The sequence below is a fragment of the Temnothorax curvispinosus genome, unplaced genomic scaffold, assembly GCF_003070985.1.
Source record: "Temnothorax curvispinosus isolate PA1 unplaced genomic scaffold, ASM307098v1 QBEX01013556.1, whole genome shotgun sequence".
Taxonomy (NCBI): Eukaryota; Metazoa; Arthropoda; class Insecta; order Hymenoptera; family Formicidae; genus Temnothorax; species Temnothorax curvispinosus.
The window spans coordinates 65,739-131,889 of record NW_020223336.1 but is presented as its reverse complement, the minus strand read 5'-3'; the positions used below and the strand labels follow the sequence as shown (position 1 = coordinate 131,889).

At 42.4% G+C, this 66,151-nt stretch overlaps 1 protein-coding gene across 2 annotated transcripts; it reads left to right on the top strand.

Moving 5' to 3' along the window:
* The first annotated feature begins 26,382 nt into the window (after positions 1 to 26,382).
* Positions 26,383 to 58,467, top strand: LOC112463691 (B-cell lymphoma/leukemia 11A). Of its 2 annotated transcripts, XM_025030205.1 has the most exons (4): positions 26,383 to 27,817; positions 42,431 to 42,540; positions 46,214 to 46,663; positions 55,675 to 58,467. In XM_025030205.1, exons 2-4 carry the CDS (start codon positions 42,462 to 42,464, stop codon positions 57,843 to 57,845), a joined length of 2,700 nt encoding a protein of 899 aa, XP_024885973.1. In that variant the 5' UTR covers positions 26,383 to 27,817; positions 42,431 to 42,461; the 3' UTR covers positions 57,846 to 58,467. The 2 variants fall into 2 exon arrangements, with proteins under 2 accessions (XP_024885973.1, XP_024885974.1); XM_025030206.1 differs by lacking the exon at positions 42,431 to 42,540.
* Positions 58,468 to 66,151: the final 7,684 nt, after the last annotated feature.

The following is a 66,151-nucleotide window of genomic DNA, read 5'->3' as shown; positions in this document are numbered from 1 at the left end:
AACCTGATTAAGATTTTAGTTCTTGAATTGTTTCAAATACATATCATCAAAAATTATTAAGCGTTTAGTCTGAGACACTCTATACATTATCGTGAGGAACTATTGTGACAACGACGACGAATTTACTCCCGCGGTTCTCTTCTTCGCAGGACAAAGGCGATTGCGAAGTCAAGAATAATCTTTTCGCAAAGTCTAGCCGCACTGGTCGTGTTTCGATTCTTACGGAATGTTCACTTCTCAGACGTAACTTATCTTCAGGTTAGTTTTGAAAAAAAATTTTTTATAGTAACAAGTGTTTTTTGAAATAACGTTTATTTGCCGTTTGCACGCGTTATCGTTGTCTATAGATAGAGGGACGTCGCGCACCTGTTTTTTTCTCGATTATGGCATCGACGTTTCCGTATAACATCATTAATCGGTCTCGTTGTCAGTATATCTTCCGATCATTCGGTCACGAGTCCAAGTACTCGCGCAGCTGTTACTCTATATCGTAGAAAGTTCTACGTACGTTACACGCGCGTACATATCCTAAAACCGTTTGTTCAGTTAGTCTCAATCTACAAGTGCAACGATGAAATCGACATAGCTTATTTCTTGATTGTTTTAATGGATTGATATTTATAGTCTATTAACATATTTCGCAAATATCTTCTTAATTTGTGACAATTTTTTTTTCCATTCACTATATAAAAATAAAGTCGATGATCATATTTATTAGACCGATGTATCCATTTACGTGAAGAATATCGTCGAGGATATGTTGGAGAACTGTTTCATTTCAAATTTAAATATCCGTCGCGTTAAAGATTCGCATTTGTCTCTCCCTCCGAGTATTGTCTTCCTCTTTTCAATACGAGTCCGCCTCTGTAACGAGTCTCGATAATTACCCGGCCGCCCACGCGGACGCGCGCGGCGAGTCTCTCGAAAAAAATCGACGATATAACGCCGCGCGAGACGACAATGATTATCACGATAAATTCGCGCGGGCTTCCACGGCTTTGGCGTCGGTGTGCACGTGCGGATTGGAGAACGCCTTTAAAGAGAAAAATAAAGAAGTATTTCCATTCTCGCAATAAGAAACGTAGAACGGAACATTTAGGCACGAAAACAAGAAAATGTATTTTTTGTGATCCGGAGAATGCGGAATTAGGATAAATGATTCTATGTGGAATTAGAAGATATGATAAAATTATTATGAGGATAAGATCACAAGGCTTTATCGTTTAACGATTTATAAAAATAAAATAAACCAAACATGTATTAATTTTATTGAAAGACTAATTGCATGTGTAATGTTGAGATTTTAATACCGTCTACTTCAATTTTAATGACAAATTAATGCGTTCGTAGATAAATCTTAATTAACATTCGTGAGACACTCAATGTAACATTGATTAAAGAAATCTGTCATTAAAATGAAGACTTCGAGCTCTAGGAGAAGAGGCATGAAATTTAATATAGGCAGAAATAAATAGCAAAATGTTAGACGAACGCCTTGAGAACGTAGCCAAGACGCGACGATAAAAATATCAGTGAGACAAGTACATACATCAAGTAAAGCGATGTTACAGCGAGAAACACCACGGGGGTCGCGACATTTGGCCAGGTCCGGCCGCGATAATGGAAACGCTTCTTGAAGAGTGTGGCCGAGCGGAGGCAAGGAGCGGCGGCGGAGGAGGGCTAGAGAGGCCGGGTGAAGATAGGCGCAGGCGGAGGAGCATATGCAGATGAATAGCTCGAAGAAACCGTGAGAGTCTACGCGGTTGCCCTATATATCGGGAGCAGTAGAATCACCGGGAGAGGAATGACGCTCGCTCACGTTTCTCATGTGTGCGCCGTGTGTCGCTTCGTCTTCTAAACCTCGAACTCAGTTGGTCGGTCGGTCGGTCACTCGGTTGGTTGGTCGGTCGACAGGATGGACGGATGGTTTCTGCTCGACTTTTCGCCAGCGGCGAAGAATCATCAGATTGCTGCTCGCTACTGCGGCCAAAAGCGTGCATAAGAAGAGCGGGAGGTATAGGGATGAGACAAGCGGGAGCCTGACCTGCTTAGGAATACTGAAGATACCAAATCGAGATATTAAAATAAAAAGTTGGTATCAGTACTTTCGCCTCGATAAATTCTACTCAATGCGGCGCATTAGCGTCTATCACACATCGCGCTTTTGATAGAGGGAAAATTCAAGTATTTAAAAAAATAGTAATTAAAAGAAATAAATTGGAAAATTAAATAAAAATCAAAATTATATTATCATGTGCACGTCATTCTTCTAACAGAATAATTCATGAAGACCTCATGTCATTCCCTGTTCAAAAATATATTGATTTTAGAAAGCAATCTTCTTTCGTCAATAGATTATTAGCGCGATGTACTATAACTATATTAATACAAATATCATCGTTCAATATTGATACCCGCAGCAAGCGTGAGTACTTTGACCCAATATAGCGGATCTACTGGTTGAGCCGGTAATGGACGGTAGCCGCCAATGAACTTTTGGCTTCTGGACGCGCGCTGGATTCTACCGGCTGGCCGACGTCCATCGTTGGTCCCGGTGCTCACCTTTGACTCGGTGACACGATCGCGGAGGAATTAAGGACAACTTCCAGGGGAGCCTGATTTATGCCGCTTCTATAGAAGTTGTCTGTCCGCTACGACGGTTTATGACGTTGTAGGAAGAGTCCGACGCGACCAGTTATCACGTTACCGATTACGCTTCGTAATTCAACGTCCGCAGACAGTCGGAGTTATACATCGTAATTTATAGCCCGCGTTGATTGCTCGCACGCGCGCTACCATGCAGTTCGCCGATCGCGAAGGATGGAGGTGCAAGATGTCATCTTAGATTCGCCGAGGAGAACGTTGAACATGCTTATCTTCAGCTTCTATTATAATGGATCACAATAAGAAACAATTCGCTAATATTTACGAATCTCTTAATTATCGATTTTGAAGATACGTAGGACAGTGCTGTAATAAATAGATAAACTATCGTGCATAATTTGCGCTTACATACATTGATCTCATAAGTTATTCGTATTCCCGTTTCATTATTAATTTTTGCAAATGCTTAAATTATCATTATTTCAGGAAAATAAAACCGAAGTTGATAAATATAGGATAAAAAACTACTTAAATTTTTTGCTTTTACATAAATAATGACTTTATCATTTATTTAGACCAAATCTGTTTAATTTTTTTCATGTCAATTCAGAAAAAAATTTTAATTGATTGTATTGAAAAATTGACTCCACAACAGTTTATGATTAAAAAATTCGACCAATAATGGACATCAATGACTTTCTGCGCAATCGTGTGGTTATCGATCTAAAACACGTGCACAACGGGTCGTTAGAAAACGACGATCGCTAATTTCTCTTTGCGCATTAATTGGTCGTCGCAATTTCCCAACTGAACGTATCTGAACGCGCGACAATCGCTTATATATATTATTCGTGAAATGCATAGGCCTCGAAAGTGTGCGCGATGGCGGTCGGATCAATCACAGGGCAGGTAGCTAAGCGCAACGAGGCACCCGATGTCCTTTGAAACTAGAACTCGGCCGACCTATCGAGCACGCCGAGTCAAAGTGCTCACCGAGGATCGCCGCTCTCCAGGGCACGTATATAGAAACTGGAGAGACGCGGGGAAAGAAACGAGGGTGTAAGACAGAAGATGCAGAAGAGCGAGAGGAGAGGAAAACGGAGGAGGAACAAAAACAACCAGATGCCTGGTCGTGCCGGCTAACCGTACCGATGAACTTTCGGCTCCCGGTGGAGCGCGATGAGTAAGTGACCGCCGTCCATCTACCACGCTGTGTACATGAACGTGCATAGGCGCGCGCGCGCGCGTGCAGTTAGATGCAGCTACGACCATCGTATAGACACCAGGCACTATCACGCGCGCAAGCGGCCACCTACGACACGGGCTAGCTAAACCTTCACCGTAGGTGCACCGCGGAGAGGTCGTGCCGAAGGTGGCCCGGCGTTGAGGATCGTGCGAATGCGGCCTAGGCGGCGTGGAGGCCTGCGGAACGGTGAAAAGAGAAGTAGGAGAGAAGGGAAGGGGGACCTTTTACAGTCGTTTGTAGGACTCGATATATCGGACGCGATGCCGATCGCGCGCATCGCCGATCGAGGTTCCCCGTTCGTTTCCTGAGATTGAGATCGTTTTGCAAACCTACACTTATGCATGTTGAAAATATCGCGGGGATATTAAGTTATCGTAGGGGAAAATATCATACGCAATAATCCTTCCTCTCTCTAAAAAAAAAAAAACCAAAATAATTTAAAAATATCTAACAATTCTTTACAATTTGAAATAGATCTTTTCTTAACGGATAGCTAGAGGCGCCAGTCTTTTATTTATTTAGAAATCTGTGGAGTCCCGCAAATTAAATTTCAAAAACTCAAACAGAAGAAAAATAAAATTTTTACGTAACTTCAAGTGAACTTTATTTATTAGACATTCGATAATACAATTTAATTCGCACATATTTGCCCCGATGCAGTTAGGATGCCATTTTATTGCGGAATCGTCGAACGATAGTTCGCTCTTTTCGCAATAAATAACTTTAAGGAAAAAAGCCCACAATAAGAAAATAATTGTCTCGCCGTAGGTCATTTAATCTATTAAAAGTTTCGTCATAATTTGAAATCCTTGCTACTTCATTACGAGTGTTGTGGTCGGTCGAGAGCGGAGAGAAGTCAGCGAGGAGGACGAGAAAAAAAAAGCAAAATTCGCTGCAGCGCGAGCAGTTTCATCTCCTCTGTTTGCTTTGGTCGGCGCTATTCCGGTAGCAGCCCCCGAGAAAGGTAGCGACTAGCACATAAAGCCGGAACGTGAGAGAAAAAGAGTGTATCGGAGGGGGCTTGGTTAGCGTGGCCGATCGATCAGCATTGGCGGTTTTTGCGCTACCCATATGTCATAGTCGGCCCGGCCGAGAGCATGCCGTGGCATAGAGAGCCCAGCTTGGGCTCTCTCTCTGTCCATTCACGATATGTAGCAGAAAATTCGGTGGGTGGCCGACACGAGAGGATCGGCGGTGCCATAATCGCGCGCATCTTGCCGCATCGCGCGTCACTTCTCTCCCTTCTCGCTTTACCGTTCGACGTTCGACTCTTCGACGATAGCACTTTCGCCGATCCTTTCTCCGAAATTATTCGTTCGACGCGCGGATGCATCTACTCGATTGCAACGGTTTATTAGCGGGAAGTCGGTTTGACGGGTGGTAAGCGCATCCTATCCGTAAAAGAATTCCTTTAATGTGATTGAGCTTTCAATTTTTTGTGATATTAAGTAGCGCGAGTACTTCGCAAATATTTTTCGCTCTTGAAATAATAAAATTTCTTATCATTTAGGAATCGAGCAAGTACATCAATAAATCGTGTTGGTTACGAGTAAATTAATTAATCCTAAACTCGTAAAACTCAAATATCATTAAGTTGATTTATACACGTTAGCGTGGAGTATATATTACAACGATTGTCGTCCCGATCTCGCAATTGTATCCGGTAATAATCACCGACGCGCGTGATTCGCGAATCGCTCTACCCGCGACGAAGCTAATACATAAAGGCAACGAGGTCATCGGGCGCGATCTCGAATTCGGCATCGGGACAATGGCTAGAGTATATTATGAGGATGCGAGGAGGAAGCGGGAGACGATGACGATGAAGAAAGACGTCGGGATAGAGGAGGATAGAAAGAAGAAAAAAAAAGAGAGAAGAGGACGGAGCAACAGAAGAGGAGAGTGAAGGGGCGAGGTGGTACGTGGGTGCAGCGGTGCTAGAAAGTGTCCCAGACTGAGAGGAGAAAAAAGAGTCCGGGTCAGTTTGAATAATTTTGACCACACCTCTCGTCAAAGCGATACACGAGCGTATGAATACATACATTTAAATGCGCCCCGCTGCCCGGGGAAGTATTGTCCGAATTTTTAAGCGGCTTCGCGCGCGAGGAGCCGCGAAGCGGGAGAGCCCGTCGGCGGCGTCATCACGGAGCTCCGTGTCCCCGGGTGACCGATATTTCTTGAGCTCTCGTCGCGAAACCACCTGACTGTCTCCACAATTTTTTCCCGCACCTCGCGCACCCCGTCCTCGATGTCCTACCTGTTTCCCGGAACATGTAAATTTATGCGCCGCGGGGAGGGAAAAAGCCGGGAGGAAGACGCCGCGGCGTCTCATCGTCGAAATCGGAAAACTCGTCGCTTGATCTTCGGAGCGGAGAGGTTTTCATTAAGCCCGAGTAAGACATTGAGGAAAACGTTGGCCGGGTGAGAAATCGCGATATCCCGTTCTTGACGTAACAGGTGCATTATTTTTAATCGTATTTTTCTATATCGTTTGAAACGAAGCGATTATGTATATATTCGCACAGAAAAAGAGAGAAAATAGAAAACGTATATATAGGAAAAATAGATCTATTATATCAACGATAAAAAAAATAATGGATATTATAGACATAGAGCTTCAACAACGGCGTGCAGGATAAAGGATTCATTGTGCAATATCACAAGCAGTTTGTAATGAAGATGTCCCATAAACAACTTTTTATTCTTATACGCGACATTTACGAGCGACAAAATACTTTGACGGCTGCCTGCGTGAATTGGAATACTTTGGGTACTCCGTAACTAGATAAAAGGCAACACCGACAAATTTGTATCCCCTCCTGATATGATCACGGAGAATTACGATGCTGTTTGCTCTTGTACCGTTAAGAACAGATTTGCGATTAGCCTTCTTCCGCAATTTGAATATAGATTTGCAGGAAGAAAGCGAGAGAATGAGAAAGGGATAAACTAGATAGAAAGACAGAGAGAGAGGACGAGAGAAATCGAGAGGAGCTACATGATGCCTCGATATATGGTGCTTATATTACGTATCTCAGAAGATCGATCGTGAAAGATCATGTACAGAATAAATCGTGTATAGAATAGAATGTCCCGTCGAGGAATGCTAATCGACCTACACAGGTTAATAATAATACTAATTAAATTAGTGAGATATTATTGTAGTAACTCGACAAAAAGCAAAATCCGCTGATATCGTAAACATCGCGTCAGAATTAGAAATCTTAAGATATCAGCTGTAATTCAAATAAAGTTGTTATTCGGGCGAGTCGACTAAATTATGGAATCGTGTAATGTGAAAAATTTAAATATACGTTACATTCGGATCATTCGATTGTTTGCCTGTTTAATCTAAAACTGAATTATCGCAAGTTAGACGAATACTTATTTTACCCGAATTTTGATTTATTATAATTTAAATTTTTGTTTTACCTAGAGTTGAATTATATTAATTATCAGAGAATCATTATATATCGTAAGACTAATTCGGCAATAATTCCGAATATTCGAATATAATAAACTGCGCTTTACAGCCGGAATGTAGTTGAGCCAAATGATATTAGCGCGATTTTCCTATCGCGATAAGCGATACGAGGACGGTGCGAGCATAGCGTTTCTGGCGCCTTTTGCCTGCCCATGCATTCCAATTGGTGGGTGTGAATCGGTGGCACGTACCTAGGCGAGCCCAACATCACGCGATAGATCGATTCGCGGTCTTTAATGGAGGAGAAACTACGATTACATGGAAAAATATATGAGAATTCTCGAGCAGATGCGAAACGTGCAAAACTAAGGAGGTGGCGATAACACGACTGCTGACGTGACAACAAATCGATCGGGCTGTTTCATCGCATTTAATAAACAATAAAAGAATACATCTTTTGAATTTTGGAACATTATTTTGTGGACTTTGGAATACCAATTTTTGAGTTATTAATTACTAAGGTGTTACTCTTCTTTTATGTTAATCTTTTACGGATATTCATAATTTAAGATTCCGTTACAAGAACATGTAACATTGAAAATTGCAGACTTCTTAAGTGATGGAAATAATAAAATCAAATTTTTTAAAAGAAAGAGCAATTTTTTAGGAAAATAACGAATTAAGTAACATGATAACTGAGTGCATACAGTTAGTAACTACACAGCGAATGTCTGAAGACGAGCATTTGAAGACGACCGATGTTGAAGATCATTTTGGTCTTCGTGATCATAAACCTCGCGTATAGTGTGGCGCGCGCTTAGCGTTTCTGACGGCTTATGACCGTCTGTACATTCCGATTGGTGGGTGTGAATCTATGGCACGTAGGTATGGCCACTGGTGCGTTAAAGTTCGCCCGTTGCATCTGCTCCTGATGTATAATAAGAAGAAAGAGGGAAATTTGTTGCGTTCTGAGAAAATTTTCGCCAAGCAAAAAGCAAAAGGCGATTTAACAAACAGATACAAAATAAGAACTAGCGCGTGAACAAATTGCATGCATCTGTTGAAAATGAAATAAGTTGAAAACGAAAGATGAATAAATTACATACAACCGAGAGGTAAGACATGTGTAAATAAAAATAATTTTATATGTTTGGCATTGTGCAAAATATTAAAACAATTAAATTTAAAGCAAAGAATATATCTAAATAAGAAAAATGAGTTCTACAAGACCAGTTTATATTCAATGAAAGGTTACGAACACCGGATGGAAACGAAAAACGAACGGTGTGCCCGTGTCTTTTTCACGATGACAAGGGGATTCTCGTAACGGGCATGGCCCCGCTAAGACGAATTTGTCGGGCGTGTGATTCGAGCGAGACGAGACCAATTCTATTTGCATGTGCGCAAGATCGTCCGATTCATCGTGTCAGTCGCGGAAAAAACGCTTATTAGCATAAACAAATTCCTACTTCGACGTATCGTCGTACTCAAGACGTGTGTATAGTTCCGACAGTTTCGCAATTGCCGTTCCGAATCCACGTAATTCACCTTTGTTTTCAGCGATGTGGCATCATAGTGTTAAAGTACGCTAGTGAAAAAACTCAGCCAAATAAACCCCGTTGTGCAAACAGAAATACATATTTTTGTAGAATTTTTGCTGATTATTTTCGCTTGATATTGCAAATTTCCTCATTTAATCAGATAAAAGGCTACTTGGGCGAATAATAGCCTGGAAATACAGTATAAAATAGCTAGTTTAGTTCACATAATTAAATTTTTTTCGACATCAAAACGTCTTCATCTTGTTATTCAAAAATTCTCAATTTTGGAAAGTATTGTATCAGATATCTTCAGATGTTTTGCTTCCTCGCGATTACTCGCCATATGACGCAATATTGAATCCAAATTTTTATCCGTATGTGTGAGAAATGTATCTACTTTCGGCTCCGAAAAATACGAAGAAAATGAGAAGAATTGAACTTTCACGATTAACTTATTTCAAACCCGAATTTCTGTAGACGTGCCGAGAGACAACTATCGAACGTGCCGGCGCGGCGTTTGCGCGATTCCTCCGTATACATACCATGATATTTTCGGTGCGACTGTCATATCGACTTTACTGTCACAGAATGAGAAAAGAACGAGTCGCTTAGACGATTGTAAAATATCTAAACATTGCGCAACGCGAATCTGGAATGCGCGGCCAAATGGACTATCAAGAAATGTGCTTAAAACTTAGCTCGATTTTTACGTTCCAAGTTAAACGAGATTTGGCAGGCTATATTATAATAGTAATTTGATGTAGAGTATTATTCAACGTAATTTTGGTCATTCATTATGTCAATCGTGCCATTATCATTGAGAGTAGATTGATGAAAAAAAATGAAAGATTAAAGCACATACCCAATATAGCTTAATCGCTGTCGTCCAAATCATGTATCAAAAGGCACTTATCTGAAACAAAAATTTATATTGTTAATTAAAGCCAGATATGAAATATAGCAAACTGAATTTGATAAAATATGATATAATACTTTATATAAAACTTAAGATATTTTCCTAATGAAAAAATAAAACATAAAAAGGAATAAGAACAGATGTTTGTGAGAATGAATTATTTTCTTTGATTGAGTCGTCTTAAAACTCGAAATTCTGCGAATGTCCAGAAGAGCAGAGAGGCTAGCAACAGCGTGCACCGTACGCAATTCTTGGCGGCGCTCGACTTGACGACGGTATTTTCGGTCCGACTGTTATTTTGACTTTTACGGCCGCAGGCACTGGAGAACATTATCGGTGACATTTGTCCGCGCCGGACAAAACATGTTCCGGTCCGGTAGGATGACCCTAACGCCGCGCCTTTTGTCGAGCGAAAGGCACCCAGCCGACCCGGCGTGTCTTTGTCATTATATAACGCCATTGTGGCCGCACTTGCCCGGCGTGGAAGTCGACTATGCCTTTGCATATTATTAAAATGACGATGATTGTCATTTTTGTCCCCTCGCCCCCTCATCTCCTCCTCTTCTCGAGAGTGCCACTAGCCCTCCCTCTCACCGCCGCGCGCCGTCTTCTCCTCGCCTACCCGGCCGCGGCGCGGTGTGCCCGGCCACCGACACTTACACACAATCTCCGTCCGTGGGCCCTGTGCGAGAGAGAAAGAGAGATGTTTCTTTCTCTCTCCTTCCTTCGTCCGGCGACGGAGAAACACGCAGAGACAGGGGGAGGACTCAGAAATTCCTTCTCGTCCCGTTTACTCTCTTCTTTCTCTTGGTCCCGCTCATCGTCGCGCGCGCGCGAGTCTCGGCTTACTCCTACGTCCCTCGCAGCGTGTCATTCTCCCTCATACCGCCTCTTACTCGCTCGTTCCTTCCCCGTCCGTCCAACGATTCCCCTCTATCCGTCCAAAGGTTTTCGCGCCGGTCGCTCTATCTTCGTCGTGCCGCGTCTTTCAGCGCGTGCAGAGGAAGGCTCATCGCCGCGCCGCGCCGCGCGCGCGCCTCTGTTGGTCGACCGCGGACCGCGTACCTGCGTACGTCATATACAAACGGCGACAATAATCGTAACTTTCGTTGGCGATGATGCGCAAAACGATCGGCCGTTACGAACGAGCGAGACGAATCGACCGCGGGCGTTCGCCTAAGCGAGTCGTGTTCATTCAATTTCTCGGAGTTTATGTACCTGCATGACTCAGTCATGGTTTTTCCGAAAAGTTCAATAGACATATAGATAATTTTAATTTAAAATAAAATATATTGAATTTAATTTAAAATCAATTTAAAGGCGACATAAATAAAAAAAATATGAAAGAAAAAAGGAATTTATCCAAGAATTTATCAGATACGAGACTTTTAATAAAGAAATATTAAAAATTATTAAACACAATTAATGCCTGAACAATGTGACACAGTTACTCTCAAATAAATTTAATTTCGAGTTAATTTTGTCGTGCCAACAAAAAATAATGATATTGATTCACATATGTGTATAAGAAGGTAAGAATTATTTTCGAGTAGCTGCCTTCGTCTGAAATAAGGTAGGCGAGTAACATACTCTTGATAAAAAGAACATTTGTCGAATGTAAATACGCGTCCTTAATAGCCGCTGGCTCGATGATTCGTCGCCCGAATGGCCGACGGAAATTCATTGATAGCGGCCGGGACGCCGTGACGCAACTCCACGATTCTTTTGACGTGGACGTCCTCCATCGGTTCCTCGGTAAATTCGATACACCTGTGTGCCAATTGTTTTGACATGTGTCCCCATTGTGCGGCCTCTCCAGACGCGCAGACACATATTCACGTACGAGGACCTATTCGACCTCTTCGCGCGTCACAACGCGGACTATGCGGGTCGTACAGTCCGAGATCGAAAAAAAAAAAACGAATGTAAAAGAGAGAGAAAGACAGAGACGAGGACACGAACTCTTTTTCGGTCATCATTGTGAGAAAAAGCAAGAGAGAAGAAAGAGTCGGAACGAGGTTCGAAAACCGGGTGAGCCGAAAGTGTCGGCGACGAGCGATTCAATTTTCTGATTAAACGGCGTGCATAACGGTGCCGAATTTCACGACCTTGCTCGGGCGGCGATTTAGCAATTCTCTGTCTGACGCATCGGCAGGCGTGCGTCATAAACGACGTGCGCAAGCCGCAGGTCGTTCCCTTCGCATCCCCGAGCGCGAGAAGGCGCGCGCGATCTTTTTGGGCGCGTCCGCGACGACGACGTTGCGGGGACAGGATATAGGTTGTACGAGCACAGCGGAGAAAGTTATGGCTTTTCTATTGTCTCGCGCGGGTGCTTCGACCTGGCCAACGCGACGGCCGCTGTTGAATTAAGCGCCGCGACGAGGATATGCCCCGTCTTATTCGAGCGAGGCGCGTAATGATACCCCGGTGTTAAAAGATCGTTAAAAAACCGCTCAGCCTTTATTCCGGCGTAATTAGGTTCACGATGAAAAAATTGGAGAGCTAGAAACTAATTTTCAGTAATTAGTTTCTATCAATTTTAGCGTCTATTTGAAATTTTCGATTTATTTTTGGTAATAAAACGATTAATCGCAGTTTTTTTATTTAATTTGAGGATCGAGAATTGGCTTATCATCCTTTTAATTAAAAAAAAACCACTCATAATCATGTACGCACCTGAGATTTCACCGATTGCTAGTTTTTTTTCTAAAAGTGGCTACTATTACAGCGCAGGTCGTTCTCTCGACCGGTGTCCTCCTTTTTTTGCTGCCGCGACTGTACAGGTGGTCAGTTGCCCCGACGAGGCCCGCATCGTATGGGACAGGTGAGGGCCAATGAGATAAATTCGATCTGACCCTCATGACCGGAGGGTACATTAAAACGCGTAATTATGTAAATCTGCGATGCGAAGTCTCCGGCGGAAAGAAGGTCGCACGACGAATGTATCTTCGCCGTTACGCGAGAATTGCTCTTCCATAAATGCTATAGATCATTAAGTCAAAGAAATTTTGTGAGATAATGTTATATTTAAATTTTATATATTATTAAGTGGTTATAAGTTTCCTTTTATTGATATATTTAAAACTAAAGAGATACAAACAAAACGATTAAGCGCATCGAGTCTTGTTAAGACAAAATAAATCTTAACTCACGAAATTTGTGTAACATTTTGTATACGAAGCCGCGTGGCGTTCGTAAGCGCCCGAAACAAAACCGTACGGCAGCTAGAATAACACGCGCGTAAAGATGCACACGGGCGAGATAAAGGTGTGGATAAGGAACAGGGCCAAGACGATCAGGGCGCGGGCACAATACATCCGTTAGATGTAAGAAGGCGGTGGTGAACCTGAGCGGCGGAAGGGGAGAGAAAGAGAGAGAGAGAGAACGCGGACCGGCGGACGATCCTAATCTCTCTCGGGCCGGGGCCACGGCCGAAAATTCAATTAAACTTTTGATATACGGGCGAAGCGCGCCGGTTCGCCGAGCGCGGCTGTGTAAACGAAAATTTCGCAAGCTTCACGTACTTTCCTTGGCCGATTCGACCGCCCGATGGGATCATCCGCAGACGCGTTGCCGTTGTCGACTCCTAAAACGATTAAGTCGCGGCGAGTTCGGTGCGAGGGCATCGGCATGGCCTAACATTCACTCCGGCACAGTTCGGTCCAGGTTTTCTGAATTTCTGTCCCTCGGGCAGTATCCCTCGAGCAATATCCAAATCTATAGAGAATAGCCGGAAGAGAGCCAATAACAGAGATTTATTTAGAAACGAGGAGAAACAGAAGAATGTAAAAGCATTCTTAAAATAAACGAGAATACAGAAGGGATGTACTAACAAAAATATGAAAATTAGAAATATAATAATTAAATAGAAGAATAAGAAGTAAAAAGTATAATAATAGTAAAAAAAAGTAAGGATTAAGTTACATGATATATCTACAGTTAGTACAGTTTCTAGATTTTCTATTTTTATCACATACTTCGTAACGCCTATTTCTTATAGCTCTATTCTTATTCTTGTTGCATTATTCTTCTCAATAGGATATTGTATGATATGTGAGTCTCGGACAAGGCAAGAGAAATGTGGAATTAGGGAAGACGCGACGTCATCGGGAAATTTATCTCGTGCGATTTGCCGGATCTGGAGTTGCAGCAATGTTCCCTGGACGCCCGGGGCGCCGAGCCGCTTCCGCCGCGAGGATATCGCCGATTGTCTCCTCGTTCCTTTCGATCCTTTTCCTCTCCTTTGTCGGAGAACGCGCGGGGAGAGCGCGTGATTTGTGTAGAGAGCATGGGGGATTTTTTTTCCACCATCGCTTATTCGGATCCGGGATTCAATTCTAAATTGAGATCGCGTGTTTAGGATGCGGAGGATTACGGGGAGGAAGAGGATTAAGAGCAAGAGACTTCGAAAGGACATCGAACGCTGGATCGTTGATGATAATTGATTCCTTCTGTCGCCGATCCATCTCTAATTACGAAACTACTATTGGGTCGGAACCGTTATGCGATTATGTTAATTTCGATTTGTATCGATGAATAAGTACAATGTCAACTTGACTTTTTTCAACTCAATGCCAATTACGATTAGAGGATAGACGATTCTATAGATGAACAACTGTCAATCACACGAAATACTACTAATAAAATTTATTATTCTTCTCCGTATAATCTTTTGATCTACTCATTATGTAAATATATATTTGTGTTTAATAAATTCGAGTAATAATCAAATGGTGCTCCACTAAATAATTTTGCGTTGTGTTTCCTGAAATTTTTAAATCAATTTCCAAATTTGTTGCTCTTCTTTTTCACAAGTAAAATCAGACATATCGAGCGCACTTTTCTGAAGGTTTCTTCGTGCATTGCAGTCGACCCAACGATTGCAGTCTCGGGAACCAAAAGAAGCGGGTGCTAGGACACTCTGGTGTCTATTTTTACTCAACCTACGACGTAACTGTCCAGCTGCGGGTCTTCTCGCGGTCAAATCGTGCGAGAAATGCCACGAATCAGAGGCGACGACGATTCGCTTTTCAGCCGAGAAAAGGCAGGGTGTTCGCGATGCTTGGTTCCGGGGCCCTAAGGAAAAAAAAATCCGACTGGCCGATCCGAGGAAGCGGCGATAATCAGGATCGGCGGAATTGCCGAAATGTGGTGCGCGCGTTGAATGAGAAGTGCGTTCGTCATTCCTGTTGGGGACTCCGTGTCACGTCGCGGTGCTCTTTCTCGGACGAATCGTCCATCATAGGCAAATATGACAAGCGGGCAGCTCCCCCCACAAAAGGGCATCGGCACCGTGAAAAATCTGGCAGAACTGACGTTGCAGATTCGGACCTATCTCGCAATCGGCGGGCCCAGTGAGGTAAGAGAGGCGAGTATCCGCCGGAGGGAAAGGAGCCTGAGGAGAAAGAAGGCCCTTTTCCAATGTGTGACTTTCTTTAGGAACATGCGATGCAACTGGACACCTTCCGAATCGTTGGACGCCGTTAAATCGTTTACGATCCTCGCTTGAAATAGATTTTAACGTACTTCTATTAAGGCGAGAGATGTGGCGCAAGAATATTATGAAAGAAAATATTTATTATGAAAGTATATATGTAATAACACTATTACGCAGTATCTCTTGTTATAATAGCTGTGATAACTACACGGGACATTCTATATGGATTTTATATGGATTACTAGAAATTTTGCGCTAATTAGCATGAAATATTTTAGCCATAATAAGATAGTTTAAATTAATATGCGACCCGACGTATAAAATCCAATATAAACAAGATTAAAAATCATTAAATGTGAATCAACGACGGATTCAATTGGAGACGACGCTGCATATCTGAAATTGTCGACGAGAGAGCTCTTGGGGAGAAGAACATTATTTTTTTCCGTTTTGCCGGCTATTTTTGCGCAGTCTTGCGCCCAAGGAGTTACTGACCTCTGGCCAGTCTGCGGTACAGCGAATCGCCTATTTTTAAACGCACGAAAAATGCATAGCCTCCCTTCCGAAAGAAATCGAGGAAACGGAGAAAAAGAGAAAAGAAAAACGGGCGAGCGAATTTTATTGTACAGTAATGGCGTGAGAAAAAGAAAGAGAACGAGTGAAAGGAGGCCGAAGAGAAGGAAAAAGAAAGGTTGTTTCATCCGTCGTCGATATTCTTGACAATGTTTATTTCAGAGAGACGGCCACGTATCCCGGTCAAGAAAACTTTCTGCTCTTCTCAAGTGTTTTACAAATACCAAAATCCCTTCTTCAAGGAGGTGTCCGATATCCATCCTGATGACGCGCTCAATTGCGGTAAAACAAAATTGAAAAAAAAAATACGAGTAGTAGTCGGCGTACGAAAAACGAATAATCGTAAAATTATAATATAATACTATTCTCAAAAACTTTTCATATTTTCCGGTTAAATTAAGAACATTTTTTATTGTAAACATATTCGCGATTTCTTAATATAACGATATATATTAATCTTGCACGAAAATAATGAGCGTTTATAAATGAGAAAAAGAGAAAAAAATAAACAGTTATATTTAACATTCATTACGTGTATAAGAGCGATTTAATCGTTTAGTCGCTGGCAAAGTCAAAAGTCGTCGGCGAACCGTTTTGAAAGGATCTACGGGGAAACGTTCGACGGGACTGACCGATCTACCTGTTCAGGTGCATCTAGGGATTCCGGTGGCTCGCCAATTTAAAAGTAATTTTCTCGAATCCTTTTAAAAAAGAGGCCGTCCAAATCACGTCTTCCCACGGTTGGTGGTCAGCTGGCCTGCGTCCAGAAGCGACGATCTTTCGCTCTATCCGCCCATCTCGCCTGATTCTCCTCTACTTTCCTCTTGTTCACTCTTTTTTTTTACGAATTTCGATTTTTCTACCTGAGATCTATCTCGAGTCATCCGAAATCTGGGATAGCGTACGAGATCTCTTTTACAGTTACGCGAAGAGATTCCCACATGAGATACCGGATGAGAACTTATCACCTCATTGTATAGCCCCGGCATAGAATTTTCCTAAACTCTGTTTCTGACGCGTGCGTTTTTATAAATTAAACCGCAAGAGATTGTTGAATATATTTTCGATCAATGGAGTAATCATTTTGTCTTGCACGTATGAAGTAAATTTAAATTAGACGTATTCTAATTGTATATTAATTACTAATATAGCATATTACATTTTAAATACTGAGATGTACTTCTTTGCGATGTGCTGCGGCAGTACGATTACGATTAAATCTGACATGATCAAATGCATCACGAAGCCTCACAATATCATGCAAATCGTGCGCTACAGAATCCTACAGGAACAATTCGAGCGAGATACGAAGGAAAGAGGAAAATGAGAGGCGGCAGAGATTACGCCCAGCTGTGTGGAGTCAATTTTTCGGAAATTGACGCGGCCCGTCACCGGAGACGCTAATGTGAGATCTGGATATCGAGAGCGATCGAGCCGCCGAGGTAACGAAGAATGGAAGCTCGATCGTATAATCGATCCCGATGAATGGCCGAAATTCGATCAAAGGGGGCGATCGGCCATATTGGACGACGAAGAAGGACAGGGTCCTCGCTCGGGAAAATTTTCAAGAACACACGTGGTTCGTGTCGCCCCCGGCGCCCCACCCCTCCCACTTTTTTCTCGGATCGCTTTTTATATACCTCCTCCTTTTACGGGGCCCTAGGATTTTTTTCTTACCCCTTGGCCGGCCATCTGCCGCTACGGAAGGGGCGGCCAAGATGCAGGATCTATGAGGAGGGGTTAGGCCAGAAAAGAGGAAGAAGGATGCGCACACGGTGGAACGGCAGGCGAGAGATGATCCACGATGGAGCAAAGGATGCATTCAGGAGAAAGAAAGACGGATGGAGAACAGAGAGGCGATCGAGGAAGCCCATCATCCGGGGGTAATGGCTTAAGGCCCAGTTTAAGATCTCAGCCAGTAGCTTCTCTATGTCTGTAGGACGAGATTCACATCTATGAGAATCGGTTCGATGACGCCGATGTGCAGCCTGCGACTATAGAAGAGATTTACAAGAAGAGTGGCCAAATAACCAATATTTGAATAACACTTTATAAAAAATATTATTTAAATTGCAATTAATACAGATAAAGAACAATTTTTACCAAAATTAGTAAAATTATAATTATTTATAATGAGAAGTTAATTGATTTAATAACGCTTAATGAAAAGTTACTTCCGTTTCATTTACTTTTCAGTTATCTCTTTATAAAAAAATTGTTCTTGAAGTAAATTTAAAAAATGTTTATTTCATAAATCATAGTTCTCTCATTTATATTTAATTGTCCAAACAATTAACCGAGTATTTTTTCTCATATCGCTTTTGCGGTATCGATTTATCTATTTATTAAAAGCAATTTGGATGTAACGTGAAACACCTTTTCTCATAACGGCGCTGTTATCCCGAAACAGAGACTTTTTTTAAGAGTCAGTGCCACGCCAACTGCGGTCCGTTCTCACGAACGGGAGGCGCGACCGTGCGTTTTCCCGAAATTTTTCAGCGGCGAGCTTGCCATCAGTTTTTCGTCGATCCACGGTGCGGGCATGTAGACTCGGGCTAACAACCTAGCAGTATTTTAGTTTTTTTACTCCCCTCCCGAAAATCTTTTTTTGCACCTTCCGCCGCTGAGAAGAATCTGTGCCATTCGGGGTACCGTAAGGGTCGTTTCCTTTCTCCCTCCCTCTTTCTCTCTCTAGTACGTTCCCCCCTTGTTCCCGCTGTTTTTTTTTCACCATCCACAAGGTGTTTCCGCCCTGATGCAGTTCCGGCGCCTTGACCCCCCCTTTTCCTCTCTCTGTCTTTATTGGCCTCTAGCAGAAGGGAAAGAAAAAAATGCCTAGGTACCCTCGATGGTGGCTGCCACCACCCTACGGTGCCCGTTCGCGCCGCGTACACACTATGTATCGTGATAGACGAGGAATGCACCTAGAGCAGCATCGGCACGACGGTGCGTTACCCCCGGGAGGAGCGCAGGATGTTTTTTTCCGGTGCACCGCGGTGGGCCGTGCGAAAGCCGGCGCGGTGAGAATTTTTTTATGCAAAAATGGACATGGGAAAAAACGGGAGTCCATGGACCAACATCGATCGAACGTCGACGTCACATGCCAGATGCGTCGATAAGATGCGTCGGGAGAGTAACCGGAAGTATTTTAATTATTATTGGACGTGATTTTTTTCCAATCCATTGAGAGAATCGTATTCGTTATGATTATAATTAAAGATATAGTTTACAATTGTAAGTTGTGCTAAACTTGCTAAAATGCATGTATAAATTATGAAGTTTTGACAGAAATTTTTTTAAACATGCAAAATGGATTGTTTTATCATGACATACTTATTATAAATATCAGTGTCATTCGAAATTTTCCTCTACACAGTTGCATACAATATGCAAGACGGATCTCAGTAACAAGTCGAAAATAAAACGCGAAAAATATATATTAGATTTCTGACTCGTTATATTGAGACACATTGATAGACAGCAATTGTATGGATCTCATTAATTCCGAACAAAATGGACTAGGTTCACTACCAGAATCTAATGACCCACTTCACTATCTGTGGTGACGGAAATCAGATTACGCTGGAAGTTAAATTAAAATTTTGGGATCAGAGTTCAGCCGGATCTTGTAGATAATTATAATTCGTCTTGCTAATGATTATAATGCAAAAATTCCACGAAGCATACATATAATACTAGCTGGCGATATGAATCACAATTTATGTCATGAAATCTGTATATTGGAAATGAAGATAGATTTATCGACAAGCATCTCAAATAGTACGAAATCGAATCTTACAGTCTAAAAAAATTAGAGGAAATTTATCATTCTATATTTAATAATTTATTATTTTTTCATTATATATATTTATATAATATTTTGCATATGTATCTTTATTATTATTTTTTATGTATTTTCTGTTTATAGCAACTTATGTTCTGATACTGTTTGGTCTAAAACTAAAATAATAAATAGATTCTTTTTCTCGCGTGAACTCTCTCTCTCTCTCTCTGTCTTTTTCTCTCGCTCTCTTCCTTTGGTTCCGTTGTTTCCTGCTGTCCTGATTTAGTACACCGTTAAATCATCGATGGCGACCTGTCCTCGGAAAGGTATCCTATGGAAATGCGAATTCTACGTGACGTTAATCATCCGCGATGATCGGACAGGCATCGTCGATGCACATGCCGATACATATCGATCCAATTTTTACCAGGCGAACTCTCGTCAAAGAAAAAAAAACATAAGAAAATATACGCGCGCACATGCACGAGAGTTTCTCACACTTTTCGATTTGTCGATATTTCAAACTCGTCATCTTTAAAAAATATAATTAGGTATATTTTCATGATTAGTAAGATTTCTCGATACTGTTGAATAATTAAGCAAAACTTTTTGATGAATCAACTAATTTTAATACATATAATTTTAAAGAAAACGTTATTAATGCATATTGTATGTATATTAATAAAAATATTTACATCCCCATTTAAATAATTCATGTTTTATAAAAAAAAAACAACGACATTAAAAATCGCGATCATGCACGCATATGTACGTATATGCTGCACGAAGTATATAAAATGTATTGAGATTAATAATTAGTTCGATGACCCTCGAGGTTCGCGCGGGTTTCGGCAGCGGCGCAGCTCGGCGCAGTTGACGATTGTCAAAAATTTGCTTGGCGGCTAGTCAGGGCATATCCGGTTACGAGGGCTCGTCCAGAAATATCCCGCGGCCGGGAGAAAAACGATAAGGCGGTGCAGGGTATAGCCGATTTCCCGTTCGTGCGTGCCGATGGGGACTTTCCGGGAAAAATGGGCCGCGCCGTTCCCGCGCGCGCGCGTGCACGAGGACCGGGGGCCAACCCTTGCGACAAGGAAGGTCCAAAACTTCTCTAAACACCCTTGGCAAGGGGTCCGTTCTCCGGTTATATTTGGTAACTGTCTCTTCTCAAGCACAACACATGCCGCAGTGGCGTAGCCACGAATAGATCGCGAGTCCGCGTGGTCAATTGCTTCTTTTAACAATTGAATCATGCTTCGCATATAATCGAAACGACGATGTACATACATACGAGTTGCCTAATCAATAAAATTGTTACCGTGATAGTTATATTAGTTATCTTCTTGTTCTAAGTTACACAACAATAAAATAAAAAATAAATATCCTACAAATTCAACTGAAGAATGAGTTGAGGAAAGACGGTGTTAAATATTTCATAATAACATGAAGTACTTCGATAAAACGCGAAAACAATTTACGCAGTTCGTAAAAGTTATGTATTACGATTTATTTAGATCTCCAAATGTAAAAATGTTCGAAGGCAGTTCGGGAGACCAAAGTACGGTTTCGGGTGACCCCTTGACCATCTCAGGTCACCGATACGATTACCAACGCCGGCGCGCAGTCGCTTTAGGGATCGCTTCGCTTTTATCTCCGAACCTCCTTGTCCCTCTTTCACGTTAGCGTCAAGAGAGACCGAGGAGCGACTCGCGGGGAACGGAGAGGGAACGATAAACTCCCACGAAGAGCTGGACGCGGGCAACGGGAGCGCGGCCGAAACCATTGGACCTCCTCCTCGCCGCCGTCGTCGTCGTCGGTGCGAGGCACATGTGCACGTCGCCGAGTCGCCAGACAGATCTTTTTTGTCCCGAAGTAAAAATAATCTTTAAAACCCCGAACAGGATGCGTTGTTAGGGCAGGGATCATGGGTAGGGGAGCTGAGGGGGGAAGGAGAGGAGGATAACGCGCGGGCATCGTCACCAAGACGGTCCACGCAGCCACGGTTTTTTCACCCTTTGGACGGCTCGTCTTCTTGTAACGGGTGTCCGAAATTAACGTCCTGCGACACGGAGGGTCCCTCGCTCGCCCGGCTCGCGCCCAACTTGTTTCTCCGTTTCGAACGATGCGTTCGGCCGCATCTGTCGGAAATGCGGCTTGGGCGATGATCATTGCGGCCGGGAGAGGTTGAGAATACTGAAGGATGATCTTCCGATAAAAAAAAGGGCTCGACAAGAAGTTGTCAAATATAAAAATATTTCCATACTTTTTTCGATCGGCAAATATTTATCGTATAAACGATTAAGATCAAAGATCAACTAAAATAATATTTTTTTATTGTACGCTACGGCAAAGAACTGAGCCGAGAAGACGCGACATCTCTCAATCGTGTGCTATTATGCTATCACAGATCACCCGGTGGTCTCGTATCGGCGACACACTTCGGCGGGCGCGTGACGAGGACATTATCGCGGTCTGTTGGTATTGTTTGACTTAACTAGATGAACGCGCCAATGTACGGGGGCATGTGTCGTCACACGACAAAACCGATTCAGAATGCTCCGGAAAATATAATAACTCAAGTGCGAATAATTCTTTTGTAAAAAATAAAGGAATTAAAAAGAATTGTATATTGTATGGATAGAAAATTTGTTCTATAAAATTAAACGTTTAATCTTTGAAATTAGAGACTAATTTTTATACGTTATTGATTGACATAATTAGTTGAAGAAACCTTTTAATTCTTTCCACGATAACTGAATATACTCTAAATTATTTAGATATTATTTAGTAGATAAATTGTCCACTCAATGCCTAGTCAATATATACGTAACTTTTTAATAACGTAATCGTTGCGTCATCAAATTTTGTAGAATACTTCTGGTTATATAACGTTCACGTTCTACTTCTTGTTAAAAATTTAAACGTCATAATAAAAAAATGGGATAAATATAGAAGGAAGTTGAACATTTCAGAATTATTTCCGACTTCGAAGTCGGAGAGACTTGAGGCATTCATAATCTGCCGGAACTGGGCTTTCTGTCAATCCCTTTTCTATTCGCCTATTTCGTTGCAGGCCAAGGAAGGAGCGTCTTGTTGGGGAACCGTGCTGTCTGCGCGGTCTGAAGGAGAATCGCAGAAACACACGCGTGAGCCGAGAGCCATAGAGCGCGGAAAAATTCTATGAACTTGCGGTCGTCCGGAATACAGTGGCCTCACGGTAATGAATGTGGGAATTTCACACGGGTCAACGGATCGCTGCCTTTTCTAGAGATACGTGCAAGGTGCACTTGGAGTGCACATACACACACACACACACACACACACACACACACACACACTCTCTCTCTCTCTCTCTCCTTCCCACCCTCCTTTTCTCATTTTCTTTCTCTCTCTCTCTTTCCTTCTGCCGGTGCAAGACGAGTCAAAGTGTATCCTAATGTGTGCGCTAGTAATAAACCGCTTGATAACTTATGCATTCCGAACGAGCGATACTATCTATCTAGCGCTGCCGTAAATAAGATATACAAACTGGATGCGGCGCATATAAATTCGCGAGCGCATCGTATAAATGTGCGCGGTCCTCTCGACGCGATGTTTCGCGAAAGGCACTCGCTAAATTGCGCGTCGGCAACTTTCCTCGCGCGATCTGGATTCGTTAATTCATCCAGTGCGGGCAATCTAACCGAGAGAGACATTCTCTAGCACTCATACTCACACAGCTCCGTGTTCATTTAATAATAAATTATTGTATATGATCGCGTATATGATCACGCATATCTTATCGTATATCAGTCTCAAAATGCACCTGCCGTGAATTTAACTGCGAATGAATTCCCTGGATCGAGTATAACAAATTGTTTCTGAAAACTATTCGTTGCAAAGTCATCTCAATGAAAACGAGAAAAGGTAATGGACTCAAATAAGCGCTAATAAGCGACGTTTATGCAAGCGCGTCGTAAAGAACGCGGAATTAATCTTCGAAACACTTCGCCGGGTTTAAACGTACACTGGTGATTCGCGTGCCGTGCATTCATTACTCTTTATTGTGAAATCTCTATTTTTTGCGCTACATACGTTCGGCAATCGCAATAGTAGTAACGAGTTCTCTTCTGAACCTCGAGATCAGTCGATTAGGCGATCACGATGCCGCCGCATTGACCACGTTATTTAATGAACAGAAAAATTAGCACTGCGATTCTTAGTTCGGAATAATCTCTGACCCCTTTTCGTTTAAAAAATATTATAATAAATAATTTAGTCAAATCATTTATATAAAACGAAGCGTGAATTTCTTTTGCCTGTAATCAGACTTTTTAATATTGAAGCTATCCCATCTCCCTCTTTCTTTTTACTCAGGAAAATTCTAACATACTTTTTTGTTATATTTATCAGTAAACAGTTAAGATAGTTTGTGAAATGGAAAAGAGGAGAAGAATTCATGAGGTTAATCGAAAAATAAATTAAATTCTCGAAAACCTTTCTCGCCCTTCTCCAGATTGGCTGGTCGAGATACGCTGGACGGGCCCACGAAACACTGTCCAGGAGGCCCGAAACGCTTAAGGCCAGCACTAGATAATTTTTTGGGGATTGTTAAAAGTCACTTCAGAGACGCCTCCACCGAGAAACAGACCGAGGACAGGCTGCGTTTGAGGCCTGGGAAGCGTTTTCGGCACCCTTCTTTCCCCTCCTGCCCCCTCTTCGCCACTCGACTCGAGGAAAGTAGAAAAGAGATCGCCCTCCTTACCTCGGCGGAAAATTAAAGGGCGCATCCTATCGCGCGGTCCGTCACCACGGACCGGAGATGAGAGAGAGACACGACGTATACGTAATACGTAAGATACACGAATGCGCATACGTATGACGTAAGCTGTACACGCTTCCTTTGAAACTTCGAACTTCCTATCGCGACCACCGTGTCTCTTTGTAGACGGATGAACGTCTCGTATCCAGGATAATGCGAGGTTCTTCGCCACGTTTGCGTCTCTTTCCATTCTCCTCTCCTTCTCTCGCTCTCTCTTTTCTCTGCTCTCTTCCTACCTCAGTTCCGCATCTTATCCCGCTCGCCTGGTCGCAGGATCGAGATCCTCCAGCGAGTAATCCCGACGTGGAAAGATCCGCGTCGCGGATATCGATCCCACAAGTAGAATGAGGGGTTTTAGTCGCGGAATAATTAATGTGAGAGAGCAGGTACTTCTGTGTGCTCCTCTCCGCTTTCTCTGTGATTCGACGCCGTGTGTTTACGGCGAGTTCGAGAGACGACGAGCGTGCATCGCGCTACGATCGGTTCGTAAATCTGGCTGCGACCCGTGCATTTAGCACCATTTCGCGTCGCTTGATGCTCGGGGCGCCGTTTTTTCTTCGTTCTACGGTACACGGTTTCGTAATGAAGCGGTAATAGTGCAAGAATCGAAACAATTTCGAATACTAGAAAATCTAAATTTATTATTATATTATATATTTATATGGATTTAATGGATCTTTTCATTCAAATTTTTGTTCAAATTTTTTAGTTTCTTTATTTCGTGTCGTGATCAGAGAAAGCATGACCTATTTTGCCAAAAGATTAATTAACATCTTCTATTAATATTAAATGTGTTACGTATTATATTTATAATTAAGTTTTTAAATCAATGATATTGAAGTAAATTTTACATAGAACTTCTGTCTTTCGTGCTTTGATAAAATATAATTGGACTTGCAACTTCCAAAAAGTCTTCTGTAGTTAGTAAAAGTAACTCGAAGCAATTTGTCACGCGCGCCGGAATTCTGCTACAGAAACTCATCGTCGGTGTAACGAGTGCGGCAACGATCAGCAACGAAAACTTGGCACCGCTCCAAACAACATTAATACGTTTAGATATTACTGCGGTAACTTAAACGCCTGGTCAGCATTAATCGCGTCGTGAAGGCTGCGGTCTTATCATATTTTTAAATATTTTTTTTCGTTTGCATTCGTGAATACATATACAGAGTGCTCGACAAGAAGATTGTAACAGAAGCACGAATAATGTATTTGTCAAATTTGTAAGCAGTCTTGTAGATATTTAAATCGCAACTTAATTAAGGATTTATTTAACATCGAAGATAGTTGCAAGAGTATGAGTAAATTGTAAAATTATCACTGTCTTATCAAAAGCAGATTAAATAAATACGAAATTCGATAAAAATATCGGCTTAACATAGTATTTCACATTTGTTTTCCGAGCATCCCGTACAACGTGGATTTTCTCGCGCCGGATGCAGAACCGTTGGCTCCTCGCGACCGTTGGAACGCGCCGGAAAAATCGTATCCGCCGCGTTCGCGCCGCGACGCGAAGGAAGGGTTGCGTTTTGGAAAAAGCGCGCCTTTCCCCTACTATCCGTCGCGTTAGAGATACCCGCGCGAGAGAAGACGCGATCTCCCTCCTCGCGGTTATCTCCCGCGCGACAAGGACGACGAACACCGGCGCCGGTATCAGTGAGCGAGAGGAGACGGCAAGAGAGAGAGGAGCGGATCTGGATGGCCAACGTTAAACGGAGAGAAACGAGCGCGCGGGCGTGTGTATGCGGACCCCGTAGGTGTACTCGCGGCTACACAAACGCTCGCCAGTGGAAGGGAGAGAGAGCGAAAGCGAGGGAGAAGAACTGGGGAGGAGGTGTAGAAAGGGAGCGCGCACGACGTAGGGAGGGGGAGAGAGAGCGAGAGATAGGGAGAGAAAGAGAGAGGAAGCGTTACCCCCACCACGGGGGGTGAAAACTACCCCGAGAGCGCGTGGGGTGTCCGGCCTCGGCGCCGAGGCGAACCGAACGCGTCCGAAGCGAGCGCAGTGCCCGACACACACCAGGTCTCGTACGGCACACGACTAGAGGCGCGCACAGTCCGGCACAGTCCACTCGGCGATACGACCCATGCTGGACCGTCGTCGCTCTGGTCCACGCCGGCATCAGGCATCCAGCACCCGCGCCGTCGGCACCAGGCCGCCGCACCAGACAGCCGCACCAGCCCGTCGAGGTCGTACGTCAACGAGGACGCGGTGTCGTTGCACGTCGTCGTCGACGTCGCGTCATCGTGATCGCGCGTGGTCCAGGGACCGCGGGTGCGCCACGCCGATTGCCGGCAATTAAAAATAGAAAAAAAAGTAACACTGAAACGAAGCTACGGAGAGGAGAGAGAGAGAGAGACGTCGAAGGATTCGAGGATACCGCCAGACGACGATCGTCTGGGAAACTGCGGTTCATCGAACCCGCGTGAAACATCGCGCCGCGACACTCTGCGCGACACTCGCGGCGCGACGCTTTTGGACTTGTTTATATTTTCCTTTTTTTTTCCTATTCACTTCGCCATTTCGCGAAGGTGACAGCAGTGAGCGAACAGTCAACGAGAGAGGAGCAATTCTGGGATATCGTGAATTCGCCGCGGGAGTCCCACCGTGACTGTGAACTCTGACCGCGGCGACGAACCACCGCGTTCAGTTCGGTTGCGATCAAAAGTTCCTGCGGTTGTTGTCGCGTGTCGGCGCAACATCGGTGCTCGGCAGGTGCCGCAGAGGGAAATCGGCTGGCGGCGAGTCGACGCGCAGAACTACTGTCAATCGGGAAAGCGCCAGCATTCCCGCCGGACGGGCGCGTAAACGTTATCCCGCACCTGTGCGCGGCCGATCGTGTTCCGGTCAGTTAGTCACTCGGTCAAACCTGATATTGACACTATCGTTCGCGGAGTCGCGGTGTCATATATGTCGCGCGTATTTCTCGCGGTGGTGAACGCAGTGCGGCCGCGAAAGAATGCGGCCATTGAGGACCATGAGGACCAATATTAGTTGACGAAGAAGTGTCCAGGTTGCGGTGCCCAGGTGCGCGAGACGTATCGGATAAGATATCCAGAAGAGAGCGCGAATCGTGATAGAGAGAACCGGACGCGGCGTGTCCCTAGAAATAAGAAGGACGGGAGAAGACAGTGTTTCGATATCTCGGGAAAAATCGGATGGACCCTCTCGCGGAGGGCGAAAACACGCGGCGGAGGTGAGAGGGAGGAGGGCGGAAGCGTGACGACGGCCGAGATCGGGATCGGGTTCTTTGTCCTGTTGTTCTGTCACCGACGTGCGCTTGTCGCTTCCTCCTTCCTCATCTCGTTCCCGCGGATGTGATCCAGGTGACCGGAAGGTAACAACTGGCAACGGCAACTGCAACCCCTTTTCCGTCCTGGACGACCGGAGCTGAAGCTCGTTCTTCAAGAGACAAGTGTTTCGTGACGAGAGTCGAAGATCGCGAACGCCACCATGAGGATCAAAATGCCCGCGGTCAGGATCGCGCAAGGTGAGTGACAATAACAAAAAAAAAAACACACATTGCCACGAAATATTATCCGTCGACCTGCCCGTCGACCGATACGAGCTCTTTCTTTCGTGTTTACAGACCGATGTGATTTTTGGGCAAAAACGCTAAAGCCGATGATAATACAATCCGAAATCATTGGCCACTTCGCGGATCACTATAGATTTAACTGACACGGAAACGAAACACTTGTGGCGGCCGATGGTGCGAAAACACGCGATTAGACACACGCGCTAAATGCGTGATATTTATCACGTTTGCGAAGGCGATGCGCTCGAAATCGTGTACCGCGTTTATGAGCGTGTTTATTGTGCCACGCGGTTGGATGAAACGAGACAACGAAATTATTAAAATCATAAAGCCACCATACTTTAGAATGTCTCGAATTTATCTTAGTCTAATGGTGTGTCAACCAATGATGTGATTAGATTAGATTTGACCGTGTACGCTCGTACGTTTTTTCTATTTGTCCGATTTGGACGACCAAGATAACTAAGTGTCTTCGATAATTAGAACATAATTGTATTTTCGATAAATGTCTACCTACAAGAAGACCAGATAACTAGATCGATTTCATCACTCCATAGATAACTTTATGAATAATTTAAAAATATGTTTGTTTCTCCATAGAATCGAAACTAGAAAGAAATAGGAATTCAAAGAAAAAAAATGGAAAAAGGTATAGCTATATCTATCGGAAAAAAAAAAATAGGCTCTGGGGAAAACTTGAGAGTGTATTTTCAAATTTCAATTACTCGCGCTAGTATCCAAAAACATAAATATTTGTAACACAATCGTTGTTTCAAAAAGATTCCTTTCAACAAACGTATACTTTTCATAAGTTGGTATTTTTCATCTATTATAGATTTTACACTTATTGTGTATGTCAAATTTTTATGTTATTATATTAGAAAAAACAGTAAAATAAAGTGTTTTGGTTTAAATCGTAAGAAATTTCATATTTTTCGTGTATTGAGATGTTCTGCATTCTTTTCGGAAAATTTTAATATTTAATTTTTCGTATCAATGTGTGTAGACAATATCGTTAATCAGAAGCATAATTACTTGCGGATCCAATCGATTATGTCGACGTAACTCGATTTTAAGTTTTCTCCGAGAGCAGATCAAAAGCAATCTCTCTCCTGGTTGTTAACCGCCGCCGACAAATCCGTGCCATTTGTAACGAGAAACTCTCGGCGCTCATCGGCGGCCCGCAAATCCTTCCACGGTGATCCGTGATCGGATCGTCGTAAATCGTTTTAAAATCGAGTCACGCAAGTCCGGCACGCTCTACTTCGATCCTAATCATTTTATGATCCGTCTCGGTTCATTGGCGTCGTACGTCATCGGTGCGCTCTGGTAAAAATAAAGCGAAACTTCAAAATCAGATCCCCCTCGCGATTAATTTCTTGGCAAGCGATGCTTTCTGGGGGAAAAGAATTGAATGCGGTAGTCATAATACAAGTCTTCCGCATCGGGTCGGTGTCCCGGTCGCGATCCGGTAATTAACTCCGTTTCCTTGCAAAAAGGCATCCGCGTCTCGATCAAGAGGGCAACCTGTCGATGAGGTAAGCGCGTGGCCGTTCCTCGTGGCGTGGTGCAACAAAAAAAAAGTGAAAAGGATCGGCGGTCGCGTGGCCGAGGACGGAGAGAAGGTAAAAAAGCTACGAAAAGCGCGAGAAAGTTAAGTGCGAGAGAGACAGAAGGAAGGAAGGGAAAGGAACGAGAGAGAGAGAGAAAAAGAGAGAAGTATGGGGTACAAGGAGAAAGAGAAAGTGTGTGTGTGTGTGAGTGAATGAACTAGGGGGAGAAGAAGAGGTCGAACGAGAGCGAAAGAGGGAAAAGAGGGATGGAAGGCCAACGTCTTCGGGTAACTCGTCGGCTGAATTTTTAATTAGTCCGCGACAGTCCCCACCAGGCGAGGAGAGTGGAGGCGGCGAAGGTGGTGGAGAAGGAGTCGGAGAGAAGCAGGAGGTAGAGGTGCAGGAGGAGGAGACGGAGGAAGAGGAGAAGGAGGAGGAGAAGGTGACGGCGCGGGGTGGGCTAGAAAGGGCGGCATTGTCATGCGCGCGTTTTTCACAGACTTTTCCACCCCCGCGACTGCTACCCCTCGTCGGCAACACCCGCCCCCGCGACGTCCGCGAGGCACCCCCTCGCCTCTACGGAACGGCGGCGACGCCGGCGACGGCGGCGGCGGCGGCGGCGGCGGCTCCGTTTTCTTAATTACAACTGCGATATTCTTTAGTTCGCGCGATGACGCCGCCGCGAAAAGATACCGGAATATTTCTCCGGCACCGATTATCCCCTCATATCGTCCCGATTACTCCTTACTGGTTGATCTTCGTCACAGGGTAGCATAGCGATCGATAGATCAATGGGCCACGTCGATTCCGTGAGTGACGACGAGCAACGTAACGGCCATGGTTTCTAAGACGGAGAGGACCGATAACAGCGCGCGACGATCGATCGTCGCGATTAGGAGGAGAAAGATGACAGCATCGCGATGGACAAGATCGCGAATTCGCGAGTTTGCGTATCTGCCACCTTGAGGCGAAATTAATGAGGGACAGTGACAGTGTCGATCCTCTTGAACCCAATTAATCCGGCCATATTTATGACATATGTCGGGCAAAATCGAGATCAATTTCTCTTTAATTTGAATCGACCTCTAGAATACGATGCCGAGAAAGGACTGCTTAGTTCTGCTCGCGATAACTAAGAAAGTCCTGTTTACTTCTCGGCCAACTACTTGACGGCTGACAACGAAGTGACGGCCTCGTGAACGTAGATACGATGATGATGATGGATGTGCTTCACCTCGTTTTGCCGCAGCTTACTTGATACCCGGTGAATCGATGATGACGCGAATGGTATCGTCCATCGTTCGCGTTAAGGTGAGTTCCCGTTGGCGTTAAATGAGACCTCGTTTCCTTTTTTTAACAATCAAATCGCGGACAGATCTGTCGACTAGCAGTAAAAGTTATCGGAATGCATGAAAATTCGATCACGGTAATTAAAGAAAATGCGGCAGACTTTGCGGCCATTGGGCATACCATCGCGTTCACGTCTCAAGCTTAATCGTCTCAAGAATCCGTCGCTTCTAGTTTAAATCCGTGTTTGCCAACGCAGAATTATTTTCTTCCTCGAAACGATGTGTCGCGTGTCTACACTTTGATTACCCGTCTCCCCGCTATCCCGTGTTCCCTCCTACGTACATACGTAGACAGGCGGCGGCAAATAGATCGCGCATTTACTTACGTTCGTCGAACGGCAAGTATCATATCCTATCATACGATCACTTTCCCATAACGACACGCCAGGCAAAAGGAACGTGTGTGTACGAGTTATCTGGTCAGCCGACACTCGCGGAGTTAACGTCGGTGACCGTCGCGAGAAATGTTGAACGTTTCGAAGCGAAAATCTAGCGGAAATTACTGGGAAAATAAACACGATAAAACTAATAAGATATCTGAAAATAAAAATCGTTAATATATGGTGAAAAATTAATTTGACTGTGATTTAAATACAGGCGCGTTGATACGTAGATTCCCTCGATCCCTCGATATGCTAATTTGTTAGAATTTAGTTGTGAGCGTGATTTGAAATGCGATATGAAAAATATACTCGCTTACGTATCGCTGATACTAGAAACTTTCATTAATGCTCCGTATGCTACGTGTATTCTACGTGGAGATAATGTACGAGCTCGTCATTATATACATGCATATTCGCTTCTTAAACAGCGGCAATGAGAAATCAGCCCGATGTATTCTTCCGAATGCGAAATTATATATCACTGCCAACGTCGAGGTGACGTTAAGGTCGTCATTTTACCGTACGTCTTTCGTAAATTCTGAATAACAAGTTATCACTGCAATCTAATGCTATAAATCATCCACCCCACTTGCGTTTTGTCTTCGACCACGATAACCACATAATGTCATAGTCAATAGAGTTGCCGTAGGTATTGCAACAACGCAATAAGCCTTCAAGTGTTAGAAGCCGAATGATCAATTTACTGACCAGCCCGCATAGTCACTCGTCATCGAAAAGTTCTTCAACTGGCCACGCGCTTTGTCCATTCGCGTTTGCGGTTTTTCATGAACGATGATCATCGCGCAATCAGACCGGTACTTATGCCAGCGTTTATTTTTCTGCTTTAGAATTACAACGCAAATTCTATTCTTCTATATATACTGCTTACTTTAAGTAAGGTAAAATTTTTTTTGCAATTATTATAAAAATGATAACTATTCAGAAAATGGATAACTATGCCTAGAATATTTTGTCTATGAAGTAGTTTGCAGAAATAGTTCGAAAATGCACGAAAGTTAATTATGTTAATTTAAAGCGAAGCTCTTCTGTTGATAGGCAGACGCGGCAAAGGTTAATAAGCGCGCAATTACACTCGCTGACCCGCGAGAAGGGTTTCTTGCTCGCCCCGTATCTAGTCTCGAGGTACTCCCGAGGATGTTATTTAGCAAACAGAGCGCTAAAGCTTTGCCCCCCCCGCCGGCACGTGCGCGGCATATGCGCCTTTTGCGTACGGCGCGGCGTACGTGTTGAATATTGTCTTTGATGCGCGGTCCGTCGGAAGCCCTTCGTCTCCTCCTCGCGTCTCCTTTCTCTCGCGTCACCCTCCCGTCCTCTTACGGCTCCGTCCTCTCCTCTTACTCCTCTAGCGCGTCTTCAGCAAGTCCCTCGACCAAAAAACCGCTTTGATTTGATTTTCTAGATTAACCTTTAGGGCGCCGGGCGCGTGGCGAACCCTTTCCTTTCGTCTCCCTCTCACGAGCCCTCTTCTTCATCCTTTCCCCTCCTTCGCCTTTGCATCGGGATCCAGCACGCGACCAGGTAAGGCGAAGGCACTTTCGATTTTTTATGCACGATGACGCCGATTGAAGAAACAGCTTGCGAGCTTGCTTTGCGGAGAAGACGCATGTAGTAGATAGATGTCGAGATAGATGTGATATTTATAATGATAAAAGGTGCCAATTTTGAGTTAGTTATACTTACAATTAGTCAAGCAAAACGTCTTGGTAGCATTATCGATATTCGCATGTGAGAATTTTTGCATTAATCGAAACGAAGTTTCTAAGCGAAAATTATATTATTTAATACTGAGAGAGAAACTTATTATATTTGATAAATAAATAATTCAATGGCATATCATTGTATATCAGTTTAATAAGAGAAATCAAATAGAGGTATTATATATTATTGATTTATCGCAGTATAACTAATATGAGAATGTCACTTGGAATTAATGATATGATATTCTCATTAATACATTTTAATTAATAATGCATTCCATAAATCAATCGGTTCGGGGGCCGACATCGAGATGGCACCACTTATCATCACTGTCTGATGTCGCATTGACGTTCGCTACTGAATGTTAACACTTGCTCCGATAAGCCTTTTCTCACTTAAGCAAAACAAGAAAAACAATTTTTCCACATATAATTGTTATGAGAAAAAAACTTTCGCAAATTTAAATTACAATATACATTATAAGATGGAGTACGAGATGGTGAATAAAATAGTGAATAAGAAAGAAACGGCTTTTCTTAAACACAAAAATATAGAACTACCCGCGTAAGAATAGCAAGATGAACAAAATTAAATAAGAATAAACGCTGATGAGATGAAATATTTTAAATATTTTCTCATTTTACGAATTTTAGTTACGTCGGACTATTAAAATTAGCAGATATGACGGTACGCGAAAATTAATAAAGCTCCTTGTTCGATCTTTTGCAAAGCAAGCTCGCCTAGCTTGCGCCACATTAATTATCGCGATTAGATACGCCAAAAAAAAACTGGCGGTGAGGTGAAACAGTGCAGGACGGAAAACTACGTTTCCGATACGGAGCATCGAACCAGTTACCAGGGGAAAATGGGGCAGACTACATGGGACAGGCATTAATTACTCATCGGACTCTCCTTCAATCCTCCTGGTCCTACTGCTAGGACAGACGACGTCGATACAGTTTCTCCACGTCTTCGCCGAACTCGGTAACAACGGGGCTGTATATCGTCCATCCAATCTGCTGGTGGGCAATTTCGGCTGAAATACGATGTCGTCTGGTTCGTTCGCGAGACTCTTCGTCCGGGCTTATTGGCCTTCGTGGTACTCCCACCCTTAAAAAGGGGGTTAAGATCGCGAAACCGCGCGCGAACAGTCATCTTTTCGTGACGAATGCGAATATAAATGATAAACAGAGAATATACGCGATCGATATTTTGGAAACTAGTAAATCTGTGATGTGCAATGAATCGAAACTATAAGCTACGTTATTCGAGAAATCGCTTTTCTTACATTGATTTTATATTCATATACTTTGTGCGAGGTAAAAAGAAATAGTTGGAGCTTGGAAACTCGCCTGATAGTTAAGAAATATTGACGATATGCGAAATGTTCAAAAAAATCTTTAATGCTGATTTGAACTTGTATTGAGATATTCATTGAGAAACGGAAAGTATCTCATTAAAGAGATTAAATACTTAGAGGATTAAGAGAAAAGGGAAAAATGGTTTGCAGATGATCTGTGTATGCATCGCAGATAAATCCCCGTTCATCGTCTTAATGTCGTCCACATGCGAAAATATTTTGTCCCCTCAAATAGCGATTCTATGGGGGACAGAATAGACTTTGAAGAGGATCGTGTCGTTTTTCGACTTTTATTCAAAATAATGGATTTACAAGCGCGTCGACGGTGGCCGGCCGGTCTTGTCGCGGAGAAAGACGGTCGCTCCGAAGAAAAGCACCGGGGAGCATCGAATTGCACGCGTAAAAAAAAAAGAAGAAGGGCACGGAGGTGTCCGTCCTCGGTAAGTCGAGACTGTCCGCGCGACGAGAAGGCGCTGCGAGGAAAATTTATGTTGTTTGCGGTGTCGGTTTCCTGGTCCATTGTCCACCATTGTCCGAGACCCTCCTCCCGAGGTGCGAACACCTTTCGAAACGATAATCTGCTCGTATTATTATACGCTTTGTCGGCCGTTCACTTGTCGGTAAGCAGGAAGAGGGGATGGACCGACTCTCCACCGGCTACCTGACCAAGGGTCACTACGAAGCGCCTCCTTCCACTTAGGAAGTACAAGGTGGTCGGTCCCCTTTCCGGCGATCATCGACGACACCTCGTAGGTCACCTGACAAGGGTCACTTCGGCGTGTCTCCCTCCCAAGCCGAGAAATTGAAGCAATCTGATCTGACCGGGTCACAAGTGAATTCGTCACTGAGTCAAATCTAATTAAGATTTTTTATCTATTCCCCATCGTCATTGTCATCGCATGAACGTACATAGGTAATAGCTATCTCGCAGTAGTTTAATTGTTTATTGTCTTTCGGAAAAGAGTGCGTCATACATTATTCATTGCGAGAAGTACTTTGAGAACTCATAAGTATAATATTTTTTTTATAGCGATTTATTATTTGCTATGCTTTATTTTAGTTAACAAATAAAGAAAATTAATTATAAAAAATCAAATTCAAATTCACAATTATAATAAGAAATTTGGGAAAGATTTACGTTTCTCACAGGACCAACTACGATTTGCCTGTTTTTATAATAAGCATCATTAAGCAGAATGGTAATTTATATTGTGTGTCAAAGCACGTGCACGCTCTCTTAGGCTACTGATACGGGGATTTCCTTTCTCGTGTGGCCACCCGTTATAATCTAATCCTCCACGACCGGCGCGCGTATGTAAACCACGTGGTGCATATACACGGCGTCTCGCGGCATTCTATAAATACGACATGTTGGAGACCAAGTTCAGGGGAATAGGGAGGATCGTGGTGCTTTTATAGATATTCCCTTGGACTCGTCGTGTCGGGTTCGAGGTTGGATCTAGTTATGCGCTCTCTCTCTCTCTCTCTTTCTCTATACTCTCTCGCCTTCGGCCCCACGGCGAGCGTTGGCCCCGCAGAAACTTCGGGCAGAGAGCTACTTTCCCGCTTCTTAATGGGAACACTCGCGGAGCTGTTCCGGAGTGCCGGAAGCGCGTAATTAAAAGGGAGGAAAAAGGATCTCCCGCATAATGACGCGTCCTTGAACATTACTTTTCACGCGAGGCGTATGCGTTCGATACCTGGCGGGTTCGTTGCCACCTAGGCGCGTCGGTTGGACCTTGAGGAAGTCGTATTTACCGAGGAAGTGTCTGAAGCACAGCCGAGTTTCTCCGAAATTGTCCCCACGCTCTTAATGTTTCCGCGCAGTAAGATCGCTATAAGGAAACAACAATGCGATGGGGTTGCTCGACGTTACTACTCTAATTCTTAATCTCACGTGCAGTCCGTAGCCGATAAACATTAAGCATCTTTTCGACATTACGTTCTCTTATTTATGTTACAATGCGCTAGAATTAGTGCAAATTATAATATTACTAATAAATATTATCTATTAATAAATTCGTATTATGGTCTTTCCTTGAAAATCCTTGCTACTCAGCTAATCAGCATTAATATAACACAACGTCGAATATAAGTTTCGGATGATCCTACTTTTCGTAATAAAATAAAGTTTCGGGATTATATACTCTTCTTAAATAGAATTAAGATCAAGCTCATTAAATATTTCGTTCCCCAAAGTCTTGACTATGTGCATTATCTTATTAACAAGTTTAAAACAAGACGCGGCCATTAACATTTTTTGTTAATATTCTGTATTCTTATTGTAAGCACATAGACGCATTTATCCGCGTTAAATTTAAAGAAATCACATTCGAGTATCAGGATTTCTTTGATCTATAGCGTAAGGAATATGTCATCGAATACCGGAAGGGGAAATGACGCTGTCGAACGTGATTTTCGGGTCGTCGAGCCAGATCGGATATTTGCTTTGACGAGGCGATAATGGGCGACATAAAGGAGCGACGTAATGGTCAAAAAGACGAGACCGAGGCAAAGCGGCGAAACAAAAGGTGGCGCGAGAAATCACGTCCGGCCATTGCTCGACGGCTCGAAGGCGGAATAAAACGTGGAAAAAGCGTCAGCTTTGAAATGCGAGGGCTTTCGATTGGTCGCGAGACGTAGAATTGCACGGCGGGGTTCTCGATTTTTAGTAAGCACGATCGAGACAAGGAGAGAGGAAAACGCGTGAAGGACTGGCCGAGGAGAGTCCATTGTTACGGGACCGGACCAATTGCGGGACGGGTCAGCAGGAGGCCCCGGACGTGGGACTATTATAAAAAAAGAAACAAAATTGGGGTCACAGTTTCTTACGCATTTAATGTCCGACGCACGAAAATTGCAATGGTTGCGAATGGTTAGTATTCGTCAGTAGCGCAAGATGCGAATAATATCCGTTAGCTCCAATCAGTTATCAATTATTGAGAAGATTATTGAGATGTATTGTGCAATGTATAATCATCGTAACATGATAAATTTTATTTTTACACGAATAAAATTTGCTACAAATCTTAACTTATTGTCAATAGTAAGTATTTTGATATAATTTTAAAAGAGTATCTTTTTTAATTAATTTCAATAATCAGATAATACATATAAGAAGTTCCAGAATTGCGATTTCTTGTAGAAAAACAGACAAAATAACACGAAAAAGATGCAGCCCAGATATTTAACACATGTAATCTTTCTGAAGAAGTAATATGGTTTCACAGCGTTAAAATAAATAATATATAGTAATTTTGATCTAGTAATCGCGGGTACGGAAAGTTACAAACAAAATTCGTTCGTCAGTCGCGAAGTGTCGTGCCGCGAATAAATTTGCACTTCGCGTATCGAGGCGGTCGTTGTATGGCGTTCGCAACTATAGCATCTCCACGCGACGACGCGTCGGAGACGCACAATTCGAAAATTACGGTGAGCTTCGCGAACCACGCGCGCATTAATTCTCGCCCGAGAAAACTCGCGCGATCGTTAATTATTTCGCGTGACACGCTTCGGCACTTCGCGCGTTGTCAAAAGTTCGCATTCGGATGTTTTGCGGTAGCGCAGTGCGGAGTTTCGTCGCGGGGGGGAACGTTTTGAATAATGTAACAACGAAACCCCAGCCTCCGCCGTTCCCTACGCCCGCCGCCCCCTCCCTGCTTCCCTCTTTCGTCTCTTTACCGCGGAACTTTCTAATTAACCAGCAAGAGCAAGAGAGAAAGCAGAGATGAGAGAGGATGTGGGAGAGGAAAAGGGAGAAACCACAGTGCCGGACAATACAAAGCCACGGCGCGCGGCTTTGCGCGCTTTGCGTTCCGTCGCGTTTCCCATTGGCGATCCTCGTTGCCGCTCTCGTTGCCCGCCGTTTGTTTTTCCGTCATTGTCAAGCACGGTGGGCCAACATGGAAGCGAACCATTGGTGCGTGGTTTCATCATCATTGGACGAAAAACGTGTCCGCGGTCCTATAGTTGAATGGGGTGTCACGCGGTGTCACGTCAGCACCGGCCTATCGGATTTTAACGATTATTCCCGACGCAAATTCTACTTGACATAATATATTAATTTATCAGATTAATTTAAAATAAACCCAGACCTCCTGTGTATGATTAAAAAATAAAAATGCGTAATAATATCATATAATATCCTTAATGATTTCTTCTTAATCAATCATTATCACCCGTTTGTATAAGCGCTGAAATGAAAACGTGCGGAATTTTGAAACCGAAATCGCGGAATTTTTTCGTTCTGTATCGCCGGTCGTCTTCCCACGTCTGCCATAAAGCCGCGGCACAGAGTTGTGAAAACGATTGCGGCGGCGATTGGAGACGCGACGGCGACGAAGTTCCCAGGAGTCCACGGAGATGCGAGAAACGTCGAAGCTGAGTCTCACGAAAGGTGAAACGCATCGCGCGCCGCATTAAAGGCCAGGCCACGCATGGCCATGCGCGCCTGAGAAATACCCTGGAAAACACGGCGGGGGCACGACGGGACGAGGGCAGACGCGCATATACGAAATCCGCGATGTCCAAGCTGCCGCATGTCAAGAAGCGACGCAGCTGTATGTTCGCGGATACACATAACTGTATGCCTATATGATTTATTTTGATCGAGAAATCGGGGAAAGGGGTTTTTCTTGAAAGGAGCGCGAAATGAAAGGGACGGGAGGGACAGGTCAACTCTCTCTCTAGGACCTGTTTGCCCGTTCTCTCAATGGACAATGTCCTGCTGGCGGGCTCACAAAGGGCGACCCGCGGGTCTCGAGATCCTCCCACGATACGCATGTGGAGCGATGGATCGCGAGTGCGAGCGAGATGACGAGCGTCTACGCGGGAGAGAGACGGCCTGTACCCCATTCAGAATCCGTGAGAACCAGATTTCATATTTCTCATAACCGTCTGGCCGCCGAGCGCGGAACAGTGGAACGTAGTTTTCTAGCGGCTCCGATCTCCCCGAGGCCTTTCTGATATCCAATGTGGTCACTGATTTCACCCGTTTGTTCGGGACACATTCTCGTAGCGCGGCGCTCGGCTTGAGATCGAGCTGATATTTTGGTACGTCTTGGCGATACGTTCCACTTTCCGAGGACAGCACTGTTCTGTAAGAGTTCGTGCGATGTGTGGAACATAAAAGAGGTTTACCCTATGGGGTGAATCATGGCAGGAAGAATTTCGAATGACAATATGTGGCGAGGTTATTATCAAACCCCTTCTATATTTTTTGCTTTATTAAGTATTAAATTGATTACATGCTGGTTCTAAATAATTCATAATTCATTTTATATATGAGAGGTGTAAAAGAAAATTAGTCTGAATGTGCAATTTTAAATCCAAGAGAGTATTTAACAGTCATAACAGATTTTTACGTACTCTATTGTTTTTAAGAGAACGAAATCAACATATTTGTTATGTACCCTAAATTAGACATCCCTAAATTAGATATTCACGTAATGTAATTGCAGCATTTATCTCGATATCGTTAGAATCCAAGAAAATAATTTACATTCATGCATATTTTAATATCGCCATTCTTAAGAACGGGATTAGTAAGGATAAAATAGCAAGTACTAACTTAGTGCTTCTTAGTCCTTCTTTCTTAATATTCTGCAATATTTACAAGACATAATTATAGACTCTATTCGGAATGTTATTTTGAGTACAAAAAGATTATTTTCATTTGCTTCATCTCAATATTACCATTCTTAAAATGAAGTTTAAATCAACATTCTATAAAAAATTTATGAGACACAACTCGAAATCTCGGAAAATTACCTGTGTGGTCATCCAGTTTAACGCACCCTCACTCTTCAGAACGAGGTCAATGACGGTTTAAAAAAACGTTCAGCCTCTATTTTCGCTTGAAAAGAGAAAACCCGTTAGAGGTACCGTTTGTGATATCGAAGATACGGGGGGAGGCCCTTAGATCGAAAAAGGTAGCTAAAGAAATTTGAGGAAACGTACGGCGAAATAAAAAAATCGATCCAATTGTGAGAGCGAGGTCGATGGACCTTCAGATCTTACCATTGGTCTTTCTCGAATCTAGCTCGCTCACAAACGGATTCTAGTCGGTCTTGTTTTTTCACTACGTGCACACACACGCGACAGGGTGGAAAGGCCCTGTACGAGAGAAAAAACGACCTACGCACTAAGCGCCATTTTGGATCCTTTGTACGGAGCCGAACGAAACGCACGGTAGTGGAACATGTCGGGGTTAACTCGAAAAACTCTTCAACCCCGCGAGAAAAACCCGACGACGAAGGGTGTTCTCGGAGAGAAAGAAAGAGGGAAAGGGCGGAGAGAGAAAATGGAAGAGAAGGAAAGAGAAAAAGAGGACGACAGAATATAAAGTGGGGGTTCGTATATAAAAATTGCCCCCTCCATCGGTGCGCATGCCGGTAGGTCCTTTCTATTCTTCTGATATCCTGTTGGGGCCCTTGGCCGGCCTTATACGCGTCCCGATGCTCCAGTCAGCATCCGAGCATGGGCGAAATGAGACCTTGTGCACGGCAATGAGAATCGATTCGCGTCCCCCGAAAATCAAACGAAAGCGTCGCTCGCGAGGACGAAGGGCCCCGCTAGGACGGCGATTTCGCGTCGCGTTCAATCGAATTCGCGATCGCGCTGTCGATCCTCACGATCGGCTCCGACAGTGAATTTGGCCCAGACAAGTAATATTCGGATACGTAACGCAATAACTGACGCAGGACGACGGGTAATGGCGCACAAAGGTAATTATGGCCGATACGAGCAAAGTCGGCAGTTTCTAAGCAAGCGATGTTATCTCTTATCAGGCGCGATTTGCGCAAGACATAAATACAGCGGCGATAACCAGATAACCTGCGATGAAGAGTCGCAAAGAGTTACGTGAATATGATTTTGCTACCGAGGTACTGGAGGTACATAATTTGGGACGGTATTTTTTTATAGAGAGTGGTTTCCACAATGAATGTTATCACGACTGATTGAACATGATGAAGAGATGTTTAAGATTTCAATTTCACGCTTGGATTTAGCGCGGATCTTCAATTTGCCCTACCGTTATAAAACATTGTTATACTTTATGCTTTTTACGAATTGATTCGAAGGATTTCATAGATTATTAGCGCAAAGAAACGAATGTACCACTGTATTATATCGAATTACAGAAAATTGTGATAGAAGGAATCATTTTTAGATAACAGCGAAAGTATGACGTGCCAGGCGCCGATAAATGACGCGACGACGTTCTATTATGGATAAAATGATATTTGCGATCGCGTCACGGATCTGTCCATCTCGCGCGCGTCGATACGAACGTGTGCCGGGAATCTATCCGTTTTCCGATCAGTCTCCTGTATTTCGCCGGAAGATCGGTTGCCACGTACATACGTCGCGGCGGCGACGGCGCGCGGTGGCGTCCGATGCCTTCCTCGGTCGGCGAAGGAAATTGCCGCGACCCAATACTAATGGATAATGGAATTATTGGTTACGGTCGGAACTCGCCCTGGGGATGATCGTAATTCAATTGCTCCGATGTGTCCTCTGGACGTTTTGACAGGACGGATGTCCTAACAAGGATACCGCCTCGGGATATCTTCGCCCGTCTCCTCTGTGTGCAGGCGATGTGCACAGCGTGGAGCTAAACGAAAATGTCGTGGAAAAACGGCGAATTGTGTAACGAATGTGGTTTCCCATCGACGGTCAAACATATTGTAAAGAATTATCATTAACGCTTTAATTATTCGTATCGCGAAATTGGAGACAATTAAACGTTGGGCTATACGATTCGACATTACGGCATATTATGGCCTACATTGAATGTGGTCTTTACAATTATAGCAATAAGACATTAAATTTTTAGGAACAAATTTAAATTCAACTTTTAACTCTAAATTAAAGAGATAATTTTTTTACTGCATTTAACGAATTAATATGTAATAATATTACATACGGCATAGATATGTAAATGATAAGATCACGATTTAAATCCATCTTGAAAAAAAATATATCAACCAGTATCGCCAATCATAAAATTTGATTTTCATTTGAACTAGATTGATTTTGAAGAATCAGATTTATTCGCGTTGGACATTAAACAATTGATAGCGTCGTACGCGAACTATCGCTGAGAATCGATTCTCCGATTGGTCTGGCGTATCTCTTACTAAGGACATAAGAAGGAAAATTAATGTGGAAAACTAATAACCTCGGAACATTTCCCGCAGAGATTCCGGTACGCGTCCTTCCCACTCGTAGATGGAAATTACAAGGACGCCCGCAATAGAGGGGCCACCGGGCTTGGTGATCGCAACATTACGGATGTATAGGCCAATTTGTAAGCAATCCAACTTAGATTCGCCGGGCAATATTATATTTTTACGTTATCTTCTTTCCCGGCAATTCACATCCTCCCTCCTTTCTCGTATATATACGTGATTCGTCCAGATGCAACCGCATTCATTTTTATGCGGCAAGTAATTGTCGTCATCAAAATCGGAAATGTGCTTCGCGTCGTAAATGTACGCAAGCTGATATTTCCGCATACTGATAATGATAACTGATAATAAAATTTGCTTCCTATTTTTTGACGTGAAATATTTTATTCTATTAATGAACATTTTGTTGTGTAGTAAGATAACTATTTAAAAATATATATTTTTCAAAGTATTTGTTGAATATTTATAAATTAATGCACTATAAATTATCTAGAATTCTTAATATTAATATCAAGTTCTGTTCCATAATTGTTTCCTGTGTATATATAAGCATAAATTTTAACGCGAAGAAGTTATAATAATTTATAAGTTTCCTATATCATTTTTCCCGAATTTTATGTTTGTATCTTTAATAATATGTGCACATATATTGCAGTTTTTAATATTATCGGTATGTTATCGTTCTAGAACAATTTCTAAAGAGAGAGAGAGAGAGAGAGAGAGAGAGAAGAGAAAAAGAGCTAGTGGTAACATTTACAGATTCCAAAGAAATGCAATATAACTAAAACACCCTGTGGGCCACATCGCGTAAAAAAGAACACTAAACGGGGCCAGAAGACGCACGCGGATAAATAGGCGGGTGATTTATGAAGTGGCGAAGAGACACGTGTCTACCCCGTTCTTCCTCCTTCGCTCACCTTAAGCTCGCGAGGCTGATGCCGGTCCTCGCGCAGGGGTTGCGGAGGGTTCTCTACGCTGCCGACAGTTTTGGTCCAACATCTGCCCCCGAAAAAACAAAAGCCCATTGTCGCTAACGACCGGTCGCGCGTCTCTTGTTTCTAACCGAGCGCTTTTGAATCGTAGGCGAATAACGGATCCCGAGAGAGGCCCGTCCATTCAGGCGACTCACCGTTTCTTCCTTTCGCTCTCGCTCAACCTCTTCTCGCTCGTCGTACATCCAGCTCGACCGATTTCCTTTTTTTCACCGGCAACAGAACCACAAACCGAGACGTGGCCAGACGTCGCCTCGCCTCGCCTTACCTTCGGAGTTTTTATCGAAAATTTTATCGGATTTTTACCATCGTTATTTCGCTCCCTTCTTTCTCTCGCATTCGAATGTCAACGACGATCTCGGACAAACGCGATTAAAATCTCGCGTTCCTACGAAGAATGCGGGATGTCGTCGAGGCGCAATTGTCTCGTCCGAACACGACTCTCGACACACCGAGACTTTGCGAAACTTATCTTGCTTCCTGCTACCGTCATTCTTCCGGTGAAAAACGAGAAGTTGCAGATAGGAGGCGTGAAAAAAAGCTTCACGGCTCGACTGGACCGATTTTGAATAGTAAAGGGCCAAGAAATAGATTCTTATCGGAATCTCTCGATACACTTGGACCCACGAAAATATTTTCATAGCTTGGAAATAGAAATATATTTTCTTGGCTTGTTGTCGAGAAGATACATCGAAACGCGATATCAACGATTTGTTATGGAATATTGCCGAGTTACATTCGTCATTTGAGCTATTACGATGCTATTAGGAAGTTATCTGTTTTTTAGACAATGTTGAGAAAATTTACAAGTATGATAGATCAGAGGGTAATCTTATGTTCAATAAATTCTCATGTTCGGCAATAATGCATGCACGCAAAATAAGGTGCCAAGAATCTTTATATTCAAGAGAATTTATATTCACGCTACTATTGCAATTATAACTAAAAATTTTTACAATATAAATTCAACAAATTGTCAAGATATTTTATGTACAGAAAAACAAATAACTATAAAATAAATAAAGAATAATTGAGAGTATATGAAATAGCTATATAATAGCTATATAAACTGAGAGAGAAAGCTGACTATAACTCAAGTTCAACCCACTGATCGGGGTGTAACTCGCAACTCCTAAAGGGTTGAAACGTGCTCGAGTTTGCGCCCTGGCCAATGGTCAAGCGAGCTCCGCCCAGAAAGAATCGAACGCCGTCGGCGCACCGACGAAAGGCGAGAAACGAACGAAAAAGGAGATAGCAGCAGCCAGGGGTAAACAAACAGGGGTTGGTGTAAAGGAAGCAAAAAAAAGAAGCGCACGAAAGAGAAAAGTGGAGATCCCTCGAGAAACGCGACGACGAAAGTGAGACAGAGATACGTAACAAGAACGGAGACAAAGGGAGAAACTCGAAGGGCGAGATAGGAATGAAGGGGGAGGAAGGGGGTAGGAAAAACGACTGCCAAGACGGTGGAGGATTTTTCTTGTTTCGTCGCGAGCCTGGGCGTCCCCATTCGGATAGATACGGATACTCAACTCGACGAGGGAAAAGATCGATGTATGAAACTCGCTGCCAATCTCTATGTTAATGCGCAAAACGTACGAGAGAAAGGACATAAGACATCGCGAGGAGTTCTGTAGTTTCTCTTGAAGGACACTCAAAAGTGAATTGTTACGTCTGCGGCTGACCTCGGGCCCTCTGCCCCTCGGACGACGGTGAATTATAACGGTTGCGTAAGAGGAAATTAGTCCTGTTTGTTACGAGGAAAGTTTGCTCGCTCAGATTAGGCGAATACCGCGCGTCTGCGGTCTATTTATCGTCGAAAGGAAGTGATGGAGATTGAATCATGAAAATGTGAAAAAAGGACAACCGAAATTTTTCAGGAGATAGATAAGGAGGGAGATAGATAAAAGAATCCCATCACTTATGCGTACATATACTTATGTGTGATATTGATATATTTTTTATCATCTCTTAAATGAAATGAAAAAATAGTAGGACGTGGCACAAAGAATGTTTTCAAACTTGTTGCTCAAAATATAGATCTAATTTTATATTTTTATAATTCAATTAATCACTATATCATACACATATACGCACATAAATTTTACGGCTACCGGGTCATAGAATCGTTCGTTTTGATATCTCATCACGGGATTATGGCTGCAGTCAGTTAATAGGTATCGTAAATCGCGATGATTAATGCCCCGCTGTGAATAATGCGCGAGACATATGTCTACACTTGATTATATAATGGTATCTGTAACATGTACATATCGATAGTAATAAACCGATACTGATGTTGCTTTCACAAAAAATAGTCGGAGTCGGGAAACAACAATTAAGTTTTCTTGCGATACAATTGCATTAATGAGTTATTTATTATACAACAGAATTGAATATTGTGTACCACCACAGATCCATCGCTCGAATAACGTAACTTTATAATTGCTCTGCTGTAGAGAAAATTATTTCCCAACTAAATAACAATGATAAAAACATTGTATTATTACATTCTTTTGCAAATAAAAAACACAAAAGAATATCTAGAGCGTTATTTTCGAAAATCAATAGGTGCATCAATAAATTTCGATTGCTCTATATTTTTATAAAATCAATATCAATTAATAATTCAGGAACAGTTAACATTACTATGACAATATTACAATCAAGTATATCAGAATTAAATAACAGAAAGTATGCCAAACTCGATGCTGCGCGTGCATCTTTATAATCAGACTAACTCGCCATTCGCTTAATAAAAATTCCCATGCATCTAAACGAGACATATCTCTCTCTGTTACAGCGGAAACCTCGCAAAGTACCACCTCCCCAGACACCGTCCAATGCGGGGGCTGCAGGGCGTCCTATCCCCTCGGAGAAATTGTCCGGTTCATCGAACACAAGGTCAACCACTGTCGGAGCACCCTCCAGGGCTGCCACAGTCCACCGGCGACGGCCGCGCCGGAGGATTCCGATCCGGAGGATGCCCTCACCCTGAAGACCGTCGACCCGGACTCGAAGCTGAACTCGGTGCCCAGCATCTCCGCGCCCATCAACAAGAGAAGCGGCCGACTGGAGAGTCCGCCGGCGCCTCAGGGCCCGGGGCCGGATACCGGAAGTCCGATCGACCTCAAGGCAAGCGCCAGCTCGACGCCAAAAAGACGGACGGAAGCACCGGATGAGGTCAAGGAAGATCTTCCGAAGAAGCAGAAGACTGAGTCCGTGGACGCCGACACAAACACAGTCAATTCCGGTAAATTTCTGTCTCTCTTTCTCTGGATTATATATTATTACATATTTCATTATTAAAGTAAAATTTTGGAGCGTTTTATTAGAATCAATTGATTGATTTGTATCGTGTCGTGAAAAGAGATATGTAACGTGATCCGGCCACAAAATAATTTCAAGTTCCAATTTTGCATTCGGTTTTTGTATCATAGATTCCGATATTTGGCAACGCGATCAGAACGAGAAAATATATGTCAGGGTTTCTGATCGTAGTAGAGGTGCATCGAGGAAACTATCGTGCCGTTTCGAAATCTCTCTGGTTTGGTGAATTGTTGATTCGTTCAAAAGAGGGGTGGAAGAGGATATTTTAAAGTACAGTTATAGGGGGCTGCCATGTGATGTCGAACCTGGTCGAACGGACACGAACAATAGATCGGTGGATTTCGATTTTTGAATTTAAACCGCCCGCTCGGGGATTGGGGTGAACCTGCCCCTCGTGTCTCCCCTCCCGCCGTTCTTCTGACCCCCTTTTGTCGGGGAGTACATTGTCGTACGTCGAAGGGTTTAACGCGCGAGCGTTCTCATTCGGCGACGCGACACCCTGGATATGAAAGTGCTACGCGGATATCTTCGCGTTTTTTTTATGTGACATCGAAACGAAGTTGGAAAATCACGCTGTTCGTTTTTAACTTTTTTTTGTCTTGTTCGCAGTTTGTATATTTAATATATACACGTTGGCGCGATTATTATATCATTATAGAAAGATAAAAAGAGAGAAGTTTAGAGAGTATTGTACTGTTTGAAATGGATCTAGAAATGTATTGCTGTAATTCTCTCTTTGTTTTTATAAATATAACAGATATAAGTATTTTTTTTACAAATAAAAGGCATTATTGACATATTAATTACTTTTTCAACAATAATTTATATAATAAGTGATCAATTGTCTTTAGTTCATGAATTACGATAATTTATTATACTATTTATTAAATGAAGAAATATAAATTTATTATTATAAGTTTTGAATAATTAAAACTATTTTTAATTTTGCAACCGATAAAATAATCCCGGAATTGAAGTTTATTTCAATTTAAAGAATCTATTGGCTTCAAGTTTGCCTACAAGATTCTCGATGAATCATTCTCTGTCACTCCTTTTTTGAAATTCTTATGCAATACTTAAGTGTACAAATCGTCGCAAGGAGTTTTGCAATGTAGAACGAAATTGGCCTTCCTCCGATGACAACCAGCGCTAGTTCTTTTATTTTCTTTCACAATTTAATTATACTTTACGATCATATGTGAGATAAAATTTTTGCTGCAAATATTACTTCAAAAATTTCAACAGTTAGAAAATATTAACAAATCATGAATTAATACATGCGCATGCAAATCCATTCCTCGATTTAAAAGTTAATCTTATAGATATTATGTAAATTTTTAAACTCTTATATTTGTAATACAGAATCCAAAATTCTAAAAAAAAAAAAATTAAAGAATGAATGTAAACTTGTATCGTTTCTCGAGAAACGAGGGCGGCTATCGCGGACGAACATAATTGTGCCTCTCGAGGAGCAGCACGTCGCTGCGTCGCGTCGGCGGTCGCTCTCGCGCACCGGTGTCTCTTTAAAGTTTCATCACGCTCCGGGGCACTCGCCCCAAACCCCCTTTTGCCAGCTACACGTTCCGGCAACGAGATAGAGAGTTAACCCTTTCCGAACTGGTCCACGACCATAAGAATACTCCTCGCTCGTGCTCATCCCGCCGCTCGTCCGCCGGTTAAGCCCCTTTTGTCGCCTTTTTTGTCGGATTTTTTGCTACCGGACAACCACGTCGAAAAGCCCAATTAGAATCGTCCTATTGTTCGGCCACGTGGTCCGCACGAGCCGTCCACGCGAGAGCGTGCCCATATGGGCGGACGCGCCGGTGTTAGATGATCGCGAGTCTCGAGCGTTACGTGCGAACAGGTAAAGCAACGCGTATCAGAAACGCGCACGTGGGGTGACATTGACAGGATGTGCCAGGACCCTCGGTACTCGGTTCGGAATATTGTAATTCCCTTCCAGTGAGTCTGATATTTTTTTTCTCTCGACTATGAAACACATCGAGAAATAACAATAGTAATACAATATGATATTTTTTCGAAAAGTAGGATTATGCTTTCTAGAAAACTTTTTTCATTTTCGTCTAACTGGGCTCAGGAAAGATGCACGTTTGATTTAAAAAATCTGTGATTTCGGAGAAATTCGGTTATACGCGAAAATAGAGAACAAGCAGAGCGCGCGTCGCGTAAGAGAACGGCGTTGGAGAACCGTGACGGACGATATACGTCCGCGGAGGAAGGCTGTAGCGTAGCGAAGAAAGACGGAGAGGAGGGGCGACGAAAAAGGAGCGATAATCCGTCGAAATTGACACCAACCAGCGCTCCCGGTGAGATGCAGATTTGATCTATCTGTCACGTTTGTCTGGGAATATTAATTCTCGTCCGTGGGTGAGGTTTTTCTCTGGCAGCTTTATGGCTCCTTTCCGACCCTCCCGCGTTTCTCTCGCCGTTCTTTCCTGCCTAGCAAAGTCGACGACTCCCCGGACCGCCCGAGGTGAGCGGAGAATTGCTTGCGAATTGGCTGTCGCTCGGGGTTTCGGGATCCTGCAACTTTCGCGTCCTTCATCCTTCCGTTTCCTCCGTTCTCGCGGAAGGAAGTCGACAAGAACGGTGCGCGAGCGATACGCCTAAAACCGGCGTCAGAAACTTTTTCAGCTATATATCACGCGTATCGCCGGATACTAGCCTGCTTGTATTTTATTTCGTACTTTATCGCTATTTCATGTATTTTGGTTAGTTTTATTTTGACAATTTAAATATTTTATATACATAATATAAAATTTAATCGCGCGCGTTTTATGAATAATATTTTTTCCGTCGATAGAATAACGAGAAGAACGACACGTGAGTGCGTGCCATTATAATAATCAACGTGTATCATCAGTATCGTGAATCATCAGGCAGATTCTTTGACAAGTTTACTTCCGTTTCGACTACTTCAGTTCATGTTTTACCTTCTTTCTTCTTTGACAATGACGAGGTGACTGCGTTCTTCGTTTCCTTTGCACTTATCTCGCGCGCTCCCGTGTAAAAGAAAGCCCGCGAGAGTGAGAGAGAGAACGTCATCAAAGCTTACAAAGATCAGAAGTTCAATATACACGACTTCAGCACGCTGCGATGCGTTTAAATTACCAGGTCGAGTGGCTTTTTGATTAATTTTTTTTCTACGTCCTTGTGTCGTAAAACGAGTCCGTCATCCGCGTTTTCCTCTTTCTCTCGGAGGTGCACTGCACTACAAGAAAATCGAAGTAGCTGCAGAGGCAGATCTCGATGAAGGATAGACAGCACTAGATTTTTTTCAAACTTCCAACGTTCTCATAGCAAGATGCGTTTTCACGTTTTTATCACTTAATTATTTCAGATCAAGTATGCCCATAATTATACATTTAATTTTATTTATAATATGTAAAAATTTAATTTCATATTCTCGATGTTGTAGTCTCGCTTTAGGAACACGTTTTCTTCGTGTTAAGTCGTGAAAAACTCAAATAATAAATTCTTTTAATAAATTAAGACTCGGCCCTCTCTGGAAGGGTTAATAGCGAGCAGTGGTCCATTCGCAAGGTTTGCGGTTTGGACGGACAAACTGAGTAACGGTGGACATAAAAGCTCGTGAAGCGCAGCCTGACCAATCCTATCGCGGAATTGTAGTGACCACAAGGAGTATGTTACGCGACCATTCGAATATTCGTTTAGAGAGGATGGAATCGCGCCGGTCGACATATTCGCGATTGTAACGGCTTTGGCTCTTTGTCGTGCGACACTCTGCGGTAGGTTGAACGGGTCGTAAATAAAAATTTACTGGAAAAAATCTGCATACACGATATTGAACGTATATTAGTAGTAATCATACGATTTTTTTATATTTTAACAATGCAATATATATTGATTGACATTTAATTAAATTTTAAAATTAACATTTAATTGGAGTTTATTGGTATTTAATTGTTTCACAGGCTCAATATATATATATATTTAAATAATTATTATTAAAAAAATAGATCATTTTAATCCATTCGCATTTCTAAAATAACTTGCTTTATTTGAACAATTTCTTTAATACATTTTAATTTAATAAAAGTCGCTATATATTGTCTACTATTTTTTATATGCATTATGCAATTTGTTTACTATTCTTTTTGATACGTGTTGGATACTTCTCGTTACTGCGTGATATTTATCTCAGCTGGTTATTTAATTAATGGGTCCAGTAAAATGATTAAAATCACCCGCAAACTACCCACGTGGACATGATCCGCTGTGCGTTGTCCCTTTTAAGTGCAGCCCTTGTATCGACGACAAAGTGCATACGTCGCATACGTTAGCTAATCGATATTTTAATATTGTCACACGCCATTCCGGATTAAAGGCCTTTATGTGTGTTTGTTGTGTGTGCATGTATGTGTATATATCATGACGTCATTGAGCGGCAGATGTGTCCCGTCCAAAAAGATTTCCGAGAGCGCGACGCAACGTTCTTTACACGATTAAAATTTGCTCGTATACACATAACATTTACGGTTATATGTGTAATCGCAAATAATTCCTTTCAACCTGTGTAAATTTTTCGAGCAATAATAATGCAAAACAGTTATACTCTTATTACTACAGAGTTGTTCAAAATATATAACATTGATTTAATTTAAACTTTTGTTAAAATTGAAACTTTTATTTCAATTATTTTAAGGTATTTAATCATAATTAATTGGTAATCGCATGAAAATTACTCGATGGCCTTCATTTGCAAATTTTGCGAGAAATAACTTACTTGTTGAAACATTTGTATTTCAGTATCAGAGAGACAAACTTAAAAAGCCCGTGGAAACGTATTTTGAGAAAAATTGAATAGAGGCAGTTGGGTTCGTGTTAAGTCTCCCGTAAAAGGGTTGAGAGTTGAGAGGAAGTATTCGTAGGATGACCGGGACTCGAATCGTTGTTAAACAATGGCGTTCCGAACGATTTGCCCGTAAACGTCGCATAGGCCAATTTGTCGGGCAATTTCTGGAGAAAATCGGTCGGTCACTACCGACGGAGGGCCGAGTCTCATGTGTAGACATATTGTTCATTTGATTCTGCTGTCCCTTCTATAGGTATAAATCTTTATAAACTTCTCTACGCGGATACATGTCATGCGTTTCGAAAAATATTGGAGTTGTATGTAAATTATAATTTTAATGTGCACGTGTTCATCGATCAATAATTTTATTATGTTGTTTACTTTCACGCGTCTTTCAAGGATAGTCAGCCTCTTTAAATCTATAATGTAATATCGAATTGAGAATCAATAACTATTTTAATTTTTATTTACATTACATCTACTGCAATTGTTTTCAACATAAATAAAGTTCTTTTGAAAAAAACTTACAATATTGCGTTAATTTACTGCGCGATATTACGTCGAGACGATACAATTGTGCAACATATATTGAATTCTTCACCTCTCCGATAAAAAAAGTCATCGCAGATAACGCGTCCCCGAATTGCAACCAGCTAAGCCAACCATTTCTCGTAGACACGGCCGTGAAAATCTGAAGAAATAATCCTAACAGATGGCCGCCCGTGAGGTTTGCATATGAAAAGCGCGAGGCCGTGAATCGATACACTTTTATTATGCTCAAGCACTTGCTTATCTCTCTCGTCTTCCCGCCGGCATCTTTCCTCCCCGGGGAAGTCGGCAATATTTTCGACTTTCAAGGAAAAAAGGAGCCAGCTAGCCGCACGGAGAAAGGATGAGGGCAAAGGAAAGCAACGTGGTGAACGCTCGAAGCGTGAAACAATACGTCGAATTTTGCGCTTCACCACTTGGCTATGACGCCTGTTTCAGGAATGACTCGGCCGTCTTATATCCTCGCTCTCTTTTATGATTTTCTTTCTCTCTCCCTCGCATGATTTTTTCTCTCTCTCTCACACGTTAATTTTTGTCCGGAGCCGAAACCGTGAGCCAATTTGTATTTCACGTTCCTTCTGTCGAAGGATCAAGCTGAAGATGACTCGGAAAATTTTGAAGTCTGCAGAGAAATTTTGTTCAATTCGAACCGCTGGTCTTTTCGTTAACATTTTTACGTAAATTTCATTGTTTTTTTAGGTTCTGATTTAAAGTGCTGAGAATTATACAGTCACGAACAAAAAACAAAAAAGAAAAAAAGAAACAGTTTCAAAAAATTTCATGTTTTAATAAAATTTTGTATAAATTCTTGTAAACTTTAACTTTTACAAAATATATTTTTGATTAAATTACTAAAACAGTTAGTATTCAATATTAACAACCTGCAACAAATATTGTTTGTCTAAGAAAAGTACATAAATTAATAACATCACATAAATATTAAATAATAAGTATAAAAAACGTTTCAAGAAAAATTGAATTGAGACAAGTTGGAACTTCAATTAAAAAGAATTATGAAACTCTTATAAAAGTATAATTTAAATGAATTTGAAAGTAAAGTTAGAGTAAAGTTGTCAGAAATACGATTGTACAATTATAATAGTTCATATTTTCATACACGCTTTTTCCCCTCGAGCAAACTTCTTAGCAATTCAGGAAATCACCGACAATATCTTGCCTATTTGCTCGCAATTTTTGCGCCTTGTTTCTCCGTGACTTTCTCCACGTTCTTTCTATCAATCGAAAAATCGCACGCGTCAATGAGATGAGATTGCGACGAGCGTCTCTCATTCCACGCTCGACGCGTAAAACGCTGTAAGCGTAATCCTGGTGAAAGGTCAGCAAGATGAGGAAGAAAAGTCCCTCGCCCACTGTCGGGCTCGTTATTCTACTTAGCACCTTGTTACATGCAACGAAATGTGTTCTATTGTGTATTGTCGCGAGATAAACTATCATTTACCCGTTGACGGCGTTGAGTTGTTCCTAATTTTATTTAAGATTCATTGTTTTCGCATCCTGCTCGTCGTCATCGGGCTGATATCTCACAGCAACATTTCTACGAATTGCTCTGAGTAATTTTACGTCAATGTAAAATTTTAATTGTGTACGAAAAAAATGAGGAAGTAAAATTCTGAGATTGATGTAGTATCAGGTAAATGATTAGCTAGCTAGCTATATATTTAGGTTAAATCAATGAATATTATTATCTACTACGTTAAAAAAATAATTATTTTTTATGATAATAATGTTCTTAATAAGTGTAATATACAAAAAATATGCCTCAGTTCGGCGATCGTTCGGCTTTAAGACGATCTTGAAGCTTTATTTCTAACAAAGATCTTTCCGTATCCCGAACGGCCATTTAATTAGGACCACTTTATTTTGCTGCAGCCTTTTGTCTCCGGCTGACTTTCCCTCCCGTCGTCCAAGTACCGCGAGACAGTGAGGTACAATGGGGAGGAGAGGGCGAGTCCTGAACTTTTTAATCTCTTACAAGAGGAAGTATACCCCTGCCCGCTACAACGCGCTCGTATTTATCTCGTCTAAGAAGTTTCTTCTTGAATAATGCGGCGTGCGTATTTATTCGTCTGAGCGAGATGCTCGCGTTCTCGAATTCGACAAGTCTGAATTATAAGAAAAAGAAATTCGTGGTCGTTCGAGAAAAGTTTTATAGCCAAAATGTTTCTTTTTTATATTAAGACAGTTTAAGAATTGTTTTTTATTCTGTAAAAAGATTATGCCCGCGTTAGAAATTGTTTTCTAAATAAAAAACATATTTTATCTAAGTATTTTGGAAAAAATGAGATGATTGAATTAAGAAAGTGACACATATTGTAAAAGAATACTTCTATAAAAACAATTAATTCATATCTTAAGCAAATTTTAGTGTTTCTTAAGACGTAAATTTAAATCTTCCTCCTCAGTCCCTAACGTCCGGCATTATGGTCCAAGAGAATATGCTGCCCGGGTAATGTTCCACGGTGCTTTTACTCGCAAAGTGAGGGTCGCCCTTAAGCACATGGTGCGTGCATCCTCGGCTTTTTTCTCTCTTTTCTCAACAGTCTCTCATTCCCGCCACCGAGGCGACGTCGAATTAATAAAATCCCACAGACTCGCGCGACGGGCGTCTACTGTGCCACGCGGGGCGTGAAAAATGGCCGAAAATCTGATATTCCGGATTAAAAACATTGAAATTCAAAACCCGTCCCTCCCGCATCATAAGCTTTCGCGCGCGCCATAGGGAAGGAGGGTCGAGAAGTCGTTAAGGGTCAGTTTCAGCCGCATGCCATAGTAACCGACCCCCGTTGGCCCGCAACGATTCCCTCCCGCGCTCCCTGTCGGCCGCCGTTCGACGAGGATATTATTTTTAAGCCCCCGCAACTCGCCGCGCCGGCCCGAACCGCAATTTGACACAGACGCGCCGTTTGAATTCCGAATTCAATCGGCCGGGTCCGATCTCTGTCCCGATTCCGCGAAATTAAGGGTGGTTCGAAAATTGATAGTGTGGCTCGGGGGCATGTACGCGCACATGTTATGTGTGTACGTGCGGGTTTTACGAGCTGCCGTCACATGCTGGCGAAATCACCGTGAAGCTTCAAATTCTGTCGTCAGATTATTACGATATATATCTAAAGATATACAGATATATAATCTTAAAGCCTTATAATCATCTTATTCGTGGCTATAAGCTATAACCCGTCGAATTATATTAGCTTCAAAACAACCCTCTTTCACTTTCTCATTCAAAAATAAACTTTAATCTCTGAAATAGCCGTGGACTACACGTTGAAAACGTTTAAGCCGAAAGAATGATGAGAATTCCAATATGTTTTATCTTAATAACTTAAAATTGATAATTAATTTGTCTGTGTGAAAGTTAAATTCATGATTATACGTGAATGACAAACGCATCAATCTTCTTCTTCAATGTTTCGTAAACTTTGCGGAATTCGCTACATTTAAATTTTCTCGAAAACGCTAAAACAAAATTCATCCTGCGCATAGACAATGTGACCCTTAACATCGCGACGTCGATGAATCTGTTTCAGAGCCAAGGTGGCTGCAGTGTTCGCAGTGTTCTCGGCGGCTGTGTTCGGCGTGGGAGCTCCTTCAGCATGTACAGAGCATGCACGGCGCCCGCCTCTACTGCTCCTCCTCCTCGTCGACGAACTCCTCGTCGAACACTCCGGCGCCTAGTCCACCGACGCCTACGCCGACGCACGCGCACCATCTAAGTCCGCCGAATCATCTAAACTTGAGCGGAAAGTCCACCGGAAGTTCCTCGGCGGCGAACTCTTCCGGCGGTACGAATACGAGTGGCAGTAGCGGTGGCCGACAGCAGCTTCAGACCTCGTCCCTGGTGGGCGATCCCCTTCACAGTTTTCTAAGGTTACCCCAGCACTTGGAGCGAAGTTTTCCGCCTATGTTCAGGCCCGACTTCCTCACCCTGAATCCCTTGGCGGGATACAGAGGTCTTCAGGAGCTGCAGACGGCTACACGAAATCTGCAAAACCTGGGCGACCCGCTTCGCGGTATGGACGGTTTAAATCTGGGGGATCCACTGGTACGTAGCTCATTGGATTCCCTGAACAACGCCCGGAACCTGGCGAATCTGGCCGAGCTGTCGCACGGCCGCGGCCTCGCGGGCCAAGCACACCCACCACCACTCGAAGCGAACCTGGATTTTTACTCAGCGCGCCTAAGGAGCCTCGCTAATCCGTCCTTAGGCGCGGCTCCACCTACACCTAGCGGTAATCCCACGACGAATCCCCCTCCTCCACCGGTACCGCCGGTACCGCCAGTCCCTATCGCCAGCGGTGTTCAGCAGCAGCAGCAACAACAACAACAGCAGTCGCAGCAACAACAATTACAGCCCCATCCACAATCTGTGGAACCGCCTAGTCCGGCCTCGGCCAACCCCGCGAATTTAACCCACGGCAGTCATCAAAAAGAGAACTCGCCGCCCTGTTATAGTCAAAGCCCGGTGGGTCATCACAACAACAATAATTCGACCGACAGCGAGAAGACCAGCCCGCCAGTAGCCTCCACGCCGATCATTACTGATTCTTCGTCTGAGACGGTGTACACGTGCGAGATTTGTGACAAAAAGTTTCGCTTCCAATCGAATTTGATCGTCCATCGTCGTAGTCATCGGGACAAGGAAAGGCAGTACCAGCAACGAGAAAGCACGCAGGACGGGCAAGGTACGGCGACGAGATGCGAGGTGTGCGATATTGAGGTAGCGAACTTCGCCGAGCTAAGGAAGCACATGAGGAAGGAACACCAAGAGCACTTGAATTCAGCTGCCAGTCCGCAGGGCAGCGTCGAAACGGTGCCGGACGACGGATCCAGCTGCGATGAAAACATGGACCTAGACGAGATGGAGGAGAACGAGCAGAAGGCCGAGCGGGAGGACGCGGAGGAAAACACGCCGGAGGACCTAAGCACCACTCAGGGGCAAAGCGGCGAGGAGAGCGGAGGTCGAGTGGAGAAGCCGGCCAGCCTGGTGGGCGATCTCATGGAGAAGTTTGGCTTGAGCAACATCGCTCAATATTCAGAAGCTTATCGGCAAGCGTTGCAGGAAAATCATCGCAGCGGCTTCCTCAAAACCGATTCGCCGTGCAACCTCACTAACTCGCTGAACAATAACAAGGAGAAAGAAAGTGCTCTCTCGCCGACAAATTTTAATTCCTCAACGACGCCGAATATTTTTTCCGGCCAGGGATTTCCTAGATCTTCAGGGCCGGATTTCACAGGTCTTTGGTTACCTAGTCCGCACTACCTGGAGAACAATGAATTCCGTAAGGCGTCCAAGGCCACGACGTCCACCTTGTCGCTTCAGGGCTTGCCAAGTCCGCTGCTGAAGAAGGAGCGGAGCGGCCGAAACGACACTTGTGAGTATTGCGGTAAAGTTTTCAAGAACTGCTCGAATCTGACGGTGCATAGGCGGTCGCACACCGGCGAGAAGCCGTACAAGTGTGAGCTGTGTTCGTACGCGTGCGCCCAGAGCTCGAAACTGACCAGGCACATGAAGACCCACGGCCGACACGGCAAGGACACGTATAAATGCCGTTTTTGCGAGATGCCATTCTCGGTGCCGAGCACATTGGAAAAGCACATGAGAAAATGCGTGGTGGTGGTGCAGCAGGGCCCCAAGCTGGACATACCTTACCCAGTAATCAAGGACGAGGATTCGTCACTTAGCAGTAAGGATACTTGATCCTGGAACGGAAGCCTACCGCCGATTCCGCCGTTGTGGCCGCACAGGCCGCCTTATCCGGTGTACTGAAGACGAGAGATCTTCCTCTTCAGGGACCTCGAGAGAAGAAGAGATACCTGATGAACCCTGAGTCCCGCAAGGCCGGTTCGATTTTATCGAGACGGCGCGACCTCAGAAGGATCTCTTGATGCGGAATGTCCGAGGTCACCTCTCGGGATTAGGAGAGGTGGTAGGTCGATGTGATCTCGAGAATCTCCGACCGAACGGCCTGGAAATGGCTGATCGAGTCGACAAGTTGTAAAAAAATTATTAAGAGCTGGAAGATCTAGCGAAGCCGGAGTTTCGACTAATTTGAGCAAAGAAGGATCTTCACACGGTTGCGAGGATTGTACGCGATGCGAAGATGATGTCCAGATGACGCGAGAACAAAGCGATCGAATAAAGAAAGAAGATACTCGACAAGAAACCCTGCTCCGCATTTTAACTTACTAAAAAAAAAAAACGAACGAATGGTTACCAGTTTGCAAGTCTCAGCACACACTCAGCTATTTAAATTATATATCGCTATAAATATAGTTTATAAATAACGGGAAAAGACATAAACTATAAATATAAAGCTGCATATATATATACATACAGATAAAAGAATAAATGAATATATATAAATATATATATATAGATATAAAAAGAAATGCAAATACAAAGAATATAAATATTATAAATAAGATAACGAACAATAGTTCGTGACTTTATTATCGCATTTGAAGATTATTTATTTAATAATAGATTATATATATATATACATATTGTATAACGTAATATATATATATATATAAATATTATGAAAATCTGCAACTCGCCGTGTATTATATAGGGACAAATTGGAATGGAGTCTTTTTGTACATTACACGACGTCGCTTCGTAAGAACGCGTCAATGGAACCGACGCGTCTTCTTTTTAAAATGCATCGATTTCCTTAGAACATAAGGAAAACTGGCACCTTCAATGATCCTGTATGTACATATTTAAAAACATCGATACTCGAAATACTGTTATATATATATGTATCAATATATAGGATAATTGAGAATATTTGATTTAAGTAATATATGAGAAGAAGCTAGTATCTATAAGCTCTAGCTCGATCCTATGTACAATGTATTATATCTATTATCGACGACTCTATTACCTTTATTAATATTATTGCACTTATTATATTGTCTTTATTATTATTGTTTTGTAACATGATTATTATTGTCATTATTATTACTACTATTGCTATTATTATTATTACCATTCTATTATTATTATTACGTTTGTCACTATTATCATTACGGTTGCAGTAAGTTTAAGCGCCGCTTTCATTATTTTATTCTAATATTAAATTATTATCGCAGATGTTTTTTAAAGATTAAGATAATGCCAAAGTTGTTTAGGTTTATAGCCGCTGATTTTGCATCGTACGACGCGCCCGTCGAGGTGGAGGAATCGTCTGAAAAAAATTGCCGCAGCATTTCAATGAAGACCATCGTGATAATAATCTAAGCTGATAAATTAATCGATCCTGTGGACAATCCTGTGGAGAAAATATCCCAATCGGAAAAATTCCTCCTTCGACGGTCACCTCGTAGCCACGTCGAGAACATTATCAGCGCGCTTTGTTCGTTGATTATATTTATTGCCGTCACGGTGTCGAACCGTGCTCGGCTTTCGCAGAATCGATACTGAGCATCGATCCTGCGAAAATCGTCCCACGGTCAGATCACCGAGGCGCAATCAGAATCGAATTTCCGTTTTCTCTCGTCCTCGTCCAAGACTGAGGCTTTCGGGCGACGCGACGATTGTTCTTCAAGTTTTTGCGTTCCATTTTAAGTAGCGAAATAATTTTTCTTTCTACCCTTCCTTTTGTTTTCCTCAACGACGCCTCGTCGACGTAAACGTTTTCGAAGAGAACTGTTCCTAAAGAGAGAGATATATATATATACGTAGGCAATAAGATAAAAACGAAAATAACTTCGCGATGCGTGAGAGACGGCGAAGGAGTGCGAGAATGTCGATTGCGTGTCTTTATGTGATTTTATTGTGCGTGTTATCCTTCTCGTTCCGGGGATGAATGTTATGCGCGTGTGCGTGAGTTCGATGGCGAGAACGCGAAAATAAAAGCGATTAAAAACTCATATCAGATAGTTCTCTCGGTGTTAGACGTGTACGGCCCTAGATAAAAAAAAACCTCTCGTTATCTAGTTAAAAGTTTGTTAGATCGATTCCTGAAATACGTACATGCCAGGCTCCGCGTTTATACGACATACTGTAAATAATGGCACTGCCCGTAGCGATGATTCGGAAGCAGAAAGAGCCGCGTCGTCGAAAAGTTATTAAAGGATCAAGCAAGGAAAAAAAAAGATAAGTTTAAACGGTGATTTTTTTTCCTTTTCTCGTGCAACGGCGTATTTTGTCGCTCACAACGATTGTGAACGGAGATTGGATCTAAAATAACGATGGAGATATGGGGGACGACAATCCCCTTCGAGAATTCGCGGAATGAATGGAGAGAGAAAGAGAGAGAGAGAGAGAGAGAAAAAGTGTGTGTGGGTGTGAGAGAGAGAGAGAGAGAGAGAGAGAAAATTTTGACGGAGCACCGTGTGTGTAATCGACGAAATAAAAATCCTGCGGCACGTCACGTACCATACACGAATACGCGTACTTTGATTTCGAAAAGTTCTTCCTCCTTCTCTTCTTAGTTTTCTTATTCAAGTTTATCCCACCATAGGACCAAATTCCCTGCCTCACCGAAACAAAGGAGTGACACGTGTCAAACATGCAAATCTCGCGGCGGGCGATCGGACCGGTGGGATGCGACGAGGACAATAACGAATTTATGCGACACGGAAGAATGTCCTCACGTTAGAGAGTTACACGGTAAGCGCTGCAGTCATGATAAGTCGTAATGCGAATCCGATATGGAGATTGCCACTGGCAACTCCTGCTCGGTTCGCACCAGTCGCGGAACATCAGCGTTTAATGTGTAATCTAAAATATATGATATTGCACCGACTCCTCATTATCTCGATTAATTGACGTATTAATAATTAAATAATAAATTAATCCGACTGTCCCGTCGTGTCCTCCGGTTGGTTTCTAACGTTTCTACAGGGTAAATCACGTAAAATGCTAAAAGATAATCCCAGAATGAACGTCAGGAGTATAGTCGAGCGAAGTATCTAGGCAGTCGGTATAATTTAAAGCTACGAAGTATTTCCTATAATTATAATAAGGGGGAGAGAGAGAGAGAGAGAGAGAAAGAGAGAGAGAGAGCGAACGAAAGAATTTTTTTCCATAGAGTCGATTACGGGAGAAAGAGATGCAAGAGGGAACGATAATATCGTAGCAGGGAAATTGGACTTTTAGGAAATCTTCTGATCCAGGGTAAATAATCCGAAGCTCGGTTTCTAAGGACAGTACGTGACCGGGTTAAACCTGGCATTGAACACTTTTAACCGAGGATCGACATTAAGGCAATACGAAAAAAAAAAGAAACCCGAGGCATCTCCGAGTAAACTTCGGCCGAGGCTTGCGACAAACGTTGGCCGAGCTTTACCTCGCAGAGGTCCCTAATTGTAAACATAGCAGATACGGTGTATGTCTTGTGCGATTCAAATAAACGACATTGTTTTTAAATAACCTACACTATTCGAGTTCCTTTTATTCTTATTCTCTTGCACCTATCCTTCCGATCCTCGATATCAATTAACGAATTTTATATATCGTTTTCACTTTTTGTAATTATATATATATTCTTATGTTCAAATTCTCTACGTTTTAGATTTTAAAATAAAAGATAAATTAGACATATTTGACTTTAATTATTAACTTTTTACTTTTCGATATTATAATTCTTCAGCAGTAAGACTAAATAGTAACTGTGCATATTTTTGTCAATTTAAATAACAGTTTTATCAATTACAATATATTTATAATTATAAATTTTTAATTTCCTAGAAAAGTCGAAATTTTCCACGTGCACAATGACATTATGTGAATTTGTATTTATATTCGTGAAATTATTTGTAATTTACTAGATATATATTTTATAAATAGCCGTGAAGATTGATTTTTCGGAAAACGAAACACTCGCAGGTGTCCACGCGACATTGGTTTCTGATACGTCTCTGTTCAACATGCGCGTAGAAAGCTCGTTACATAAATTGTTTAACTCGTCCCGAATCACTATCATTTGCCTCCAATTGCATTGCATAATGTGTTTCGCAACAGTTTAAAGCTCGATTAAAATAAATTCGTCTCATCGTGCTTAAAATTAGAAGAAGTATTCGGGCATTTTTTATTTGTCACTACCACATAAATATAATTTAAATGTCCTAACATAATAAATCTACGCAGTGTGATCTGCAGTTTTTTTGGTTGGTCTCTTGATTTAAAATTTATAAAAAATTCGCGATAAAAATAAAATGGACAGAAAATATAAATGTGACCACCCACGTATTCATTAACTGTTTATTTATACCGTCGCTATTTCAGCCGTCGTTGAAAATCGTGTAACTGATTAATAAGGAATCAATTGTGCCATCTAGCGTGAAACTGTAACGATGCAAACGAAATCTCAGGTGAGGACAATCATGCTGCATCTAAACGGGATGCTCTTGTATACCGGGTTGCTCGCACAAAGGCTCTCTTAAGGGTAGTTCGCTTATACTTTACTCGTTTATTTGACTTTAAAAAAGTATAATAATACTTTGAAAATATTCTTTCTCTTCTCTTTTACTTTAATTTTATTATTAATAAAATTATTGTATAAATTAATTGATGGATTATTAATATTTTTTATGTATCTCTGCAATAGATAATTGCGATGTATATAATATCAAACAGAAAATTTTAATAAATGTCACACAAGAGAAAATTAATTAATTTCATAAAGTATACACAACATACTTAAAGACATTAGTATTAAGTTATTTATATGTACAAATTTGATTTGTAACTTCCGAAATTAAATTTTGTTTTTCAAGTTTTTTTACTGAGAAAAGGAAAACATTTAATTTTCTACGCTATACTTAAAATAATTAAATAATTTGTTAAATCATGTATTACACATTACTTCTTGAGTAAAAATAAGAAAACAAATTATTTAATAAGACTTTTGTCTGTCAAATATAATCGTTTGTATCAACGTCTAATTTGAGGAAATCTTGAACAAAAGGAAATCTGAAAAAGCTTTTTTTATATTAACTTCTCATTTAAAAATAAGATAAAGAATCACTATCGCTTTGTCTTCCATCCCCATTTCGCAGATAACATAAACTATGAAATATGCACATCAACTCAACATTATCGCTGTTTCCTATATTCCGTCCTACTTTCGCCTGCTTCGCTTTCGCATTGAGATCGTTCCGCGAATTCCTCGAAAACCTCAAGCGAAATATAGATCACGAAGTCCGGGATCCACCGTCAACATCAGATTAATCTGCGCTCGGTAATCGAGAGAAAGAGAGAGGGAGGTGGAGGTGGAGGAGAAGGAGGAGGAGGAGAAACAGCTTTCAAAGCTTTCTCGGTACACGTCTGCCGGTCTCAGTCCTTGTTTCGTGGCAATCGACTCGGCGGGAGCAAACAGCGGCATCAGAATGCAAAGTTAGGACAATGCCGTTAATTTTTGGTCGGCCCCCATTGTTCCCCGGGCATATTCATCTGTCAACTGGCGAACCGACTTCTGACACGTTCTGCAGTCGACGCATTCGCGCGATCGAGCCGGGAGGATGTTCCGCTCTAGCCGATCCCCGATTCCTGCTGCGAAACGTCCTCACTCATCTCGGTAATATCGGAAATTCCGCGTGCGCGAGTGCGCATAAAAAGAAAAAGAAATCACGTTAATCTCAGGCGAGCCGAGAAACTCGACGGATTTCCACAGATGATCGCGGTCAATAGTTTCGCCGGCCTCTCCTCCGGGCCGTCTGAATGCGTGTTAACTATGGTGACGTCACTACAATGGCGGACACTAATCTGCACGTCAGAAACAGAGGTGCCCCTGCATTCACTCCCTTTGCCAACCCTTTCCCCCGCCGCTTTCGTCCCTGATCTGTCGGTTTCCCGGACAAAATATGTCAAACACTTACACCACCCCCCCGAATTCCGTCGCGACCATTTCCGCGTCGTAAATAGCAGGAAGTTATTCTTATCCTTGCGACTATCTTCTGCCTCGATAATAAACAAGTAGCAAAGGGTTGCCATCGTCTATCTCCACAAACAAATATTTCCACAAAAAAAAATATAAGAAATATTACTTATCAATATATTTTTGTACTCTCGTCTAATTGTAAGTGCAATTGTAAATCAGAATATTTATAAACAAAAAAACAATTGCAATTGCACAGAATTTATCAAACCATTAGCAAGATAAGACCATTATGTTATTTAATATTATTAATTGGTATCAAAAGATTTGATATCACAATTATTAAAAGAATTCTTCACAAGTATAAAAGAATTCTCAAATATACTGCACACTTTTCTATCTCTTTGTCAAAATATTTATTATCACATTTTATCACCATGATGAAAAATTTAAATATAAATATTTGACGAAGATTATTTAGAAGATATGTTCTTATATCTTTTTAGCTACTCGGAATTTAGCAGACAATTAAAACAGTTTTAAAGCAACGTAAAATGTTATTAATCATAAAAGATATAAATTATAAAAATTGTTCTATCGCGTCAGTGATTGTGAATACGTTTACGTTTACGAGACAGTTCCATCGATACGAATAATTTCTGATTCACGCGACAATATACGCTGTTGCTTGTGGTACCTCGCCATTCCTGTTTCTCGCACCCGAAGTACCCGAACTCGAAAAGCACCGGTGCAATACACGGTTGCCTGCTAATAGGAGGTACAGTCCAGTCAGTAAAACTATTTGCAGCAAGCTTAGGGCAGGGTTGCTATACACCCTGCAGCGGAAGAGACTTTCAAGTGTCAACGCTGAGGGTTACAACCCTGGCCTGCAACCACTGCACGCTGGATAATAACCGCTCGTCACGCACACTACTTTCTACTACTACTATTGCTTACGACACGGAGTTAAATTTTTCTTTGCTTCGCATCCACGTACTAAAATTGTGTTAGCGAGGCACAATGCGTATTAAAATATTATTTCTGAAATTTTCAAAAACATTTTATGTAAATTATATATGCAAATATAATTAAGGTAATGGGAAAAATTGTGTAATTTCTAAAAAGAAAGAGAACTTAATGAAATTTATAAATTTACCAATTACTCTTACAATTAGACCAATATTTTTATGGTAATGCAAATTTGTTCTTATAGATACGGTTTAATTTCAGCTTGGTGAAAAATTTAATTTTTTATAAAAAATTTAATTTAATGTTAAATAATTGCTGTTTTATTTATTGCAACATTTTTCGTTGAGGAAATCTACACCGAAAGATATATCTTAAATAAACAAATGAGTAATTAGACAGTTTATAGAATACTAAGATAATTTCATTAAACATAATGGCCCTTTATCGCGTGTTGCCGTGGTTGCGTTGTTGCCTCGGTGTCCCCGTGTTGTTATCTCGTGGAATTTACAATTTTAATTCAGCAAGTCGCTCGCAGCTCGACAAAAAACTCACGGTAACGGAGGTTAAGTGCCTAGGGAGACCATGAAGCTCGAAGTTTGTTAGATCGCGGAATTAGTCGGCTGTTAAGCCAGATAAGCAGTCAACATGGACGAAAACAATTGCGCCGGATTAGCCAGGATACTCCAACGACGACGGCACCTCGTCCTCGGTCAAAAGATTAAGTAATGATCATTCATCTTCCGGTTAAAGAGGTCGTGTGCTTCGTGTATATCGCCTGGGTGGGGGAGGAGGAGAAAAAGAAGCAGAAGAGAGCGAGACGAGAAGCCGTTTTATCTCGCGAGACCCCGGCGAGATCTCGCGGAGTTACTCGAGCAAATTTGTCGAATTATCTTATCGTTGAACATCTCGTCGTGTCTCGGCACCGCGATGTCGAATTAATTTCAATCTCATTACGGCCGATACTCAGCTCGCGATTCCGTCCCACTCGGTTTCCCGATAAAGAACCGGCGGGGAAGTATTGTCGAGCGGGATTCCCGATCTCGCGGCTTCTCCTGAATTGAACGGATTAAATTCCTAGATCAATTACACTCGTATATTCCTGGACGCGCGTTGCTTGCGATTGGGAAAATTTGGTCGTCGCGAACGTGGGATAATACTGTAATAATTGCCGTTATTACCGCTCAAATCGAATCGATAGTATTGAATTTAT

Coding starts and splice junctions, on each gene's coding strand:
- LOC112463691 (XM_025030205.1), top strand. CDS start 42,462: ATGGAAATTACAAGGACGCCCGCAATAGAGGGGCCACCGGGCTTGGTG. Junction 42,541..46,213: donor ACGGATGTATAGGCCAATTT/GTAAGCAATCCA, acceptor TCTCTGTTACAG/CGGAAACCTCGCAAAGTACC. Junction 46,664..55,674: donor CACAAACACAGTCAATTCCG/GTAAATTTCTGT, acceptor AATCTGTTTCAG/AGCCAAGGTGGCTGCAGTGT.